At 44.0% G+C, this 72,089-nt stretch overlaps 1 protein-coding gene across 1 annotated transcript; it reads left to right on the forward strand.

Annotated features, from left to right (window-relative positions):
• The first annotated feature begins 3,083 nt into the window (after positions 1-3,083).
• APPBP2 (amyloid beta precursor protein binding protein 2) lies at positions 3,084-50,281 on the forward strand. Its single transcript, XM_077296232.1, has 13 exons — positions 3,084-3,500; positions 15,626-15,714; positions 16,142-16,293; positions 20,664-20,787; positions 21,197-21,365; positions 25,028-25,117; positions 26,324-26,391; positions 26,485-26,590; positions 26,839-26,963; positions 33,529-33,614; positions 41,753-41,943; positions 45,397-45,562; positions 47,604-50,281. The coding sequence occupies exons 1-13, from the start codon at positions 3,363-3,365 to the stop codon at positions 47,855-47,857; spliced, it is 1,758 nt and encodes a 585-aa protein (XP_077152347.1). The 5' UTR covers positions 3,084-3,362; the 3' UTR covers positions 47,858-50,281.
• Positions 50,282-72,089: the final 21,808 nt, after the last annotated feature.

A 72,089-nucleotide genomic window follows, 5' to 3' on the forward strand; every position in this document is an offset into this window, starting at 1 on the left:
TTTGTTACTTAGCTGGAGTAATTCGTGATCCTCAACCACTAAGGATCATAACAGGGCCCACAGTGTCTGAACAGCCCGGGGCCCTGGCTACCCTTAATCCACCCCTGTTCATCATACTGAGTGTGTGGGTAATGTTCTGTGTTTGGGCATCATACTGTATTTTGGGGAAAGTACTATTGAGGAATCATACTGTGAGGGGGTCATCATATTCAGTGTAGGGGGAATATATTGTGGGCACTGAGGGGAACCATACTATACATGGGGAAAGTACTATGGAGGAATCATACTGGGAGTGGTGTCATCATATGGAGTATGTGTGGGGAACGTACTGTGTCTGATGGGCTCATACTGTTTGAAGGAAAAATACTATGGAGGCATCATACTGTGAGGGGGTCATCATATTCAGTGTAGGGGGAATATATTGTGGGCACTGAGGGGAACCATTGTATATGTGCGGAAAGTAATATGGAGGAATCATACCGTGAGGTGGGTTATCATACTCAGTGTGGGGGATGATCTGTGTGTGGTGGGCGCTAAGGGGGCATCATACTGTATATGGGGAGAGTACTATGGAGGAATCATACTGTGAGTGGATCATCATGCTGATTGTGGGGGAATGTTATACTGTGAGGGGCTCATCATACTGAGTGTTAGGGGGGATGTTCTCTGTGTGGTGGGTACTATGGGGGCATCATACTGTATATGGCGAAAGTACTATGGAGGAATCATAATGTGAGGGGGGTCATCATACTGATGTGCCAGTCAGTTTTTTGTCATTTGTATGTTAGCTTACTGACCGAGCTCTCTGCCCTTCAACATGTGGTGATTTTAATTATAGCAGGTTCCTACGTACCCATAAATGCAGGCATTGCTGAGAGAGGTGTCCACATTCACCCAGGAATTCAGACATCAGCCTAAGGCCGGGTCGCACTTGCGTGTACAATGCGAGAAACTCGCGCATCAATACCCGGCACTGCCGCCGACACTCGGTCCGGAGTGTTCGGCTGCATGTATTTCTATGCAGCTGAATGCTCCGATCCCGAGTGCCGGCAGCAGTGCTGCAGGCCCGGATTTAGGGGGGGGGCCCAGGCCCTGGGCCACCCACCAGGCAGGGGCTCCCACCAATATAGGGATAAATATCTCAACATGTAAAATATACGTCTCTTTGCTGTGAACCGTTTCTAATGTTAAAGAACATTTAACAAAAGAGAAACTATTGAAAGTGTAGGGACCTGGCTACGGTCCTACATCTCAGTGGCTGGGGCAGAGCGGCAGAGTCATGGCACCTGACCTGCGTCAGCATCCACTGACCTGGCTAGCCTAGCCAGACTTCCTTAGTACCCTTCCTGTACCTAATGCTTAGCTAATGGCATGCGGCAGCCTTCTCCGATCCCAACAGCAGCTTTTAGGCCCTACCTATTCAGCAACACGCAAAACTGATCTAAACACTACTGTGGTGTCACTGACCAGCTTAAAAAACGATGTCCCATCAAAGCGTGACTCCTTCAAAATTTATGAGAAGCAAGGTGAAGAGTAGCCTGGTTCATCTGAGTATGTTCAGACGATAACTCGACAAAGGCGCCGAAACGTGTCTCAATCCATTGGATTATGGCCATACAGAAGAAGTACAACTCAGCCCTTCTGGAAAATACAGAACAGAAACTTTCTTGCCTATCATTGATCAGTTTATCGCTTCTCTTGACCAACGTCTTCAAGCATGTAAAGATACATCAAGCAAATTTAGCTTTTTTAGCCATCTAAAAGAACTGTCTTCAGACGAGCTTAAGGCCACAGCAGAGCAACTCATCAGGTCTTATTCAGATGACTTGGACCTTACATTTATCGAAGAACTGTGTCAGTTTGTAACATTTGCCAATTTATTCACAGACGAGGAGCCAAAAGATATCAGCACTGAATGTTTCATGTACAAGCTTATCATGGAAAAGGTGTGCAGGACACTTTCCCAAATATTGAGATAGCTCTAAGGATATATCTAATTTTGATGGTAACAAGCTGCAGTGGTGAGCGTTCCTTCTCAAAACTCAAATTAGTTGAAAACCGATTAAGGACTTCCATGAAGCAGGAACGACTTGTAAATTTGGCTATCGTGAGCATCGAGTCAGATATACTGCGTGAATTGGACTTTAGTGACATCATTAGTGATTTTACAGCACGAAAATCAAGGAAAGTGCCTGGAGTGTAAAAAATGAATGATTTTACCTGAATTACTGTGCGTAAATGATTTTTGTAAATAAATTTGCGTTCGTTTCATTTTGTGTTTTTGCATTACATATTGCAACACCTTGAAAAATGGGCCTCCCTCCAAAATGGGCCCCGGGCCACCCACCTCTTAAATCCGGCCCTGCAGTGCTGGGTATTGATGTGAGAGACTCACGCGAGTTTATTGCATTGCACATGCCAGTGTGTCCCGGCCTAAGAGAGGTGTTCACACACGTAGGTACCCATCAGTTTTTGAGATCACAATGACGATGGTTGCTGGGCAGATATATTTTGGCCAAATTTTATACTAAGCGTCTCAAATTTTTTTGGCTAATATTCAAAAGCCGTATGGCTAGTCATATTTCACAGTGACATGCCTTAGCACGAGAGAGTGCAGCCTTTTTATATAGCATAGTGTGTGGGACCATTATTGGGCTGCACTAGCAGAATCTGGGGTCCAGTACTGGCTCACGGCTTGTCAGGCACGGTGACTCCACTGGCTGTATACCGTGTACACCCTATAGGTAATGCTGTTTGCCATGCACTACAGTGTTGGGGAATCTTGGAGCTTTGTAGTAGAACGCCCCAGCAAGGTAAGACCTAGATCTCTGTTAATTGGAAGACATTACATGAGACACGCAGCCATTAATGTGCAGCACATTCACCCAAACGCTGTCAGTGCGGTGGGAAATCCCACTCCATAGCGGCCGGGCCCCGGAGATCCGGGTCTGGATACAACTGTTCTCCCCCCGCCCACCAGCACCGGTCACAGCGGCATCACTCCGGCATCACAGCGGCATCACACCCCACGTGACCGCCTGTCATCCACCTCATCTTATTCCCGCCTACACGCCACTTCCCCTGTGCGTGATGACATCATTGCCGTGACTGCTCACGTTCTGCGATGAAGGCGATATAGAAAGCTAAATGTTCTCCTACAACAATAAATAAGAGCGGCGCCGGTGTATGACAGTGCCGGGGAGGAGCGGCTGGGTACCGGGGAGGCATAGTGTGCCCACAACGGGGTGACAGCTGACGGAATTACATCCCTAGTAGGAAAGGAAGAAGCTCCGAGCTCCCGGGCCGCTGCCATAACCGGAGAGAAGGGGGAGCGGTGAGCTCTGCCCGGGGGCACCGGGAACATGGCGGCGGTGGAGCTGGAGTGGATCCCGGAGACGTTGTACAACACGGCTATTTCCGCAGTGGTGGATAACTACAGCAGAGCCCGGAGGGACATCCGCAGCCTGCCCGAGAACATCCAGTTCGACGTCTACTACAAGGTAACAGTGCAGTGTGTGTGTGTGTGTGTGTGTGATCTATGGATGTGTAGTGTGTGTGTGTGAGATCTATGGATGTGTAGTGTGTGTGTGTGATCTATGGATGTGTAGTGTGTGTGATCTACGGATGTGTAGTGTGTGTGTGTGATCTACGGATGTGTAGTGTGTGTGTGTGATCTACGGATGTGTAGTGTGTGTGTGTGTGTGATCTACGGATGTGTAGTGTGTGTGTGTGTGTGATCTATGGATGTGTAGTGTGTGTGTGTGAGTGTGTGTGATCTATGGATGTGTAGTGTGTGTGTGATCTACGGATGTGTAGTGTGTGTGTGTGTGATCTACGGATGTGTAGTGTGTGTGATCTACGGATGTGTAGTGTGTGTGTGTGTGATCTACGGATGTGTAGTGTGTGTGTGTGTGTGTGTGTGTGTGATCTACGGATGTGTAGTGTGTGTGTGTGTGTGTGTGTGATCTACGGATGTGTAGTGTGTGTGTGTGTGTGTGTGTGTGTGTGTGATCTACGGATGTGTAGTGTGTGTGTGTGTGTGATCTACGGATGTGTAGTGTGTGTGTGTGTGTGTGATCTACGGATGTGTAGTGTGTGTGTGTGTGTGATCTACGGATGTGTAGTGTGTGTGTGTGTGATTTACGGATGTGTAGTGTGTGTGTGTGTGATCTACGGATGTGTAGTGTGTGTGTGTGTGATCTACGGATGTGTAGTGTGTGTGTGTGTGTGATCTACGGATGTGTAGTGTGTGTGTGATCTACGGATGTGTAGTGTGTGTGTGATCTACGGATGTGTAGTGTGTGTGTGATCTACGGATGTGTAGTGTGTGTGTGATCTACGGATGTGTAGTGTGTGTGTGTGATCTACGGATGTGTAGTGTGTGTGTGTGATCTACGGATGTGTAGTGTGTGTGTGATCTACGGATGTGTAGTGTGTGTGTGTGTGTGTGTGTGATCTACGGATGTGTAGTGTGTGTGTGTGTGTGTGTGTGTGATCTACGGATGTGTAGTGTGTGTGTGTGTGTGTGTGATCTACGGATGTGTAGTGTGTGTGTGATGTAGTATGTATGATGCAGTATGTATGATCTATGGATGTATGCACGGTGTGTATGATGCAGTATGTATGATCTATGGATGTATGCACGGTGTGTATGATGCAGTATGTATGATCTACGGATGTGCGCACTGTGTGTGTGTGTGTATATATGATGACATTGTGGGGATTATGCATACCAGAAATGATCCATGCTCTCCAGTTGCCCTGAGACTACAACTCCCACCATGCGTAGTAATGCTTTTTCAGACAGTGGGAGGTGTAGTGTAACGGCTGCACAGCGAGCACACCACTGATGTGTAGCCTGTCCTGTGCTTGTGGCTTGTGCTGGATATTTCTCTTCTGTAGTGTAATGATGTGGTGTCATCCAGCCTGTAAATGTCTGTGGGTCACAGACCGGTCAGCTGTCAGTCCAGGCAGAGCATTGCTAATGTCCTGGTCAAGCAAAGTCTATTCTTTGTGATTTGTAGCCAGTGAGCACAGACAGCCTATTGTCACAACTGATTTTGTTTTTTGGGCACATTTCTAGTTATTGATATATGTATACTTTTTTTGTGGTGGTCCATTGTACAGGAAAGCATTTCCTATACATTAGAATAAAGTTGTAGGAAGCATTAAACTGACGCAGATATTAGCATGCTGGGCATGCAGGATTTAGGGGTGCATATACAATTGTATTCGCTATAGATAAACAATCCCAGTCGTACGGATGACAATTGGACAAATCTTATCCACACAGGGCGGCATATTTCAGCACCTGTAATCTGGGGGGAATGCCCCCCAATAGCTGCTCAGTCCCAATAATGATGTGCATATAGGAGTAGTTCTCTCCTGCCGAACACAGTCTGGGACTGCTCCTCAGTTTTAGGGCTTAGTGATCAGCCTTGTGTACTGTCATACTGTGGTGTGACAGGCAGCGCTTGCCGATCAGAGGTCTGTGATGCTGGGTGACCGCTCTTGTAGGAATGGTAATGGTGGAAATATTGCTGGAATCATGCTGATTAGTAAACACTTGAACATACACTTGCCATACTTTTCTAAGCTAGTCAAATATGAGCAACCAAGATTTCCACGTCTTTCATCATCATAAGCACATTTTTGTGATGTCATCTGAGAGTACTTTGATGTAAAAAAAAAAAAAAAAATCGTGATATATTTGGTCGAGGAGTACATAATTTGCAGTAACTAAAATTTATGGTACACAGATCTACATAATTCTAAGACCTCCGGATTTATGCAGGGAGACATAACTTTCTTATACCGATTCCCTGACCATGAATAGGGAGTTCCGGTAACTTGTTCTCACCAGACAACCCTTTATCACCTACCTACAGTATAGGTTATCACTTGCTGATATGTGGGGGTCTGACCCCTGGGACCGCCAACAATTGGCTGAAGTAGGAACTTTTGTCTCTATATAAAGATAGGTTCACTCAAGAATATATATGAAGAAAAAAAAATAAACCGTTTCATCTATAAAAGTGAGACTATATATTTTTTTTTCTCACTTGACAAATGTGTGCAGTCTGCATATAATCATTATTTACAGCAGCAACTATTAATAATTTACAAGAACATTTACATTTCTCTATGGCACATAATTGCTGTGCATCCGTAAAAAACCTATGCTACACTGTTTCCACATGGCATCTTATTACTATATACATATTTATTTATTTTTTTTTGCACACCCATAGACTTGAATGGGTGAGTTTCATCCAATTTATGGAAGAAGCTAGTTCATTATGCAATTTTTTTTTTTTGTCTTTTATTATTTTTTTTGCATGCTGCATTACCCCATTGATTTAATGTCCCTAATGAGCATGTGTATAAAGTGCAGCACAGATTAATCTCAGGTAAAAGCCGAGATCCTTAGATCAGGAACAGAACAGACATTTATAGGACATTTCTGAACTTTCCCACATTCTTCTGAAAACCTTTACAGCACATCCTGCACTGAGCTACTGTACCAATGTATTATTTATTGTCAGTCCATTTTATTCCAACTCAGACTTCTCAGTCCTGGTTACAATCTGCTGTATTATTTACATAGATCTGTTCTATTATCAAACAGAAGAAAAGAATGGCACTGCCAGACTCTTCCATGACAACAGTGGTCCCCAAAGGTTCACAATGACTATAAGCCATCAAAGTCCAGCTTTTTTCAGAACATCATAACATGTTATTTGTACAAAAGTGGCATCATCTCACTTACCAAAAGAGCCTTAAAGGGGTTGTCCCAGTTTGTGTGACTTAAGACTTGTGAAGTCCCACAGTGCGTGCCCGCAGGATTCTCCATTTCGGGGCTGGCAGTGGGCAGTCACGTGTCCGCAAGCATGCAATTTGCATATCAGAGAGCAGTCCCTTTTTCTATAGAGTCACAGATAAAAATGATGCTGCATTCACATGTCACAGTCCAAGCACAGACCATGCAGCACGGACTGTACAGGGGTCTCGGCACTTGAACTCAGCAGCCACCTATGTGCCCAGGAGTCTGCCGGGTCCGGAAAATCCAGATTGGAGAATACAGCACCACCTGTACAAGCCTAGGGGTCCGTGTGCAGTCCGTGCACTGTCTGTAATAAACGTTGTAAAACCTAGGGTAGGCTTTGTAATTTATCCACAAGGTACAATAAAATCACTGCTGATAAAACCTGATACTTGCCAAACGCAGACTTACAACAGGTCCGTATTTTTACCTTCTGAATGAGGTTTATCTCCTCTTCCTAGTTATGAGCAGTGACTGACAGTAAACCACTGGGTCAGCGCTCCTTTATCGGCCTTTTCACATAAGACAGCAAGAAATTAAGGGAACAGCACGATTGTTAATATGATGGCTCTGGCCCCTTATGTGCTGTCAACAGCACATTCCCATTTACATGGGCGATGTATTGTTGACAATGATCATTTTTATACCGGCACAAATACCGGTAATCCATTCACCCACTGATGAGCTTTTTGCTCATTCATCGGGTGATCACAGGCAGGTTTATAGAGCCAGTAATCTGGAAAGGGCGCTCCTGCAAATGCCCAATCAGATTATCAGCTCATTTAGATGTCATTATGGTTTTCTGGATGCTTATTACATTGCTATAATTTTATTATTTTTCTTTCCATTTAACCAGATATTCAACCAAAGGCATCAATCACTAATCTAGCATGGGGGTTGTGAAAACATAAAAAGATGTTCTTAAACATCCAGGAGATCTCAGATCCTCAGGTGCTTGGTGGTGTAAGTTGTTTTAATGCAATTTATGACCTCTCCCCATCATATTTTTTTTTTTCCCCCTTAAAGCGGTTTCTCCAAGACTCAGACAACGCCTTCTCAATCTTCATGTTTCCTCCTTGTAAAATAAAACATACTCCCCTCCGATACCGGTGCCGTTCTAGCTGCGTTGGTACTGAATCATCTGGACATCTGATGATGTTGCAGCTCTCCATTCCTTCGGATGTATGTGATTTGTCCGCAGTCGGGGAGAGTGAAGCCAGCACCGCTTGGCCGCCGTGATCACATAACAATGTCATGCAATCCCTGGGACAGCTAGTTGCGAAACCTACTGGAATGGCACCAGAACAGGAGGAGAGTACAAGTGTTATTTTACAAGGGGGAAGCATCAGGCTTTAGAAGTTGATGTCCGAGTAGTGGACAACATCTTTTAAAGGGGTATCGTGAACGCCCTCATGAAATTGTGCCAATAACATTGAGCCCACATACCTGCCAAGATGCATGCACGATACCAAGGCGCAGGTATGGGAGTCAGTCATCTGCACCCCTCACCTCAACGGCAGAAATGACGGCACCACAATTCCACTTTTAAAAATGGTCATCCACTAAAGGACAAATTTGTTAAACAGCCCCACAGTGCAGGTGTGCTTGCCTCTGGACCCTTACAGTTCCAACAATCTCAGCTCTTGTTCCCTGCTAAAAAGTGACCATCACTCTGACGGAACAGATATGGCGGCAGCAAATCAGCGGCCATGTATCCTTGTTTGTCAGTGTACCTGCAGAGAAATGGCCAGAGGCGAAGTGTAGCTTGTCCATCAGGTAGTGGCCAACGCCTTTACGATAAGAACCGGAAACCTCTTGGTTTGTTATTGCTGTGCAGCCCAATCTAGATGTTACACTAAAGTCTAATGTAAGAACAGGCTAATGTGTATGGGGCCGTCCGACTCTCCCTCAATGGATGATGTCGGGGAGGAACGTATCTTGCCTGATGAGTTTGAGTTTCATCATTTTATTCTCCCTGAAAAGAAGTGGGCACCAGAGAAGTCTGTTATCTACTCAGTAATAGAGAACACAAGAATGCCTGGCCAAGCGTTGCTGTATGTGGGAGTCGGGGAGATAGCTGTCAGCCGTACAACCATATCTTTCTTTTTCTTTATTTTTTTTTATATAGCGCTAACATATTCCGCAGCGCTTTACAGACATTATCATCGCTGTCCCCGTTGGGGCTCACAATCTAAATTCCCTATCAGTATGTCTTTGGAATGTGGAAGGAAACCGGAGAACCCGGAGGAAACCCACGCAAACATGGGGAGAACATACAAACTCTTTGCAGATGTTGTCCTTGGTGGTGTTTGAACCCAGGACTCCAGCGCTGCAGTGCTAACCACTGAGCCACCGTGCTGCCCTGAGCCACCATATGACTGTCTGCTGTCTAATGTGGTTGGCTTGTGCAGTGAAAACAAGTTCCCATCTATCCAGAGGATAGGCCATAACTTGCTGATCGGTGGGTGTCCCATTGCTAGAAGACCCACACCAGTCGGCAGAACAAACATTTTTTTTTTATCCCCATTACAAAATGTAGTGGCAGGTCAGTTGCTTGACTATCGCTCCACTCATTCCTTTATGGGGCTTCTGGAAAAGGTCGAGCATATAGGTAGCCCTATAGGTAAAAAGCACAGGTCTAGCAAGCGCACTGTCACTCCATTCTAAGGGCTCGTTAACACGACCATATTTTTGATTCGAGAGCTCACCATGGAAAAAAAAATAAAACCAGACAGTGCTGTGGCGTCGGGAGTCAGGGAAATTGAGGAGTCAGAGGTTTTGCTTACCGACCCCACAGTCCTGATTTTAGCAATGCCTAAAATACGAATCGTAACTTTAAAAAAAAAAAAAAGACTTTTGTAAATTATTAAGCGTAGTTAACTATTAAAAAAACATGAGTAATGTTACTATGAAATAAGGACAGCAGCATTAGGCTTCATCTACATGGCCTGATTCCGATCTCCCATAACATGGCCATAAAGCGTTTTCCAAGGATGGCTTCCTACCATACACCAAAGGCTTTTAGGGAAATTACCGTAGATTGTAAGGTCCAGTGGGGACTATGATGTCTATAAAGCGCTGCACTATATGTTGGCTTAATATAATCAATTAATTATTAAATAAAATGAATAAACAAGGCTGGACAACCTCTTTTAAAGCTTACACCCCCCCCCTAGTATGCATTGCTGATTGTGAAAACGCTCCCTCTGATTACACAGCTGCCCACACAATGCACCTTTCCCATGCCGTCTCTATTCTAAAGCGCAAAAGACGGGTCTAGAAAAGGTAACATAATGATGAGGCGTCAGTCCGTCATCCGTGAATCCCGTGTTCTAATATGGCTTACATTGTGCTTAGAACCAACTCTTGTAGGATTAAATACTTTTTCATAAATGCTTTTTGTTTTGTTTTTTTTTCTTGGGGAGGACTTAATAATAACAATAATATTAGTGTACGTCAAAGTATTCACATGCTGTAGATTTCTACAGCTGATCCATTTTTCTGAATAATGTGCTTTTAACAGCCCAGTCACTTCTATGTGACACATTTCCAGCAACAAATCTGCATTGTGTCAATTTGAATCGAAAAGACTCTAGGTCCGAATCCTCATTTGCAGTTTTCTTTTCCAAAGTCCTTATTCTTCTTTTGTCCTTGAGTATTTGTTTATGGTTTTTGTACCAAATTCTTCAAAATCATGCAGGTTTCTTGATTTTTTTTTTTTATTTTTTTTTACTCTAAGCCCCTCAGTCACTTCAAATGTTTAGTGGTTCCTTTAAAAAAAAAAAAAAAGTTTTTGAAGATTTTGTTAAAAAAAATTAAACTTTGTGCCCTTCTAGCATGTTACCAAAAATGATGCTGATATAAAGTTGACACGTGGGAAATTATGATGGTGATGAGTGAGTGAGTTCAGATAAGGTGTTATCCGAGCGTGCTCGAGTGCTAATAAAGTATCTTTAGCGTACTCTGATCCTATGTTTGAGTCGCCATGGCTGTATGTCTAGCAGCTGTTCGACAGCCACAAGACAGGAGTTGTCCGGACTAAATTGGTAAGTCTGCTGCCCACTGGACGGCTGCGGCACTACTCGGGGCGTGGCCTCTGTATACAAGTGTATGGAGTGAGGCCGTGCCCACTACTCGGGTTCTGGCCGGGAGTATGTATAACGCATGCGTACCTGCCAGTCCCTGTCCTTGTCGACTCCTCGCAGCGCACAGTGCGTGCACAGGGGGATTCACAAGTCTGCAGCCCACTGGACGGCCGCGGCACTAGTCGGGGCGTGGCCTCTCTATACAAGTGTATGGAGTGAGGCCGTGCCCACTACTCGGGTTCTGGCCGGCAGTATGTATAACGAATGCGTACCTGCCAGTCCCTGTCCCTGTCGACTCCTCGCAGCGCACAGTGCGTGCACAGGGGGATTCACAAGTCTGCAGCCCACTGGACGGCCGCGGCACTAGTCGGGGCATGGCCTCTCTATACAAGTGTATGGAGTGAGGCCGTGCCCACTACTCGGGTTCTGGCCGGCAGTATGTATAACGCATGCGTACCTGCCAGTCCCTGGCGACTCCTCACAGTGCACAGTGTGTGCACAGGGGGATTCACAAGTGTGCAGTTGCACAGAGTGACTGCAGACTGATCTTTTTAGACCAGACCACGCCTTTGTTTCAGATCTTTTCTCTAGCGCATAACATTACAACATGACTTTACCATGAACCTAAAGTACAGTGTGTTAGGAGAAACCTTTTTCCGAATTGCTGGGATAGGAAGAAGCATTACAGTGTTAATTCTGCATAAAATGACACCTGGTGAAGACTGGCTTCAGTGGAAAAGGGTTGAGCGGCGTACGCCTCTGAATGAATTGGTGTGCAGTTGCATAATGAACGCCTTTTTTGTGGCATAAATGATAACAAATGTTTCAGTTGACTTTGTCACGCTCGGTTATGGCCCAGTTTCCTAAAAGCAGGTAGAGCTGACAAGGACTGACCTAAAAATGCGAAGTCACAATTGTCCTTGATGAATCGAAGCCTAAGGCTATGTGCACACGTCAGGATTTCTTGCAGAAAATTCCTGAGAAAAACCTGAAATTTTCTGCAAGAAATCTGCATGCGGTTTTGGTGCGTTTTTTTTCCGGACATTTCCTAATGCATTTTATAGTGGGAAATCCGCAAAAAACCCGCAAAATTAATGAACATGCTGCGTTTTTTACCGCGATGCGTTTTTTTCGCGAAAAAAAACGCATCATGTGCACAAAAGTTGAGTAATTCATTCTAAATGATGGGATGCATATTGTATGCTGTTTTTTTGCGGTTTTATAGCGTTTTTATCAGCAACGTGTGCACACAGCCTAAGGGACCGGGTGGTTAAAAACTACAGAAATAAGACATAAAATTCTGTGTGGGATTTTCGGCTTTCATTTAGGGACTCCAATAAAAAATGCCACCGTTGTATAGCATTAGAGCTGTCTGGATGCTCATTATGCAGTTCTACATTTTGTACGTTGTATTTTCTCCCTGAGGTGTCTTGGGCGCTACCTGCTACAGCCTGCGACTAATCCATTATATAGCCTTGTCTACCATGACCCGGATTACAACATTTCTTTGGCGTCAGCCTGTAAGACATAAAACTATTCCTTTTGAGAGACCGTTCCACACAGTTGTCCGTTCCGTCATGCTCTAATAGGTGCTAGAAACAAAGTGCAGTCGTACAATGTGCCAGTCTGTGTCACGTGTAGAGGGTGACGAGGGCACACGGGGACAGGCTTCTCCAGGCTGTGGTGCTAGGCAAAAGAGGTCATTAATTTCAGATGTCTGCATAATATCTGCTGAGTTTCTACAGCCTTGGTCACACTTTTTATGCCAAGAAAATCTACCGTAAGTTTGTTTTTGGGCGGAAAATGTGGTTCTTCAACTGGTCCTTATTCTAGATTTTGTTGAAACTCTGTGTGCCCTAGTACAGGGTTGACCACAGTTAGCTGCAGTCTACGGGGTGGAAAAACATTTAAAAATAAATGTTAGGTTCTATTTAATAATAAACATCACCCCCAAAATCGATGGTGAGGTAAGCTCACCATCATCAGGGGCTTATCTACAGCATTCTGTAATGCTGTAGATAAGCCCCCGATGTTACCTGAAAGAGGAGAAAAAGACATTAGATTATACTCACCCAGGGGCGGTCCCGCTCCGATGGGCGTCTCAGTTTCGGTACAGCGCCTCCTATCTTCATTCCATGACGTCTTCTTCTGGTCTTCACGCCGCGGCTCCAGCGCAGGCGTACTTTGTCTGCCCTGTTGAGGGCAGAGCAAAGTACTGCAGTGCGCCGGAAAGGTTAGAGAGGCCCGGCGCCTGCGCACTGCAGTACTTTGTTCGGCCCTCAACAGGGCAGACAAAGTATGCCTGCGCCGGAGCCGCGGCGTGAAGACCAGAAGAGGACGTCATGGAATGAAGATAGGAGGCGCTGGAGCAGACCTCAGACACCCATCCGACCGGACCGCAGCGGGACCGCCCCTGGGTGAGTATAATCTAATGTCTTTTTCTCCTCTTTCAGGTAACATCGGGGGATTATCTACAGCATTACAGAATGCTGTAGATAAGCCCCTGATGAGTGTGAGCTTACCTCACCATCGATTTTGGGGGTGACAGGTTCCTTTTAACCTTACTACATATTGGGATAAGATCTTGGAGATGGGAATATCCCTTTAACAGCCTATGACAAAAATGAACATCATGGTCAGGTGTGAGATCCTGCACCATGACATGCATTTTCATTGTGGCTTCAAACTGTCATCGCATATAGATGTGTGGTGAGAGAACATTGCCAATGGCAGTTTCAAACAGCAGATCACCACATTGATCACTGTGATTGGTCAGTCGCAAGATCACTGACTAATCATTGTGCAAAGTGTCCTAATGACAGGAGAAAGGGCCATCATGGCTCTGATCTCTAAAATATAAACTGCTCAAAAAATTAAGGGAACACTTAAACAGAATATAACTCCAAGTAAATCAAACTTCTGTGAAATCAAACTGTCCTCTTAAGAAGCAACACTGTTTCACAATCAATTTCACATGCTGTTGTGCAAATGGAATAGACCACAGATGGAAATTATTGGCAATTATCAAGACACACTCAATGAAGGAGTGGTTCTGCAGGTGGGGACCACAGACAACATCTCAGTACCAATGCTTTCTGGCTGATGTTTTGGTCACTTTTGAATGTTGGTTGTAATTCCACACTCGTGGTAGCATGAGACGGACTCTACAACCCACACAAGTGGCTCAGGTAGTGCAGCTCATCCAGGATGGCACATCAATGCCAGCTGTGGCAAGAAGGCTTGCTGTGTCTGTCAGCGTTGTGTCCAGAGGCTGGAGGCGCTACCAGGAGACATGGAGGGGGCCATTGGAGGGCAACCACCCAGCAGCAGGACCGCTACCTCAGCCTTTGTGCAGGGAGGAACAGGAGGAGCACTGCCAGAGCCCTGCAAAATGACCTCCAGCAGGCCACAAATGTGTATGTCTGCACAAACGATGAGAAACCAACTCCATGAGGATGGTCTGAGTGCCCGACGTCCACAGATGGGGGTTGTGCTAACAGCCCAACACCATGCAGGACACTTGGCATTTGCCACAGAACACCAGGATTGGCAAATTCGCCACTGGCGCCCTGTGCTCTTCACAGATGAAAGCAGGTTCACACTGAGCACATGTGACAGACGTGACAGAGTCTGGAGACGCCGTGGAGAGCCATCTGCTGCCTGCAACATCCTTCAGCATGACCGGTTTGGCAGTGGGTCAGTAATGGTGTGGGCTGGCATTTATTTGGAGGGCCACACAGCCCTCCATGTTCTCGCCAGAGGTAGCCTGACTGCCATTAGGTACCGAGATGAGATCCTCAGACCCCTTGTGAAACCATATGCTGGTGCGGTTGGCCCTGGGTTCCTCCTAATGCAGGACAACGCCAGACTTAATGTGGCTGGATTGTCAGCAGTTCCTGCAAGATGAAGGCATTGAAGCGATGGACTGACCCGCCCGTTCCCCAGACCTGAATACGATTGAACACATCTAGGACATCATGTCTTGCACCAACCACCAACGTCACATTGCACCACAGACTGTCCAGGAGTTGGCGGATGCTTTAGTCCAGGTCTGGGAGGAGATCCCTCAAGAGACCATCCGCTGCCTCATCAGGAGCATGCCCAGGCATTGTAGGGAGGTCATACAGGCACGTGGAGGCCACACACTACTGAGCATCATTTCCTTGTCTTGAGGCATTTCCACTGAAGTTGGATCAGCCTGTAAATTCATTTTCCACTTTGATTTTGAGCATCATTCCAACTCCAGACCTCCTTGGGATTATAGTTGTGATTTACGTTGATCCTTTTTAGTTTTTATTGTTCTCAACACATTCCACTATGTAATGAATAAAGATTTACAACTGGAATATTTCATTCAGTGATATCTAGGTTGTGGGATTTTAGTGTTAACTTTATTTTTTTGAGCTGTGTGTGTGTGTGTGTGTGTGTGTGTGTGTGTGTAAAATATATATAATATCTAGGTAGATGCTGCATGTTTGTTTGTTTGTTTTTTTTATTTCCACTTAAGAGCCCTATTCAGTTGCATTGACTTGCTATCTGACATTAACACGGACATCACAGGTACATATGATATTCTTGTCTGTACTTAGAGCTAAATGAGCTTCCAATTTTTGTACCATATGTTTAATAACACCTCATTGTGGTATACTATACGGAAATACTTTGCACTTCTTAAATATAGTTCTTGCTAAAGCTGCCATTTTTTGTTTTCTTTTAGTTATATCAGCAAGGAAGACTTTGCCAGCTTGGAAGTGAATTCTGTGAATTGGAAGTTTTTGCAAAAGTATTACGTGCATTAGATAAAAGGTAAGCTAGCCTTTATTGGGAAATTGCTTTGTTCTTCAATTCTTTATGTGCCTCCCCATCAATACTGAGGGCTATACGTCTATTACTACACCAATAGTAATGAAGCAATCTTCCAACCTTCTTATTATGGCTGTAAGAAAGTTCTAGCGAATTGGAGCCATTCATGTATTGAAAGGACTGTCATTCATCTGAATGGCTGACTATTAATATCACTGCAGGGAAAATGCCTGATCTGCTCCAGCTTCCAAGGCAAAACATCTGCTGGATTATAAAAAGGGTGCTCGCCTATGAGACAACCCCTGTAAATAGGAATTATTCAAATTTGTTCCTTAAGGATTGAAAATGTAACCAGTTTTTCAGTTCTGTGTATGTTTTATTGAAAATAACTTTCTTTTTTTAAAGTATTGTATTGTTTTCCTCTCTATAGACATTTACTCCATCACTGCTTTCAGGCGTTAATGGACCATGGTGTTAAAGTAGCCTCTGTGTTGGCGTATTCTTTTAGCCGACGTTGCTCATATATAGCAGAGTCTGATGCTCATGTTAAAGAAAAGGCAATCCAGATCGGCTTTGTACTTGGTAAGCAGTCTTGCATTCTTTTCTACTTTAACCCCTTAATCCCATATGACGTACTATCCGGTCAAGGTGACCTGGGACTTAATTCCCAGTGAGGGGATAGTACGTCAAAGCCGATAGGCCGCGCTCACGGGGGGAGCGCGGCCGATCGCGGCCGGGTGTCAGCTGACTATCGCAGCTGACATCCGGCACTATGTGCCAGGAGCGGTCACGGACCGCCCCCGGCACATTAACCCCCGGCACACTGCGATCAAACATGATCGCGGTGTGCCGGCGGTACAGGGAAGCATCGCGCAGGGAGGGGGCTCCCTGCGTGCTTCCCTGAGACCCCCGGAGCAACGCTATGTGATCGCGTTGCTGCGAGGGTCTCTTACCTCCTATCCTTGCAGGCCCCGGATCCAAAATGGCCGCGGGGCTGCATCCGAGTCCTGCAGGGATTACTTCCGGGTGCAGACCAGGCTCTGGTAAGCCTGCAGCACTGTAAGTCAGATCGCCGATCTGACAGAGTGCTGTGCAAACTGTCTGATCGGCAATCTGTGATGTCCCCCCCGGGACAAAGTAAAAAAGTTAAAAAAAAAAAAATTCCACATGTGAAAAAAAAAAAAAATAATAAAAAAAATTCCTAAATAAATTTTAAAAAAATATTATTCCCATAAATACATTTCTTTATCTAAATAAAAAATAAATAAAAGTACACATTTAGTATCGCTGCGTCCGTAACGACCCAACCTATAAAACTGTCCCACTAGTTAACCCCTTCAGTGAACACCGTAAGAAAAAAAAAAAGAGCCAAAAAACAACGCTTTATTATCATACCGCTGAACAAAAAGTGGAATAACACACGATCAAAAAGATGGATATAAATAACCATGGTACCACTGAAAACGTCATCTTGTCCCACAAAAAACGAGCCGCCACACAGCATCATAAGCAAAAAAATAAAAAAGATATAGTCCTCAGAATAAAGCGATGCCAAAATAATTATTTTTTCTATAAAATAGCTTTTATCATATAAAAGCGCCAAAACATAAAAAAAATGATATAAATGAGGTATCGCTGTAATCGTACTGACCCGACGAATAAAACTGCTTTATCAATTTTACCAAACGTGGAACGGTATAAACGCCTCCCCCAAAAGAAATTCATGAATAGCTGGTTTTTGGTCATTCTGCCTCACAAAAATAGGAATAAAAAGCGATCAAAACTGTCATGTGCCCGAAAATGTTACCAATAAAAACGTCAACTCGTCCCGCAAAAAACAAGACCTCACGTGACTCTGTGGACCAAAATATGGAAAAATTATAGGTCTCAAAATGTGAAGACGCAAAAACTTTTTTGCTATAGAAAGCGTCTTTTAGTGTGTGACAGCTGCCAATCATAAAAATCCGATATAAAAAATGCTATAAAAGTAAATCAAACCCCCCTTCATCACCCTTTTAGTTAGGGAAAAATAATAAAATTTAAAAAACGTATTTATTTCCATTTTCCCATTAGGATTAGTATTAGGGCTAGAGTTAGGGTTGGGGCTAGAGTTAGGGTTGGGGCTAGGATTATATTTACGGTGGGGATTAGGGTTGGGAGTGTCAGGGTTAGGGGTGTGGTTAGGGTTACCGTTGGGATTAGGGTTAGGGGTGTGTTTGGATTAGGGTTTCAGGTAGAATTGGGGAGTTTCCACTGTTCAGGCACATCAGGGGCTCTCCAAACGCGACATGGCGTCCGATGCCAATTCTGCGTTGATAAAGTAAAACAGTGCTCCTTCCCTTCCGAGCCTTCCCGTGCGCCCAAACAGGTGTTTACCCCAACATATCGGGTATCAGCATACTCGGGACAAATTGGACAACAACTTTTGGGGTCCAAGTTCTCTTGTTATCTTTGGGAAAATAAAAATTTGGGGGGCTAAAAATCATTTTTGTGGGGAAAAAAAAAAGATTTTTTATTTTCACGGCTCTGCTTTGTAAACTGTAGTGAAACACTTGGGGGTTCAAAGTTCTCACAACGTATCTAGATAAGTTCCTTGGGAGGTCTAGTTTCCAATATGGCGTCACTTGTGGGGGCTTTCTACTGTTTGGGTACATCAGGGGCTCTACAAATGCAACGTGACGCCTGCAGACCAATCCATCTAAGTCTGCATTCCAAATGGCACTCCTTCCCTTCCGAGCTCTGCCATGCGCCCAAACAGTGGTCCCCCCCCCCCCCCCCCCCCATATGGGGTATCAGCGTACTCAGGACAAATTGGACAACAACTTTTGGGGTCCAATTTCTCCTGTTACCCTTGGGAAAATACAAAACTGGGGGCTAATTAATCATTTTTGTGAAAAATAAAAAAAAAGAGTTTTTATTTTCACGGCTCTGCGTTATAAACTGTAGTGAAACACTTGGGGGTTCAAAGCTCTCAAAACACATCTAGATAAGTTCCTTAAGGGGTCTACTTTCCAAAATGGTGTCGCTTGTGGGGGTTTCAATGTTTAGGCACATCAGGGGCTCTCCTAACGCAACATGGCGTCCCATCTCAATTCCAGTCAATTTTGCATTGAAAAGTCAAATGGCGCTCCTTCCCTTCCGAGCTCTGCCATGCGCCGAAAGAATGGTTTACCCCCACATATGGGGTAGCAGCGTACTCAGGACAAATTGTACAACAACTTTTGGGATCCATTTTCTCCTGTTACCGTTGGTAAAATTAAACAAATTGGAGCTGAAATAATTTTTGTGTGAAAAAAAGTTAAATGTTCATTTTTATTTAAACATTCCAAAAATTCCTGTGAAACACCTGAAGGGTTAATAAACTTCTTGAATGTGGTTTTGAGCACCTTGAGGGGTGCAGTTATTAGAATGGTGTCACACTTGGGTATTTTCTATCATATAGACCCCTCAAAATGACTTCAAATGAGATGTGGTCCGTAAAAAAATAAAAATGGTGGTGTAAAAATGAGAAATTACTGGTCAACTTTTAACCCTTATAACTCCCTAACAAAAAAAAAATTTTGTTTCCAAAATTGTGCTGATGTAAAGTAGATATGTTGGAAATGTTACTCATTAAGTATTTTGTGTGACATATCTCTGTGATTTAATTGCATAAAAATTCAAAGTTGGAAAATTGCGAAATTTTCAAAATTTTCGCCAAATTTCTGTTTTTTTCACAAATAAACGCAGGTAATATCAAAGAAATTTTACCACGATCATGAAGTACAACATGTCTCAAGAAAACAATGTCAGAATCACCAGGATCCGTTGAAGCGTTCCAGAGTTATAACCTCATAAAGGGACAGTGGTCAGAATTGTCAAAATTGGCCCGGTCATTAACGTGCAAACCACCCTCGGGGCTTAAGGGGTTAATCACATAGTAAAGGGTTTGTCTCCACTTTTGTTCAGGAGCACAGTCTCCCCCTGCCTCCAGGCTTGCTCCTGATGGTTTGACAGTTTGGACCAGCAGCATGATGGAGCCGCTTGCCCGAACTGCGCCCTCTCCAGGCTGCAAGCTGTGGCCGCTTTACCTCTGCAGAATCAGAAGATCACAGATGCACTGAAGCTATCCCAGCGATTTTCCCCCCCGAAGTATTTACAAGCCCTATAACACTATGCGCTTTTTGCCTCAGAAACCATCCGCTGCTGATAGACTGCAAGGGAGGCCGGTAACCTAGGCACCAAGCAGTAAAGAATTAGATTACAAATATTTCAATTTTTTGAGAATGGAGAAGATTCTTAATAATAAGTAGATTGCAAAATAACTTGCTTTTACAAATATTTTACAATTTTACACATTTAAAAAGATGAAAACCCCTTCAATAATGATGCTACATTGCCTGGAAGGATTTATTTATTGGAGATTGGACGTGGATTTATTATGTCGTACTACAGTTTTCAATTTACTGTTGCCGTTCTGAAGCTCCCAATTTCGATGACTAGGATGGCTAGAATCTTCTATTATTTGAAGTCTTATATGATCACTGTGCAGCATTCTTGTAGCTTATAGTGACTGGCAATATTTTTAATTTATAGCTAGCAAATAAATAAGTATTGTCTAATCCAACACGTGGTATTGTAGATCTGGTGCCATTCCGGTTTTTCTAATTCAGACACAAGCTGACCTGAGAGAGAGAAAAAAAAAAAATATATATATATTTTGGTAGAAGTTTTGTCATTTGGTTTTAAATGGGTCATGCAGATTTTACAATGCAAAATGTAAAAGTTTCATGATACGACTTGTGTAGTATACTTTATAACATGTAAATTTTTATAGTCATTTACTTTTTCCAAAGGTTATTCCTTTTTTTAACTTGTCTTTTAAAAAAACAAAAAAGAATCCTTTAAATTTCAAAACTGTAAATGCCAACTTTTATTTTTTATTTTTTTTATATATATCTCTTGCCTTGTAGGAGGTTTTCTTTCAGACGCCGGTTGGTATGGTGATGCTGAAAAGGTGTTTCTGTCCTGCCTACAGCTCTGTACTCTTCATAATGAAATGCTCCATTGGTTCCGTGCGGTGGAGTGCTGTGTCAGGTATATTCGATTAATTTCCTACTCATCTATAGTAACCAAAGTTACTACCGTAATTTAGAGTATGAAAAGTCCTGTGAAAGAGAAAAGTAAGCTGAATCGTTCATTAGCCGGTCTTTCAGACTCCTTAATGAATAATTCCTAGTAGCCCTGCTCACTAGACCGCATCTCCGCAAGCTACCCAGGTAACGGGCATGCTTCACCAGCTCCTCTTCCCATTACAGCCTCTCTGATAAGACCTTTATTAGCCCTTCATACGGTTTGTATGTATAGAGCTAGAATGTGTGTGTGTGTGTATACGTGTAGATGTGTTTACATAAGCTCTTTATAGTGCATTTATTACATTATGGCATTTTATGATCCTGGTGCTGCTTGTAAATATACTGTATATTGTCTTTTAATTTCTTAATAGGTTGTTGCATGTTAGAAACGGAAACTGCAAATACCACCTGGGAGAAGAAACCTTCAAACTTGCTCAGAGTTACATGGACAAGCTAGCCAAGCATGGGCAACATGCGAACAAAGCTGCTTTGTATGGAGAGCTCTGTGCCCTGCTCTTTGCTAAAAGCCATTATGACGAGGTAGAGGTTTCATCTTGAATGCAATCTATAATAACTAGCGATGAGCGCAGGTGCTCGTTACTCTAGTTTGCCTAGTGTGCCCGGGTTTGCACCGAGTATTGCGGGTACTTGAGTGACTTGTTCAAGTCCTTGCAGCCGCATGGTTCACAGCTGTTAGGCTACGTTCACATTTTGCGTTGTGCGCCGCAGCGTCGGCGCCGCAGCGCACAACGCAAACAAAAACGCGGCAAAACGCACGCTAAAACGCTGCGTTTTGCGCCGCATGCGTCGTTTTTGCCCGCAAGTTGGACGCAAAAAAAATGCAACTTGAAGCGTTTCTTGCGTCCAACGCTTGCGGCCATGCGGCGCAAAACGCAGCACAACGCATGTCCATGCGCCCCCATGTTAAGTATAGGGGCGCATGACGCATGCGGCGCCGCTGCGGCGCCCGACGCTGCGGCGCTGACCGCAAATGTGAACGTAGCCTTAAACAGCCACAAATCATGCGGGGATTGCCTGACAAACACGTGCAATCTCTGCATGTTTTCTGGCTGTATAACAGCCTTGAATCGTGCGGCTTCACTAAGTCGAACATGTCGCTCAGGCACCCGCAATACTCGGTGCAAACCAGAGCACACTAGGCAAACTAGATTGACGAGCACTTGCGCTCATCGCTAATAACTTAATGAATTTGTTAATTTTATTGTTTAATTGTCAATTTAAAGGGTAGTTAGTACTTTAATATTGATGGACTGCCCTTAGGATAGAATACCAGATCAGTGGGTGTGCGGCACCCCAGCCGATCAGTTGCTTCTTGTACCGGTGGTGGTCAGTTATGCTCAGTTTTGGTGTGGAATACTACTTAACCAACAACTGCATAATGGCTGTAGTAGAGTACCGCAGAGCCACCCTTACTTATTCAAATACGGGTGGATGTGCAGTACCTGTCCATGGCCGCTGTGCATTTCAGAGCTGTGCATTTCAGAGCTGTACAACTCCGCAACTGATCACATCTGGCCGGGAACAGCTAATTAGCGTTAGTGCCGGCTGTTGCACCCCACCAATCTTGTATTGATGACTTTTCCTAAGGATAGCAATATTAAAGTACTGGACGACCCCTTTAACACTCGAAGGTCTAAAATTTCTTGTGCCAAATGACAAGACATGATATAATTTTGGGTCAGTGCCGTGTATCTAAATCAAAGCTGCCCAGTGATATCGCTAAGCATTAAACTGTAGAGTGCTGGTCCCTCAGTAAAGCTGCCACCTGCTCTTTAGTCCATTTAACCCCTTAATGACCACCAATACGTCTTTTAACTGACCTGAGATATAAGAGAATAGCATTCCCATACAGGTGACAATCCAGCAGCTGTCGGCTGTACACTATAGCTAACAACTTATTGCATTAGCCACGATCAGTGTTGGCACTGTCCATATCTATTTAACCCCTTAGATGCTGGTGTGACTACATCATAAAAATGGTTAAGAGTTTGGGGGCTTCCTATTTATACCAATTGGTGCCCTCAGATCATGATTGTGTGGTCCTGATGTTTGCCATGGCAATAAACGAGCAAATAGCGGCCTTACAGTCTGCCGGCTGTTGTAACCTGTTCAGAAGTTAGAGGCATTTAGGTGATTAAAAATACACATTTTCATTTCTATCATGCCACTTTGCATTAATTCCTGAAAATCACCTGAAGGGTTAATAAACTACCTGACTGTAGTTTTCAATATGTCAGGGGGTGCTGTTTTTAAAGTGGTATCACTTTTGGGGGTTTCCCAATACATGGGACCCCTAAGGGCACTTCAAACATGGATAGGTCCCTAAAAAAATAAATTTCGTAAATTTCCTTGAAAAAAAGAAAAATTACTGCTACATTTTTAAACTTCCTAAAATGCTAACAAAATAAAAAAAACATTTTACAAATGGAGCTAATGTAAAGCAGGCATGTGGGAAATGTTATTTATTAATGGTTTGCTGTGGTTTGACTATCTGGATTAAAGGAATAATCATTCAAAGTTTGAAAATTGCTAATTTTTTAACATTTTTCTCAAATTTATATTTTTTATAAATCAACACAAAACATATTGACCAAAATTTACCATTATCATTAAGTATGATGTGTCACGAAAAAACAATCTCAAAATCACTGGGATATGTTGAAGCGTTCCAGAGTTATTACCACATAAAGTGACACTGGTCAGATTTCAAGAATTTGGCTCCATCACTAAGGGGTTTAACATACTTACTGGAGGAAACAAAGGTGCTCGTCCCATAGACTGATGAATCGTTTCCTTGTCACGAGTATTAGCCCCTTAGGTTATAGGATACTTGAATACTATTCCTTCATGAACTGATGCTTGTTTCTGCACTAGGACTGATATATCTGTTGTAATGATCATCTGGTTACTGGTCGTTTATCTTCCACATAGGTGTTGGAGCTCAGCTGTAATACTCAACTAGAGCCCCATGACAACTGATTGAAATTCCCTCATATTTCAGCTGTTTAACCCCTTTGATACATCAGTCCACAGCATTATTGCTCTTTGAATGCAAGACTGAAATAAGAAATGACTTTGTGATTAATTGCTTTAAAGTGTATTCTTTTTCTAAATAGAATAGGGCATAACTTACTGCTCACTGGCAGCCCAACAGCTGGGACCCTCAATAATCTGAAGATCGTTGCTCTGGAGCCCTTTGAACAAAGTTTTGCAGCCCCGTCTTGAATGGAGCAGAGGTACTCCTCCTCCTCCTCATCTTCATTCATTGTCTATGTGACTGCCAGAAATAGCCAAGCATTGAACTCTGCAGTCCCATTGACGATGAATGCAGTGGAGCCAGAGCATGCGCACCTCTGGTCCACTCAGGTCATTGCTACAGATCCCTGTTATTGGCGTTCCAGATCTTCAATCTTGAGGATCTCTTGATCACCTTCACTGTTTATCAGATACAGCTTTGTACAGTTTGTACTGGCTGTACATAGCATTGCAGCCCGCTGTAGATCATATACTTCCCTTTGAGATGCCTGCTTTCCATTCCAGCTAGGGAGCTCACATGACTGCTGCAGGCAATCAGCAGATACTGAGGGTTGCAGCCAGAAGAATAAAATCTCTTCCGGTTTGGGATCAATTTGAAGGCTACAGCTGATTAGTGGCTGCTGAGTAGAGTTGAGCAAATTTCTTTGGGTCCCCACTTATTAGGCAAGCTATAGCGCTTACCGAATAAGCTGTAGAGGGAACCCGGATACATGGAGCGCGCCGTCTGATCAGTGCCGCAGCTGCCTGTGTCGCGGCTGTGTCACAGCACATGCATGGAGAGCCCAACACACAGGCTGTCCGTGCATGTGTATCTAGGTTCTCTCTGCAGCTTATTCTGTAAGCGCTATAGCTTGCCGAATAAGGGAGGACTCAAAGAAATTCGCTCAACTCTACTGCTGAGGCAATCTGTAGTCATGTGATTGCTCTCCGCTGATCTCCTGGCATCATCCAAAAAATGGAACACAGACTTCAATCACCTGATTGGTGATGGTGCCACAAACTTGACTCCCACTCTAGTAATATTGATGACCTGGCTGGTCCTAGAAATATTTAATTATTTTCAACTGAAACTGCGTATATAGGGATCTGATTTTTTTTTTCTACTATGGCTTAAATGTTACATCCCTGTTTGTATTATTTACTAGGCTTATAAATGGTGTATAGAAGCCATGAAAGAAATCACCAGTGGACTTCCTGTAAAGGTGATAGTAGACGTTTTGAGGCAGGCATCTAAGGTACGTGTAAGTTTTAGATAGTACAGTGGAAATGTAACAGGCGCCTGTAATATTCTAAGGCATGTCGGAGAACTCATGTCATGTATAACTGCTGGCTTTTTCTATAAAAGCAATTCTGGGAGAAGGGAAACAAAAGAACCCGAAACCTTTCCATTGTTTGGAGAATATAGAAGTTTTTAATGTTTGAATGTGGGTGATGCATGCAGATCTGTATAGAGACCAAACCTTTTCCTGTCTTACTTAGAAAACAACAAGTGCAGTAGCTATTTAGTAAAGGGGGTTTCCAGTACTTTTTTTTTTGTTTTTGTGCTAACTGCCTGCCTCTTTTACCCAGGGCTGGCTCGGAGCAGTCATGGACTGTTCCTGCTGGCGATTGTGCTGCTCAGCATCAACAGAGCAGCTCTTCCTCTTCGGGCTGCTCTGTCGACGGGAAGTGACTGCCGGCATCATGCTGATTGACATCCAGCTTCCTGTAGTTGGGCATCTGGAAGCCTGCTGTCAATCAGCATGACATCGGCAGTCCCGTCAGCAGAGTGGAAGAGGAGCCGCTGCTCTGTCATGAGATGTCAGCTGAAGCCTCAAAAGCATTGGCAGGGGTGGTCTCTGACAGTAGAGATCAGTGGCGGGCATAACAGGCAGGTTGCTAGCAACTACCAGCCTATTAGTTCTTAGGCCTTTTAAAATAACGACCATCTGAATAATTTCAATGGGGAAACTGTAAATAACTAGGCTGTTTCTATCATTTTTAAAGTAGCTGTTTCCCAAAGTATTGATTAACGCCAGGAGTGCACAACCTGCAGCTTGTGAGCTACATACGGCCCATATTACCTGTTTGTGTGGCCCTCACGCCTCTCGTCACAGACATGCATCACCTTGCCTGGCAGCTGCTTACATAGATTTTGGATGTCAAGGAGCAGAGGTGTCGGGATAGCACCATTGAGACCATCTGGGGATTTATTCTGACGGAATATAGGCTGAACTGGATGGACCAATGTTTTTTTTTGGCCTTACTAACTATGTTATTATGGACTGTTACTAATGTTGCACTGTGTGGCCATTTCTGGAACCAGAGCTTAGAGGATAAAATGTATTAATACATTTTAAAGCTTTTGCATAATGACATTAACACTTTTTGGACGTTTCAATAAAACCAGTAATTTATTTGATTCATTATTTGTATCTAATGTATCTCAATGCTCGTTTTAGGCTTGTGTAGTGAAGCGAGAATTCAAGAAAGCCGAGCAGTTAATAAAGCATGCAGTGTACCTTGCCAGGTAAGATTGGAGTTGTGTTCTGAAGCTTTTAATGCTTATCAAGTCTTTTCATATTTAATTCTATTTGGTTTTGTATTTTATCTTTTTGTTAAGGGAAAATTTTGGACCCAAGCATCCTAAATATTCTGATACTTTACTAGATTATGGATTTTACCTGCTCAATGTTGACAACATATGCCAGTCCGTTGCAATATATCAGGTACACTATGATAATAATTTTCCCACTTACTGCTGACAATTAGTCAGAACGTTGCGAATTGTATATGCCACTCTTATGCTATAGTCCAAGCATCTGCACAAAACTCTGTTCGAGAGCTCAATGTAAATGTGACATATCAATGTAGCACGCTATTATTCTTTTGAGTAGTACATTCGATATGGTATAGTGTGAATAAAATGTTACTTTTTTGATACTAAAAAAAATATATTTTTCCTAAATGATTTTAGACTGCCCTTGACATCAGACAGTCAGTATTTGGAGGAAAAAATATCCACGTGGCAACAGCTCATGAAGACTTGGCTTACTCCTCTTATGTTCATCAGTACAGTTCAGGGAAATTTGATAATGCATTGTGAGTATTTTCCATCATTTGTTTCACTCTCCATATCAGTCATTAGCAGGGGCTTCTTTATGTAATCGTATTTCGATTATATACTAGTCATGAGCAAAAAGTAGTAAATCCCTTTACTTAACTAAAGGGAACCTGTCACCCCACCCCCCGGCGTTTTTAAGTAAAAGAGCCACCTTGTGCAGCACTAAGGCTGCTTTCCTTTTTCGGGCATGCATCGTTTGTGCTGCCCTTCAACTCACATCACCTCATGTATTCATCTCGTGCCTGTGTGTAGCCCAGGCTCGAAATCCCGCCCCGTAGTGGATTCTGATCATATCATTATATCATTACCTCACTGTTCAAGCTGCATTCACATTTACACTGCTCAGTACCACTATGTAAATTGCCTCCATGCTGTCACATCACAGCAGCTAGTCCCCTCCTACTAGCTCAGTTAGTTGCAAATTATGAGAGAGAACCTGCAGAAGGAAAAAGTAAAAAAATCCTATAATTGCCCAAAACCATGTTATTCCTCATGTACTCACACAAGACCTTATTCTGAAAAGTCACCTGAAAGTGCAGTTACTCTTTAAACAGGTTGTCCAGTACTAGGACAACCCCTTCTCAACTGAATGTTCACCCCCATTAAAATAAAAACACCTGTACTCTCCTCATGTGCCGGTACAGTTCCAGGGTCTCGCGTGAGGTTGTTGTCACATGAGCCCTATGCCCAATCGGCACTAGTGTCGCTGTCCCCACCTTGAGCCGCAGTTCTGACTTACTCTTGATTACTAATTCGTTTGAAGGCGAGGACAGTGATGCCAACGCTGATTGGGCACTGGGCTCGTGTGACGTAACAACCACATGTGAGACCCAGGTACATGAGTGCTGGAAGGGCGCCGGGATGTATTTTATTTTAACGGGGCCGAACATTCAGATTGAGAAGGGGTTGTCCTAGTAGTGGACAACCGCTTTAAATAGTTCTTAGTGCTTATACAAGACCATGTAATTTGGGTTTCATTACCCATTTTCTCTATCCCCATGATGGCACCACGGAGAGAGGGGTCCGCCCCCAGGGACAGGAAACCTACAGATGAAAAAGGGCGTACCTCTCTCCCACATCAGTTGGTTTCCTGTCCCTGACGGGGAACCTACAGCGACGTACCTGAAGGATTCTTCGTGGGATTCCAGGGAGCTGGCCGGTCGGTTCCTGACAGGGGGCGCCCTGTCACGGCTGTGCCCAGCCGGTTTTCTCCCCCCTTTTATCCGACCCTGATGCACCACCACGGGGGTCGGCGGGCCCTACGGGTGAGTGTTGCAGGGGAAGGCAGCGAAGAGGTTCGAGCCTGCCTTCCCCAAAAAAGGAAAAAAAAAAAAAAAAAAAAAGGGGGGAGGAAAGAGGCAGGTGACGGCGGTCACCGATATAGCCTCTGCACCGCTAAAAGGTGCGTGGGGGTAGCGGCGGCTACGCTACCACTATCAGGCAAAGCGCCGCAGGCACCGCTGAACCGCCGCCCAAACCGGAAGTACGGGCCAGGCGGAACGCTAAATCGCGCGCACAGGCGTCCCCATTAATATCCTCCCTATAGGACGCCGGTGCCGCGAACCGGAAGTGACGCGCGCGCATGCGCAGGTGACCACTTTTCCCGGCGGCAAGTTTAAAAACAGCGTCCTCGATAGAGGAAACGTGGCAAATCCTCTCTACTTTGAGAAACACCACTATGAGCGATAAAGAGCAACAAGAGGCACAGGAGTGTGCACAATCTTCACCTGAGGAAGTACTACGTCCGCGCTCACAACATCAGCGCAAGGGGAACGCTTCATCCCAGCAGCGCAGCAGCAGTGGACGCTCAGGGTCACAACGCAGCCGAGTCTCTGGGGGAAATACACGGCCGGTGACGAACCCAGCGGATATAGTCCCGAGGCCAGAGACGGTACCTCTTAAACCGTAAGGGGTGAGTGATCTGCGTGAAAGTAATATTGTAATATGAGATTACTTTTTTATTTTTCCCTAGGGAAGAAAATGTACAGGCAAATCAAAGCACAAAGTGTGTGCGATATGTTCAGAAGAATTACCTCCCTCGTGGGAAAAAAAGCTATGCGGGTCCTGCATAGAAAAAACCATCCAGGAGGAATCTCCGGCATTCGCGTCAGACCTGAAAACCCTAATAAAAAATCAAGTAGAAAGTGCCCTCAAAGGCATTAAGATTCCGAGGAAAAAACATAGATCAGGCCATAAGTCTCCCGAGTCCAGTATAGACAAATCAGAAAGCGAGACATCTGACTCTGGTGATTCATCAACATCCGACACTTCCTCACTATCTTCGGAGGGAGGGCGCAGTTGCTTCCCCATCGAAGAGACAGACGCATTGGTAAAGGCCATCAGAACAACGATGGGTCTGGTAGACGAACGCCCTAAAAGAACAGCACAGGACATAATGTTCAGCGGATTAGAACAAAAGAAAAGAAGAGTATTTCCAATAAATGAAAAAATCCATTCTTTAATCAAAAAAGAATGGAAGAAACCGGACAAAAAAGTTCTCTTGGTCCCCAAGAGAAAATATCCGTTCGATGACCCAGCCTGCTCATCCTGGGGCAAGGCACCCAAACTGGACGTGGCTATTGCAAAAGCCTCTAAAAAGTTCGCTCTGCCCTTCGAGGACATGGGTACTCTGAAGGATCCAATGGATAAGAAGGCGGACACCTTCTTGAAAAACTCCTGGGAAGCGGCAGGAGGAGGCCTAAAACCAGCCATCGCAGCCACCTGCACGGCGCGTGCTCTAATGGTGTGGCTTGAGCATCTGGATTCGCAACTAAAAGAGAAAGTCCCACGAGAAACAATACAAAAGTCAGTGTCCATGATGAAAGGGGCAGCAGCTTTTTTGGCGGACGCTTCGGTGGACTCAGCAAGATTGTCAGCCAGGTCGGCATCCTTCTCAAACGCCGCAAGACGCGCCCTGTGGCTAAAATGCTGGCCGGGGGACCTGCAAACAAAGACCAAGCTTTGCTCAATACCTTGCGAAGGCGAGTTCCTGTTCGGATCAACGTTGGACGACATCCTTGACAAAGCGGGAGATAAAAAGAAATCTTTTCCCGGGTTCCCCAACCAGTCATATAGGCGCTCCTTTCGGAACAGAAAGTTCATGCGCAGAAGACCTCCAAAAGGAAATAAAGACGGATGGGAAGACAGAAGAAACAAAAACAGGGGCTTCTTGTTCAACAAACCCCCCCTCCAGATAATAAAAAATCCCAATGAAGGTACTTCCCGGGTCGGGGGGAGACTGGCAGAGTTCCTTCCAGCCTGGGAAAAAATCTCAAACAGCCCTTGGATCCTGGGTATTATACGAGAAGGCCTCAAATTCAAATTTCGCGTCCCTCCCGGCAACTCCTTCATGGTAACGCCTCAAAAACAGTCACTCGAACAGTCAGCTCTCCAGAAGGAGATCCTGACCCTAATCCAGAAAGATGTATTGCAAGAAGTTCCATACCAGGAAAGGGGCACGGGGTTCTATTCTCCCCTCTTTCTCCGGAAAAAACCGGATGGATCGTACAGAACGATCATAAATCTCAAAAAACTAAACAGTTTCCTGGAGATACAACATTTCAAAATGGAAACAATAAAATCTTGCGTGAGAATACTCTTTCCTCGGTGTTTCATGACTGTTTTAGATTTACGAGACGCGTACTACCATGTGCCCATACACAGAGATTACCAAAAATATCTCAGACTGGCAGTGAATATCCAGGGGGAGATCAAACACTTCCAGTTCCGAGCACTCCCCTTCGGGATAGCTATCGCCCCTCGAGTATTCACGAAAGTAATGTCAGAGGTAATGGCCCACATACGGGAACAGAACATCCTAATAGTTCCCTATCTAGACGACCTACTAGTGGTAGGGAACTCATTTCAACACTGCGAACAACAGTTGAATCTGGTCATTGCTTCTCTGTCGAATCTGGGGTGGCTACTAAACATACCCAAGTCCAAAATGGTGCCATCTCGGGTACAGGAATACCTGGGGATAGTCCTAGACTCAAACACGCAGATATGTTATCTTCCCCAGGAGAAAATACAGAAAATGACACAAGCCGTATCACAGCTGACGGCATCCCCAGTGACCACCCCGAGGAGAGCAATGTCACTCCTGGGTTCTATGACGGCCTGTATGCCGGCAGTTCAATGGGCACAACTACATTCCCGGGATCTACAATGGGAGACCTTAAATTTAGGCATATCTCTGCACGGAAATTTAGACGGGCGGTTAACTATTTCTCCAAATACAATACTCTCCCTAGCGTGGTGGGCAGACCCAGGGAATCTAGCCAAAGGGGTTCCTTGGGAGCTACCGACGGAAAAGATTCTAACAACAGATGCAAGTCCCTGGGGCTGGGGAGCACATATAGGCGATCAAGTGGCACAGGGAAGTTGGAACAAAAGTCAGGAGTCAGACTCTTCCAACATGAAAGAGCTGCTAGCGGTAAAACTGGCCCTAACACACTTCCTATATCTCCTGCACGGTCACCACGTAAAAGTGTTTTCGGACAACCAAGTTGTTGTGGCATATCTAAACCACCAAGGGGGCACCAGGTGTCGAGCTCTGATGGAGGTAACCCAATCTATCTTCCACATAGCGGAACACAGTCTAAAGTCCTTGACAGCTCTCCACTTAAAAGGCTCCGAAAACCAAACTGCAGACTTCCTGAGCAGAACATGCTTAAAACAGGGAGAGTGGGAACTAAACCAATCGGTCTTCGATCAGATCGTGAGTCTCTGGGGCCTACCAGTAATAGACCTATTCGCGAACAGCCAAAACCGCAAGGTAGAAACATTCTGCTCAATCGATCCCCGGGGGAACCCTGTAGCTCTAGACGCTTTGACAATTCCTTGGAACTATCACCTTGCCTACGCGTTCCCTCCAATGTCACTCATCCCCTTAGTGTTGAGGAAAATTCGGGAGGAGAGGTCTACAGTGATACTAATAGCGCCATTCTGGCCCCGCAGAATATGGTTTTCTTGGCTAAGAAAAATGTCCATATCAAGTCCATGGGTTCTACCAGACACTCCGAAACTTCTGTCCCAGGGCCCAGTGTTTCACCCCAACGTGAAAAATCTACACATGACAGCGTGGCTTTTGAAAGGAGGCTACTAAGAGACAAAGGGTTCTCTCCCAACTTAGTGTCCACCCTGTTACAAAGTAGAAAACCCGTAACCACTAGAATATACGGGAAAGTGTGGAAAAAATTCATATCGGTATCAGGGGCAGACCCATCCGGGGAAATTCCTATTGGGAAAGTCCTTGAATTTTTACAGAAAGGCCTGGAAAGAGGCTTGGCTACAAGTACTTTAAAGGTGCAGGTAGCAGCCTTAGCAGCCCTGTATAATTACGATTTAGCCAGAAATCGTTGGGTCATGCGTTTTATTAAAGCCTCATCTAGGTCTAGACCCATTCCCCTCCACAACTCTCCCCCATGGGACCTAAACCTCGTACTAAACGCTCTAACCAAACCTCCCTTTGAGCCCCTAACAGAAGTCTCTTTAAAAATTCTGTCTCTGAAAACCACACTCCTAGTGGCTCTAACCTCAGCCCGCCGTGTCAGCGATATACAGGCGTTATCTTCATGCCCGCCCTTTACCCAGATACTTGATGACAGAGTCATCCTAAAAACCGACCCAGCTTATCTCCCTAAAATAGCGTCACAGTTTCACAGAACGCAGGAAATTTCGTTACCCTCCTTTTGTCCCAAACCAAAAAATGAGGGGGAGAAAACACTGCATACCCTAGACGTAAGAAGGTGTCTAGTTAGGTATCTATCAGCCACTAGGGAGTGCAGAAAGGATAGGGCTCTGTTTGTCTGCTTCCAGGGTCCACGCAAAGGACAAAAAGCGTCGAAAGCAACATTAGCAAGATGGATAAGAGATGCCATCGCCCTATCCTACTCATCCTGTGGGACAGCCATCCCAGAGAACATAAAGGCTCATTCAACCAGAGCAGTGGCATCATCCTGGGCAGAGAGAGCTGGCGCATCAATACAGCAGATATGTAGAGCGGCCACTTGGTCTTCCCAATCTACATTTTTCAAGCATTACCGCTTAGACTTGACCTCCTCTGATCCTACCTTTGGGCGAAGGGTTCTAGAGGCAGTGGTCCCTCCCTAATAGCTCTATCTATTCAAATCTCTCCGTGGTGCCATCATGGGGATAGAGAAAATGGTAGTTACCTGCCGATAACGGTATTTCTCTGATCCCATGATGGCACCCGTATATTCCCTCCCTTTTCACACACAGGTGTGCACATTATAAAGTATTGGTCATTAGCTTAGTCACGGTGCCTCTGTTAAGTTTAATAGGTTAAGTTTAAATTGTGTAAATATTGAGTTGCAGCTGAAGTTCTGTATAAGGCTCTGTAATCCAACTGATGTGGGAGAGAGGTACGCCCTTTTTCATCTGTAGGTTTCCTGTCCCTGGGGGCGGACCCCTCTCTCCGTGGTGCCATCATGGGATCAGAGAAATACCGTTATCGGCAGGTAACTACCATTTTCTTATTAAAGTGTGTTTTACACTGATACTGTTTACATTTTCTTAAAGATTTCATGCTGAACGTGCCATAGATATCATCACTCATATACTCCCAGAAGACCATCTTTTATTAGCTTCTTCGAAAAGAGTTAAAGGTATGCATCGTGTCCATATTTGTAACTTTCTCTTGTCTGACTTGATTTGCTGGAAAGATAGTATGTTAGTAACTGTAATAACATTTTATGTTTCTTGATACAAAAAATAAACAGCTTTTTTGCCCTACTTCTAGGTTATGTGCACACGTTCAGGATTTTTTGCGTTTTTCTCTCGTTTTTTCGCTATAAAAACACAAAAAAAATGCATACATTAAGCATCCTATTATTAGAATGCAATCTGTACTTTTTGTGCACATGTTGCGTTTTTTTCCGTGTTGGAATCGCATTCCGGAAAAATACGCAGCATGTTCATTCTTTGTGCGGAATCGCGGGGATTCCATACGCATATGAATGCATTGACCCGCTTACTTTCCGCATGTGGCTATGTCCACCATGCGGGAAGTAAGCGGATCATGTGCGTTTGGAACCCAGGGTGGAGGAGAGGAGACTCTCCTCCGGGCCCTGGGAACCACATAATTGTTAAAAAAAAAAAAAAAAATCGTGATATTCTCACCTTCCGGCGTGACTCGCAGCGTTCCCGCTCCTCGCGATTCTTCCATTCCCAATAATGCATTGCGAAAATGACCTGTGATGACGTAGCGGGGGATGGGGAAGTGAGAAAGCACTTGAGATAGCACAACACAAGAAGCGAAACGTGCGTCGGGAGTCTTTCTTTGGGTCCAGTCCGGTGTCCTGCTGCCCTCCAGACTGGTAAGCGCTGCTGTTATACCTTATATACCATTGAGGTTTTGGCTACATATTACCAGTGGCTCACTGCCTTTATGTATATGGATATACAGGGCTATGCACACCGGGGGATGCCTGCTTTCCTTAACCATTCTTATGCACTTTAAACTTTTTTTTTATGTATTTTATGCATGACTTATTGACTTTTTGTATATGAAATAAAATTTACTATTTTTAACCCATACACTCCCTGGTTCTCCTTGTGTAGCAGAACTATGGAGTGGGTTATTTTCTTTGCCTTTGGGTTTCTTTACACTATTTAGTGTTAAAGCTCCCATCTTTTCAATATGTTCTCTGGTATTGTTATCATCAATAGTAAAAAGTTGGTCACACTTGTCAAACACTATGTTTGACAAATGTGACCAACCTGTCAATCGGTTTTCCAAGCGATGCTACAGATGGCTTGGAAAACGCTAGCATTCTGCAAGCTAATTACGCTTGTAAAACACTAGTGTTTAGCGGAAATACGCATGCCAATTCCGCATGCGATATAACCGCGGCAGGAGTTGCGGAATTGCCGCGGAAATTTCCGCGGAAATTCTGCATCGTGTGCACTTAGCCTTACTGAGCTTGGCAAAAATAAAGGCTCTGTGTAAAGCTAGGGGTCCACAGAGTAACATGGAGTCCTTGGTATTCTGCGGCTTTACACTAGATTTCGGAATGGCTTCAATTTCTCATAGAATCTTTTTTACAATGTTGCATAAGGAAACATTTAAATTTCTCTATCGCCTCATTGGGGGACACAGGAAACCATGGGTGTATGCTGCTGCCACTAGGAGGCTGACACTATGCAAATAAAAAAGTTAGCTCCTCCTCTGCAGTGTACACCCCACCGACAGGAAGTAGGATGTTCAGTTTAGCTTAGTGTCAGTAGGAGGTGGACATGGGTCTTTCATTAGACCCTTATCTACCTCAATGTGCATCGTTTTCTTTCAGGTTTTTCCAGAAAGGGATACAGGGTGAACAGCCACACCTGTAGTCCCACAATACGGACTATGAGTACGGCGTGTACTGCCACCCCGTATCCTCATAGATCCATCAGCAGGACCATGATTCTAGCACATAAGCATGCTTAGAAGTCCGGTCCTAGCTCCGTCCCCCACCCACTCGCCCACCAGAGCCTGTCGGTTGGAGGAGACTAGGACGTCCATCACCAGCTCCCTGGACGTCTCATACCTTCCTTGGATTAAGGATGGTAACGGACGACGTGGGATGTGTGAGGTGAGTATTTCCCCACCCGCCCCAGAGTAGGCAGTCGTCACTGTTACTAGGCAGCAGGGATTTTAGCTGCAGACAGCATTTGCAGGCACAGACTCCCTCATCCGCGCGGCGGCCTTTGCAGGCAGCTGCGCCCCTTCTCGCGCTACCCCCCGCCGGCGGCCGCACTGTCTTCTTTCCGGCGCGGCAGCCTTTGCAGGCAGACGCGTCTCCTCCTCTGCGGCTGCTCTGCCTTAGGCCTCGGCGCGGTTGCCTGTGCAGGCAGCTGTGGTGTTCCTTTATTTCCGGCAGCCGCACTGTCCCCTTTTTTCCGGCGCGGCAGCCCTGCGGCAGCCGCGCCGCTTCTTGTCCCGGCGCCGCCGGCCTCTAATTTAGGCCCCGGCTTCTGCTCAGGCCTACTCTTCCAGTGCCGACTCCGCCCACTTCCTCTTCTCTCGGGCGGGCTTTTCTCCCACCCGACTATCATAGCTGCCCACTGGCACCATCTTGGTGCTCCCCTACAGGCGGCTTAGTCTGTACCCATTCCTGTACAGAGCGGCTATCTCCGCCCACTACTCCCAGCCGCCCCATTCGGCCTGGGATCGCCGCTATCTTGCTGGGGAGCGTTCTCCTCCGGACCCGGTGGCTATTCCCGCCCCCCTTCCGATCTGAGTGCTGGTCCTTTCCCACCAGCATACGTCTGCACCGGCTGGGTTCCCCGCCTCCATCTTCATACTGGTGCCCTGGACCTGTGTCCTGATGCCTGTAGCAGCTACAACCTTGGAGCAGACTACAGGACACTACAACTGCCAACTACTGTGAGTAGCGCTGCTTAGCAGTTTGGCACTCCTCTCTGCATCTCTCCTGTTCCCCTAACCTTCTGGCGTTCCTTAGTAGGTATGCTTACCATGCCTAATCCTATAGGAGACTGTTCTCGTCCTCCTTTCATGCAAGCCGGTCACTGGTGCAATTATATTCTATAACCGTGCAGCCACTGGTGTAATGCAGTCACTGGCGTAATACATAGTAGTACTCTAGACCCGTGTAGTCACCGGCGTAATACGTAATGGTACTCTGGAGCCGCGCAATCACTGGCGTAGTAGCACTCTAGAGCCGTACAGTCACTGGCATAGTAGTACTAGAGCCATGCTGTCACTGGTGTAATAAGTGCCCTAGAGCCGTGCAGTTACCAGCGGGGTATGGCAATATGCCCCACGCTGCCGTCATCTATGCTACGGTCCGCCCCTCACCCTCCACAGGGAGATGGACCATTATAAAGCTTGCCATATGGCCTTCACTTTGTAGAGGGTTTCAGTTGCACATTTCTACTTGGAGTTCTACGTTTTGTCACTCTGCCGTTGTGATTTCTGCTATTGCGGACCTGTGCCTTGATTTTCAGCGGTGCGAGGCTCTGCTATTTCTCTACATTCTGTGCTAGAACCCTGGCATATCAAGCGTTTCCATTTCTCCTGCTCACAGGCACCCGCCCTCCATCTCCCTGCAGCCCCCTCCGGATGCAACCATTACACTGCTCTAAGCAGAGAGGGGAGCTACTCCTTCTCACTTCAGCAGTGTTCACACCTGACTTCCAGCTAGTTAAGAGTCCGTATTTCCCAGCAACGTCTGCTGTGGCTCAGTGGATAAAGAATCTGACCACAGATCTCAGGCGCAAAGGTTTGAACTCAGGTGCACAACAGAGAGTAGAGTTTAGTCTCCCTGTTGACAAGCCTACTGTTCTACCTTCAGGAGAAGGGGCATGGCAGGACATACTTCAAGACAGACTCCGTGCTGCGGCTTACTACACGGAAGCTGTTATTCTGCATAATGCCGTCAGGTATGACCTAGACCGCAACACAGAATCAACTCTCTCCTATACCCTTCTCCAGGGTTCTCCCGTACTCTATCTGCCATAGTTGCAGGATATCGAGAGCCGATCACAGCAGTACTCTATCCGCCATCCAGGTTTCACACGCACCACCTTTCAGGTACAGTACGTTATTTGAAACTGTCGTATCTTCAGCGGATCAGACGTGTCTTGGATTGACCACCGCAGTGGCACTGGCGCTCTGTACTGTATTCAGGTAAGTCAGGCGCACTCTCCTATTCCTCCTGTCGATTGCAGCAGTACTGTCCGCTATCCAGGTTTTAGATGCCATCTTCCAGACACATTTAGTCAATACCTGCCGTTGTTCCAGTGGTTTAGACGTGCCCGAGATCAATTGCTGCATTGGTCCTGCTCTTTTGCTCCAGAGTCAGGTATGTCAGAAACGCCCTCTATCACTCTCTTAAGGGTCTTTGGCAGCATCTGCCTAGGCTCCCCTTTAGTCACCAGTCAGAGAGAGGTGCCTGGTATTTATCACTTCTGGTTGGCTGCCGCAGCGTTTACAATCCGCATTCAGGTGAGTCAGAGGCGCAACTTTTACCGTGTGTTACACGGTCAATAACGTCTGTGGTCTATTTAACAGCTAAACAGAAGATCTACCACATACCACAAGGCTGACCTCAGTGGCAGCATAAGTGGCCAGTCCACTTTCAGGTAGGTCGGACACGCCAGTGTCAGGTACCGACTGATTGCAGGTTTTCTTCAGCCACGCACTGGGCCTTAATTTCGTTTTGCTCCCCAGGGGCCTTTCCTCTCCATCTGGTTATTCAGCCTACCACTAACTATCCAGTAGGTCAGTTTACAGTGCTGTCCTAGGTCTATCTGACTGCACTATCCAGTGCGTTACTCCTATCATATATGATTTACAGTATTATACGTTCTGGCTGTCTCTTATGGAGTCAGAGCCCATATAATACCTTGACTCATGATTGTTCACGGCACTATTCTAGGGGCCTTTGAACTACCTCAATACAGAGCTTCCTATTTATGTGTCAGTACTTACCTCTTCTTTCTTACAGACACTGGATTCAACCTCGAGCAGCTCCCGGATTTTATTTCCGACTGTGGCAGGAACAGGTTCTCCCACCTCGGATAGGAATTGGATCTTACTCTGTGCAAGCATCGTCCAGTGTACAAGGCTGCTCCACGCCTGGATCCAATGATGGTTTTTTTTGATAATACGTTCCTTCCCTCAGCAGGATTCGTATCCCTTTCACTGGTATCCTCGTTTGTGTGGTGTCTTATACTTAGGTAAGTAGATCCACACACTACAATCCTCTCCCCGTTCCAGAAGGTCCAGGACGGATAGGGTCACTCATGTCGTCATAGGTAAGGATCTTCCTTTTGGCAGTCAAGTGTTTTTTCTGGGGCCTATGTACTAGGGCCAATTTCCCATGGAATTGAGATACTCCAGGTTTTCCCTGGACTCTCCTCCCTTGACTGCTCATGTCCGATTGTGCCTATCAATGCCCATCTTGTCATGCTCTCTAGCAGGTTCCCAATACCCTACTCTCAAATATTTCTTGTCATTTCAATTTAATGGTCTTTTCTGGGTTTTCTCTTGGAATCCTTAGTCCAGCCGTTCCAAAGAGGGAAGCGTCTCGGTTTTCCTATATTTCCTCTCTCCTGAACTTACTGCGAACTGGACCTCTTCTCCGTCTCTGGACCCTCCGGTTTCCAGTTTTTTCCACCGATACAGTCCTCCCACAGAGAGCATCCCTCAAGGATACCAACAACGGACTAATAGTCCTGGCAAAGTCGACCATTGAAGTGTCCGCCGCTACATTGTGCCCTGTCTTTGTCTCCACCTAGACAGCAAGGTTTATAGACGCATGGGCTAAGCTGCTCCATCAGGGCACCCTTCATGGAGTCCGATCGGAGGAAATCGCTGTCCTTGTGGACTAATTTACTCTTACAGGAAGTACATGGTATCCGCCCCCACGGATGCGGCTGCAGGTGCTGTTTGGACATCCAGCAATATGGTGCCCTTCGGAAGGACCATTTGCTTAAGGCGTGACAGGACTTACCCTCTAGGAAGTCCCTCACAGCTTGCCTTCCGAGGTTTTCCGTCAGTTTGCCTCCAACTTGAACCAATTATTAAGGAGGTCATCGGAGGGACAAGTTCTTTTCTTCCTCAGACTAAACCTCGTTGTTCTCCTGGGACCGCGTGTGCTTTCCTTTATTTTATGAAAGCCTTTATCCAGGTCCTCCTTTTCTTCACGACATCGGACACTCCTGCTGTTTTGCGAGGGGCGGGTCCATTTTCATTTTATACCTTCCTTTCAGGCTCTCAACCACTTCCAGAGTCTGTGGCAGCAGTTTTGTACATTCTGTGGATCACCGGTTCAGTGCTCTGCCCTTACCTTGCCGAGGTTCTCCATGGCTCTGTTCATCATTCTTGATTCCCTTCCCTTCGTCCTGCTCGGACTCATCCTTTGTAGCGTTCTCTCATCACGCTACCGGGTCCGGGCGAGGTGGATCTATCCAGCTAAGGCCCCCTTTTCAGTATAAGGGCTCGGCGTAGAGAGGCCCTCCAGCCTCCTAATCAACGTATGCCCACAAAATCCTTTCAGCAATGTTTAGATTTACCAGGTCAGAGCAGAGTTCCTCCTTCCAGGTTTAAGGCGCACTCTACCCGGGCAGTGGGCGCCTCCCGTCGGTGCACATATAGGGCCTCTGCCTTGCACCTCTACAGACCGATGATCGGTCCTCTACATGTTCGCGAAACTTCCATGCCTAGCTTAGGCGTATGCCGGCTTAGGTAGGAAGACCTTGCAGGCGACAGTGGTGAGTTCCTCTGACCTAGATTGGAGTTGACTGCTGTTCCCACCCCAGGGACTGCTTTGGGACGTCCCATGGTTTCCTGTGTCCCCCAATGAGGCGATAGAGAAAACAGGATTTTTGGTTGCTTACCGTAAAATCTGTTTCTCGGAGCCTTCATTGGGGGACACAGCACCCTCCCAAGTTGAACAGCTCTGTTTGTGTTATACTGTTAACCTTTGAGTTCCTTGAACACTCTTTGAGTGTTTGAAACTGTTAATCTGTAGAGCGCTGCGGAATTTGTTGGCGCTATATGAATAAAGATTATTATTATTAGATATTATTCTTTTTCTTTTACACGTTGCTTCTCCTACTGCTTTCTCACTAACTGAATATCCTACTTCCTGTCGGTGGGGTGTACAAAGCAGAGGAGGAGCTAACTTTTTTTATTTGCATAGTATCAGCCTCCTAGTGGCAGCAGCATACACCCATGGTTTCCTGTGTCCCCCAATGAAGGCTCCGAGAAACAGATTTTACGGTAAGCAACCAAAAATCCTGTTTTCCCTAGCCACACATTTTCACAGCCATTTTTGGGGCAGTTCTGTATTGTTGTGGAACCTTTATATAAAACGGAGGTGAAATAAATCACAGCACTCTTTCTTCAAGAGAACCTTACACCTGATTCATGCGGCATATCTGTGCATAGCGTGGATCAGGCACTGGCTGTATGAGCTGAGCCAAGTGAATTTGACTCTGAAATGGTGCGGCATTTCAGAGAAAAGCTACTTTAAAAGCCATCGGGGACTGAGAACGTGCTGTAGACTAGTTGGACAGGTAGGTCACCAGTGGCTTCTCACAGACTTTCAAAGTTTTAATATATTATTCTTTCTAGTAGTGCAAAAGTAGGCTTTGAACTATTAAAAGTACTGCAAATTATATACTCCTAGTTGGCTTAAGGTATTACTCTAAAGGGAACCTATTAGCTGATTCATACTGCCCAAATCACCGCCAACATGAATCTGAGCCTGGCTGCAAGATATCAGCCAGATATTTCTTTTTTTTTTTTTTTTTTTCCTGAAACGCTCCGGTGTTTCAGAGTAATTATAGTTGAAGAGCCGGCCTGGCTTTCCCTAACGTGACTGAAGATGATTGACAGGTCTCTTAATATGTACACACAGACATCTCATGTCACCTTGGCGGTTCAGGGCAAAGACATCTGGGGGCCACGATGGACTACTCTCATCTCTGCCTTTGTTCCCTAGCTTCTCTTTAAACAAATTTTTTTTATATATATTCCTGTGCTGCACCCGGGCTGTGATTGCTGGTGCCTGCGGTTTCGGCAGCATGTATCAGCTGATGGGTTCCCTTTAAACATGCAGAAGCACATTTAGTGTGATCAATTGACATATACTGTACATGTCTATCCAACGTATACATAGATGTTTTGGAAAATTGTTCTACCATACTGTAGGTATTTGTGTTTTTTGGCATGGCAATGTTAACGTTGCTGCTTCAATATGTGTGACTTTCTCTCCTATTCTGCACCCTATAGCACTAATCTTAGAGGAGATAGCTATAGATTGTCATAACAAGGAGACTGAGCAAAAACTTCTTCAAGAAGCTCATGATCTTCACCTTTCTTCACTACAACTTGCTAAAAAGGCCTTTGGTGAGTTCAATGTACAGACCGCAAAACACTACGGAAATCTTGGCAGGCTGTATCAGTCCATGAGGAAGTTTAAGGTGAGCATACGCTTTCAGACTCTTTATATTGTCCATTCTGCCGATTTCCTTTTTATTTTAGTTTTTAATTTGTAAGTGTGTGTGTGTCTTTAATTGTGTGTGTGGCCAGTTTTTGTGCTTTCACCTAACTTTTTTTTTTGTTTTTTTTTCATCAACATAGGCTTATAAGGTATTGCATTGTAGGTTTGAATGACACCATTCATCTTACGATGTAAGGTTCTGAAGGTCGTAGAAACAAAATTGTAAAAATAATACGCAATTCTATTCTAGTTTGGTTTTCAGTGTTCTTTGTTTGGTTGTTGTGACACGTGAGGTCGGCGTCACTATCTCCAGCCTCTGACAAATGACTTCCTCGTGATGTTCTATTTGTCCAAAGGTGGAGAGAGTGTTACCAGTGCTGATTACTCCCAATTTGTAGTACATACATTTTGATCACTCTTTATTGCATTATTTTTAGGGAGATATGGCAAACAAAAACACAAATCCTTCTTTTCGCAAATGGGGAAGAAAATGAGTAATTCAAATTTGTATTTTTTATTTTCCCATGTTTGTAAAAACTTTTATTTTTAGTCTTCCTTAGGACTTGAACTAGCAATGGTTTGATCACTCATTCTATATACTGCAATACTGGCATATTGCAGTATATAGAGAAAACTATGTTGTTCTGTGCAGTCCAGTCGTAGCTTTGGGCTTCACGGTAAAATGACAGCCTTCTGCAGACCCTTAACTGATATAGCAATCTGTGACACCCCACGATCACGTCATGTGGTGCCAGAGGGAGCTGGTACGGTCTTGGAAATCGCACTACTGTCAGTGATTGACAGTAGCATTTTTTTTTTATTATTTTTTTTTTTTTTTTTTTAACAGCGGCGATCTGCGCAAGCTCTGGTCGCTGCTGTTACAGGGAGATGCCAGCTGTGTAGTAGAGTTGACATCCTGTAGTTATGGTTCAGACTCAAGTATAGTGCTTGCTCCATGTTAGACCTACTGTATGTCCTATAAAGAGAATGTCATCAGTTAATGACCCACTGGTTAAATGTTTTTTTTTTTTTTGTGCTAAATGTATATTTTTATTTTTCACATCACGATCTGTAATTACAAAGGGAAAATAAAGCTGAAACCTTAGTCATCACACTGTTCATTGGGACTATTTTGTAAATCCACAAATACATTAGCAGGAATAGACTGACTCACACCTTTTCATTGAGAAAAGAGAGGGGGACCATGTCATTGCCTATTGTGATTGATGGATCCCTCTGTTAGCAACAATATATAGTTGTTACCTGACACTGTGATTCTGCCTGTGATGTCTCCTGTAAATTATTATTCATTTATATAGCACCATTGATTCCATGGTGCTGTACATGAGAATGGGTTACATACAAGTTACAGATATCATTTACAGTAAACAAACTAACAATGACAGACTGATACAGAGGGGCGAGGACCCTGCCCTTGCAGGCTTACATTCTACAGGATTATGGGGAAGGAGACAGTAGGATGAGGGTTGCAGGAGCTCCGGTGTTGGTGAGGCAGTAGCTTCGGTAGTGATGAGGAGTCAGCGGGGTCAGTGCAGGCTGTAGGCTTTCCTGAAGAGATGGGTTTTCAGGTTCCGTCTGAAGGATTCGAATGTGGTTGGTAGTCGGACGTGTTGGGGCAGAGAATTCCAGAGGATGGGGGATATTCGGGAGAAGTCTTGGAGGCAATTGGATGAGGAGCAAATAAGTGTGGAGGAGAGAAGGTCTTGGGAGGACCGGAGATTACGTGAGGGAAGATATCAAGAGATTAGTTCAGAGATATATGGAGGAGACAGGTTAAGGATGGCTTTGTAGGTCAGCATTAGTAATTTGCACTGGATATGCTGAGGGAATGGGAGCCAGTGAAGAGATTTGCAGAGGGGGAAGCGGAGGAGTAGCGAGCAGAGAGATTAATTAGTCGGGCAGCAGAGTTAAGGATGGACTGGAGAGGTGCAAGGGTGTTAGTAGGGAGGCCGCAGAAAAGGATGTTGCAGTAGTCAAGGCAGGAGATGATGAGGGCATGCACAAACATTTTAGTAGATTGACGGTTGAGGAAAGGACATATTCTGGAGATATTTTTAAGCTGGAGGCGACAGGAGGTGGACAGAGCTTGGATGTGCTTTTTGAAGGACAGGGCAGAGTCAAAGGTTACTACAAGGCAGTGGACTTCCGGTACGGGGGAAAGCATGATGTCATTAATTGCGATAGGTCAGGTAAGGAAGATCTAAGGGATGGAGGAAAAGATAATGAGTTCAGATTTGTCCACGTTGAGTTTGAGGAAGCGAGTGGAGAATGAGGATATGGCTGATAGACGCTCTGGGATTCTGAACAGCAGAGCGGTGACGTCTGGGCCAGAGAGGTAGATCTGAGTGTCATCAGCACTCAGCAGGCCAAGTGTATAGATTGAGAAGAGTAGGGGTCCTAGAACAGAGCCTTGGGGGACTCCAGCAGAGAGAGGGTGGGATGAGGAGGTAGTTTGGGAGTGGGAGACGCTGAATGTGCGGTTGGAAATGTACGAGGAGATCCAGGATAGGGCGAGGTCTTTGATGCCAAAGGAGGAAAGGATTTTTAGTAGGAGGCTGTGGTCAACTGTGTCGAAAGCAGAGGACAGGTCTAGAAGGAGGAGTACAGAGTATTGTCCGTTAGCTTTGGCGGTAAGTAGGTCGTTAGTGATTTTGGTCAGGGCTGCCTCAGTTGAGTGATGGGGGCGGAAACCAGATTGTAGATTGTCAAATAGCAAGTTAGATGAGAGGTGGGAGGAAAGTTCAGAGTGGACGTGCTGCTCCAGGAGTTTGGAAGCGAATGGGAGCAACGATATTGGGCGTTAGCTGGACATAGCAGTTGGATCGAGGGTTGGCTTTTTAAGGATAGGCGTGATTGTGGCATGTTTGAAAGCAGAAGGGAAGGTGCCAGAAGTTAGTGATAGGTTGAAGAGGTGGGTTAGGGATGGGATAAGTGTGGTGGGGAGGAGGTGGGATGGGATGGGGTCGAGCGCACAGGTGGTGAGGTGCGATTTGGAGAGGAGACAATTAAGCCCCCCTTCAGTGATGTTGGATAGGGAGGTTATGGGGTTTAATAATACAAAGTGGTAACAGTGGCCAGTGAGAATTTCCAAATTATTATTTTTTATTAAGATTGTGATATGAAAGTCCAAAATTTGGAAAAATGCATTAGACAAAAATGTGATCTAAACATTGGGTCATTTTCTGATAATTGCTTACCATTAAAGACTGAAATTGCATTAATTTTCTGTCTTCAGATTCCTTTTGCAGATAATACAAAATGTTTCTTTTTAGCCCTTTTAGCGTTATTAGGCATGGTGACTACGCATTCTTTAACAATGTCTTTTTGATTAAATTGAGGTTATAAATATGACAATTTAAAATGATGCCTATAGTCTCTTACATAATTGTCCACTTTGTGACTTGCTGCTTAGGAGGCGGAGGAGATGCACATCAAGGCCATTCAAATTAAGGAGCAATTACTTGGCCAAGAAGACTATGAAGTAGCGCTGTCAGTAGGACATTTGGCCTCTCTGTATAATTATGACATGAATCAGTATGACAATGCCGAGAAGCTCTACCTTCGTTCTATAGCTATTGGTATGTAGACTATATGTAATGTCTTTTAGCCCTCATTCAGACAGCTGTTTTTCACGTCTATAGTCTTCACAGATACAACACCCATCATAACCTATGTAGCTATACACACATTGGTATGCTTTGTTAGAGACTGTGTGTCTGCAAAAAAATCACCGAGATATGTCCTTTTCTGATCCGAGTTGTGGATCACAATTGCCCATACAAGTCTATGGGTCCGTGAAAAATTGCGGACAGTGCACAGATGCCATCCGTGTGCCATCCATATGCTGTTTGGCTTTTAACATTGCAATAAGTAAGGGTACCGTCTCACAGTGGCACTTTTGTCGCTACGACGGCACGATCCGTGACGTTCCAGCGATATCCATACGATATCGCTGTGTCTGACACGCAGCAGCGATCAGGGACCCTGCTGAGAATCGTACGTCGTAGCAGATCGTTTGGAACTTTCTTTCGTCGCTGGATCTCCCGCTGTCATCGTTGGATCGGTGTGTGTGACACCGATCCAACGATGCGTTCGCTTGTTACCAGGGTAAACATCGGGTTACTAAGCGCAGGGCCGCGCTTAGTAACCCGATGTTTACCCTGGTGACCGTCGTAAATGTAGAAAAAAAAAAACAGTACATACTCACATTCCGGTGTCCGTCAGGTCCCTTGCCGTCTGCTTCCCGCACTGACTGACTCCCGGCCGTAAAGTGAAAGCAGAGCACAGCGGTGACGTCACCGCTGTGATCTGCTTTCACTTTAAGGCCGGAAGTCAGTCAGTGCGGGAAGCAGACGGCAAGGGACCTGACGGACACCGGAATGTGAGTATGTACTGTTTTTTTTTTTTTTTTTTACATTTAAGACGGTCACCAGGGTAAACATCGGGTTACTAAGCGCGGCCCTGCGCTTAGTAACCCGATGTTTACCCTGGTTACCCGGGGACCTCGGCATCGTTGGTCGCTGGAGAGCTGTCTGTGTGACAGCTCTCCAGCGACCACACAACGACTTACCAACGATCACGGCCAGGTCGTATCGCTGGTCGTGATCGTTGGTAAATCGTATTGTGAGACGGTACCCTAAGGGAAGCTCTTTATTTTATTTTATTTATTTTTTGGGGGAATTTCAGAAAACTATCATACTGATGAAAATCTGCTCCAAAACATTGAAAGTCAGATTATTTTTTTAAGTGAGGGAAAAATCACTGATGTGTATTTGAGGCCTTATATTTAGGGATGAGCTTACCCGTGGATGTTCGGGTTCGACTGAACTTTTGTCCAAAATTTGGCACTTGTACCAAAACACTTCCCAAACTTGAAGCCGAACCATATAGAAGTTAATGGGGACCCAAGCTTTGGTCATGTAAAATGGATTTAGTAAGGGTTAGGGGGCTGACAAAGGAAGCAGAGCACTCTCTCTAGCGCTGTAGGGCGCTCTTTGTCTAGGTCTCTCTCCTAAAACTGACTTCTGGGAGTAGTCGGTGTTCGGAGTTCAGCACCAGGATACTAGGTGTCTGGTTGAACCCCAAACTTTACAGTTCAGGTTCCATCATCTCTACTTATGTTGCTTTTTAAATTACGATCTACATAAAACTGTACATAGAAAGAAGAAAGAATGAAGGCAGCACTCCAAAATTTTCAAGGAGAAAAAGTGAAAAATCTTTATTCAGCCCCACATGTCCTGCGCAACGTTTCGGCTCCTCTTGAGCTTTGTAAAACTGTACATAGCTACTTTGCCATTCTGGAGTCTTAATCAGGAGCTTCCATTACAGATTCTGTTGTGACTGATGGGAAGAGTAGTGCTGTATGCATTGCTTTTCTTCTCGTCAAACTGATCAGTGTCCCGATGGTATCCAGACTGACCAAATTATAACTGAGTATTTTTTGGGCGTCCATCAGTGCGTTGTGATTTCTGTATTAAAATAAATTAAAAAAAATAAATAAATCTGGACCGTATACTGACAAATCTGCTACTGCTGGGCAATTTTTAATATGATCAGCTATCGCTCTACTTGGACGTTATTTTCTGATTTGTGACTGTCTTTTATGGGTTTTTATTTCAGGTAAGAAATTGTTTGGCGAGGGCTACAGTGGACTGGAATATGACTACAGGGGCCTAATTAAACTATATAATTCTGTGGGAAATTTTGAGAAGGTGTTTGAGTACCATAACATATTGGCAAACTGGAACCGATTGCGAGATCGTCAATTTTCAGTCACTGACGCCCTCGAGGATGTAAACGCCAGCCCCTTATCCACAGAAGAAGTTGTGCAATCCTTTCTCATGTCACAGACCACCACAGAGGGATCGAGTTAATTAAAGAAAAATAAACTCTTCAGCTCTGCCGGCTGGTTTTCTCAACGTACCGGGAAAGTTCATACTGTGAAATTGCAAACAAACACCGATACTCATCTGGTTTTGTCCTATGGAAAAATGGCCAAGATAAGAGTGGCACATCTGCTCAAGGCTAGGCCCATATGGAATGCTCACATCGCAATCCACAGGATACAAAACTAGTGTTTCCTTTTTTCTTTTTTTTTCTTCCGATAGGAAGATGCAGATAAAACTGTTTAAGAGTTTCTAAGAGATGTTTTCCCTGTTTCATTGGGGCAAGGTGTTACATGGATATAATATACGAATAGTGCACTCCACCAGTTAATTCACAGGAACTCCGTTTTCAAAGAAATGGCTCAATCAAGTCATTGTTTTTCTATGTCTTTATTGAAGTTAAATAGTGTTCTTTGCGAACCTGTAAGGTAATCGTCCAATTTCCCTTTGGCTGCTTCCTTTGCTCACTGCGCATGATCTGTAATCGATTACTGCTTTTACATAATCCATCTCCTGTGGATTTTATCAGCTTGGCATGCTGTAGGCTCAGCTCCTTCACCTTCTCTACCAAGAAACCACGTAGATAATGATGTGGTACCCCTCTCCATACAGCAATAAATCTCACTCAAAATATATTTTAATTAAGTCATTTTTTTTCTGTACTTTTTTTTTTTCTTGCAGCGCCTTAGTTCTATTTTTTTCATCACTAACTGTACAGTTTACGAGAACTTTTATACACTGCTATTATGAAGTGCTATAAGGAATAATCAAATTGTCTGTGCCAAGGAGCCCTGAAACCTGTATTGTTCTTAGCCACTTTTTTGTTGTTCTTTAATGTTACATGGAATTGAATGAAGATCAGTTGTTGTTTTAGTATGGTTTACTATGTAGTGTGTATGTGAGCTGTTTATTTGGTCCACATTCATCACGTGTTGGGTGTATGCCAAAAAAACACAATTTAGGCCATCAAGCACAATCAATGCAAATTGAACTTGAGATTCTTCTGACAGTTTATCATCTAGATTTATAATTGCCGTCAGCATGGAACCATTGGGCATGATTGAGGAGATCCATACAATACATTAACAAGATAGAGAGAAACGTTTGCATTCATGTAAAACAAAATCCAATTCGTAAAAATGATGATTTCAATATAAGACATTTAGGAAAACAAGTGAAAAATGCACTTTTTTTGTCTTAAACTATATAAGCATATCCTTGAAAGTGAACTCCAGATGAATTTTATTGTCTGTAAAAGACCCCCTCCTTACCCCAATGGGCTTGGACTGGCCTTTAGGGGGTCTCACAATGTACGTTCTTGCATTGATGTGTAGCAATGATGAAAACGATTCTAGTTTTCGGCAACTATCATCGCTAACCTCCCATTGTACTTTTATTTCAGTTTATTTCCCTCAAAAAAATGGGGGATATCCTCTTGTATGTGTGTAGACGTGATTCCCAAATGTCCTGGTCCTATTCCCAGCATAATGAGAATGAATACACTATGTCTAACAGACACGAGTTTAGGGATTTGTGACTATGAAATGTTGATGCCCAATGATCTGTATTTGCTGCTTAAGTTTAGGCGTGCTGGGTAAAAGCTTTGTGCCTTTTCCATTTTTCGCTGGTGTAACCAGTAAGTGCCTCTTTCTGCTTCTCACATTTATGAAGCTAGCAGACAGAGAAATAGAGTTATAGATGGGACTAAGCAGATGCATATACCCACTAATTAAAAAAAAAAAAAAGCCTGGCTGGGAAATATATATATAAAAAATATATAAAAACAGCATATAAAAATATATATTATAGAAACTTTGCCTGGCTTTAAAGAAAAATATGATAGAACAGAGTAAAACCTGAACGGAGCTCATATCTTTGTGCATTTCAGCCAACATTGACCTCATTTTCCTTCAGGAAATCTCCTAAAATGCAGCACTTATTTGCATGTACATTAGTGTTTTCTCTCGCTACTATATTGTAGCTGTAAATTTTAAATGCAAAAGAAATACCATATCTTCACTTTTTTTTTTTTTTTTTTTGTTTAGTCTTGCATGCTGCATTTCACATTAAAAACACAAAGCATAAAAACAAGGATTTCATGATTACGGTGTCCATGTGTTGGCATTTACTTAAGTTGTGTAACTATTGTCTGAATTGTGATAAACAGTGAAACCTTACCTGTGCATATAATATCCATAACTAGTGTATATATGTTAATATCTAGCCTGTATATTGGCCTCTGGTATTATAAATTCTAATGTTTGCAAAAGCAAAGTGTTTCTCGCCATGCTTGGTCAAGCTAAAAGGGCCTCTCTTGGTAAAGTATATACGCTTTACACAAACCAGATACAGTTTACAAAACCAAAATTTGAGTGTTGTATACTGTTCTTCACATCCAGCTGAAAAGGACATTTGGGAGGAACATTGGACTTAAGAGCCTTGTTGGCCAGCCAATCGGCTTTCTTGTGTGTTCTTCACTGTCTGCTCCAGCTGGATGCCATGCACAGTAGACCTTTCTACCATCTTCTCTATCATTCTTACAAATTCTGCTCCTGGGAACTGTCAGTGCTCATTAGTGTAACCCTTTAAGCACATCTTGATTTTTACAGTGCTTTTTTGTGATGACACCAGTGCTTTTAAGCCGTTGAAGCAGCAGGGGATCTACACTACACTTCTTTTGGTCTCAGAATAGTGGCATTCTTAATGCAAAAGTAGCATTCAAATTTATTAAACCCTATTGATTTTTTGTTGTTGTATATATAAGGTACTTGCAACTTAACCAAGTACACACTAAAATAATGACTATTTATGGATACTCCTCTTTTCTATCAATTGTGTAGTGAGTGACATGCATTTCATCTTCATAGCTGTTTTTCTAAATTGAATCTGCACTTTTTTTGCTTAGACCATTTTATAGCTTATTACAGTATAAAAAGCTACAGTGTTATTATTGTAATGTCTTTGCAGCTTTAAAGTGGTCCACAAACAAGTTTGGCATACATTTCTTGGTGTTGGAATTATCAACTTACACTAATTTTTCCTATTTCTAATGTGTACCTGTTCTCCTATGAAAGTGAGTTTTTAGTAATAAATTTGATCACTATACCCCATGTATTTCCACAAAACTTGTTATTCTTTTTAATAGTTTTTTTTTTTTTTAATTCTCTCCTTACTGATGGTACTTTATAAACTAGACCGTGGTAATAGATTGTAGGCGTTTCAGCAGTGCGAATTCTAATAAAAATATGTGGTAAGTAATGTATAATTTCACAAGTGAAAAGTGAAGTTTACGGTCACGCAATGTGTCTTCAAAGTCAGTGATAAATGTAACTTGTATGGTAGCGAAGAATACTTGTTTAGTGGATTAAATATTTTTTTTTAACATTTTCAGTTGTTTGTTCTGATCACATTTGGGTTCCGAACCTTTTGTGAAAAGTGCTACTCTACTATTACCCTATGACTGCACTTCCTGCTCCTGAATCATTTTTAAGTCTTTTTTATAGGGAACATGTCACCAGGTTTTTTCTCTATATAAACTGCATCCACCACCCTTGTGCGGTCTGTAATGGCGCTCCTGGAACCTTTTTATAATATCACAGCTCCTCCACTGCAAACTCCTTTCTAGAAGCTATTCGGCACTGAGCAATAGGTTTGGTTTCTTCGGCGCCTCCTCTGTCCTCGCAATCTGTCTCGCCAGGCTTGATTGACGTTGCTGATGTCACCCCCACAGCCTGTTGTGCCTGCGCAGCTCTTGTTCCCTACCACGCAGGCGTAAGAGTTGAACAGACTATATGGGTTACATCAGCCACATCAATCAAGGCAAGTGAGTGGGCGATTGAGGGGACAGAAGAGACATCCTATCGGTGCCAATTAGGCTCTAGAGAGGAACAATTCTAAAATGCATTTTCTTAGGTCTCCTGCAAACTCTTCATAAGATCACAGCTCCTCCGCGTACTTATTAATGAGGACTGAAAGTTGGTGGTGGATACAGTTAATGTATAGAATATCTGGTGACCAGTTCACTTAAAGGCAAGGCATTTTTTTCAGCTTCGTGATCAAACTCCCCATATAGCTCTCTTGCTTTAAAAAAATAAAATAAAAAAATAAAGGGGTTCTCCAGCATTGGCAAGGATTTTTTAAGTTTTTAAAAAGTGTATGTCTAGGGCTGTTGAGAACCACAATCTTGTGGTTGTAAGGGCATACAAATGGATTAGCTCTGCAACATCTAGATAACCAAAGGTTAGAGCCCATTGGTATAGTGGAAGCACATAAATTCTATTCACTTATGCAAACAACTATAGAGTTGAGCGCTTCCCTCTATTGAGAGAGAAATCGTACGGAGTAATTTCCATTTGTATTTCTGCCTCTTAGTATTCTGATTAATACTAGTTCAATGATTATAATGTAAGAAATATTTATTGTAATATTTAACAAAGGGTAGGGTGGGGGATAAATACTAGAAAGAAAAGGGCACACCACAAGGGACAAAGGAAGATTACAAAAAATAGATGCAAAGCTATTGAGCTCATGTGAAAATAAAGTGCAAATGTGCTTGATTACAATGCATGATCAAATTGCATTTTATTTATATACAGCAGCATATACATGCCATCAACAAAAAATAACTGTATGCAGATATGAAAACCATAAATTAAAATGCATGTGCCAAGGTATGGAGAGAGGCAGGATACACACAGCTATTTACAAGTCAAGTGACATAGTGGGGCATAAAATATACCACTGTAAAAATATAAGTATGGAGCCTCTGGTAAATTACCTGGAGCACAGAGTGAAGGTCCCTTGGATGCGCCCACCCCGACGCGCGTTTAGGCGTTTGCCTTTGTCATATGCAGGGATTACTTAACAAACAAGGAATCCCTACATGTGTTGCGGCCGTCTTAACAGCCACGAGACATGCAGCCGCACGGACTCTAACATACTTTTCGGACATGCCGAAGATACTCGGCCAGCACCCGAGCATGGCAGATAACACCATATCCCAAGCACGTTCGCTCATTACTACTAGTGACTGTAATCGGAACCCTGCTTACCTAATAGACATGGAGTCAACACAGGGAGTGAAAGTTATTTGATACCATATTACTGCTGATAACTTCCATATATAAAGAGTAAAGACTCCTTTCCCCATAGGATAATGTATTTTAAGTGCCTCTTGTAATTTCATGTTTGAGATATTGAAATCTTTTTCTGATGCATTTGGTGGTCAGTTTTTCTTCCATCTTGCATACATTCCATTTTCTCATCCATTGGCATTTGAAATAAAGGCTATTTTCTATACTATCTGAAACGTCACACACAATGCTGTCATTCACGTTTGTTTGCTACGCACTTGTTTGTTTTGTGGTTTTTGTTTTTTGTGTTTGTTTTTTTTAATATGGTAAGCACTTGATCTTCTTACTGTCTTTTTAGTTAATGTTTAGTTTAAACTGTGTTTTAACAATTTATTTTTTTTTTATTCTGCACAATTATATTGTTTTCTTAGCAAATAATTTAGATATTCTGCAATCTTTTACTTTTGGTTAGTGGATGGATTTTAATTAAACATTTGCTTTTTATGAATGATTTAAATATGTTCTGGTTCATCTGAATGTAGAATAGCACCTATCATCCAAGAAATGGCCATGTGAAAAAATCACTAAATAGAAATTACAAAATATTTTCTTACCTGGGGTATTGTAATACTTTGAAGGACTTTGTGGCACCTCTTTAACTTTGTCTAAAGATCTGCTTTAAAGGAGTATTCCCATCTCCAAGATCCCACCCCAATATGTAGTAGGTGTAATAATATTAACAAATTAGAAATGTAGTATAGTTTTTCTGATTTGCTATGTCTCTTTCCTCATGTGTATGCATTGCAGGACCTTAGGTATCCATAGTTACATCCACTGATGAAGTGACAGTTGGTTAGCGTTGCTAGTGGTCGTAACGATGGACACGTAAGTTCCTGCAATGCCTGCACATGAGGAAAGTGACATAGTGAATCAAAACTATACTGCATTTCTAATTGAAGGCATTTGATATTCTTATTATTATATCTACTACATATTGGGATAGGCTCTTGGAGATGGGAATACCCCTTTAAATAGTGCTCCAAAAAATTTAATATGGATTCTACAAAATTTTAAAATACTACTGCTTTGTATGAAATGTTAAAAAGAAAATCAAAAATGTCATGACAATCCACTCTGCAGCAGTGTGGATGCACAAGTATCTTTCTTAATATACTAGTGTAACAATCCTGAAACTCGAATAGCGAAGGGTCACTCACTAGCAGTGGACAACCCTCACGGCCTCACTGATGTTCTAAAGGCCTGAACTGGCAACTTCACAGACTGGTACTTGCATCCGTAATTTGACAATGCATTTCTAATAAGCTTGTCTGCAGTTGGCCTTTAAGGGATTATTCAGTCTCCTGATAAGTTTCCAGTAAGTCTTCAAGGACTACAGCCTTCTGAATCTTTAAAGCGTGCACATCGCATGCTGTCAGGATTCACAGCTATTGCTAGCAAGAGTAGGCGGTCACTTGACTTCAAGCATGTGATTGCCATGCTTCCTGTCACATTCCGACTAGACGTGCTTGTTGGAATGGAGGTCCAGTTTGAATGTGATGGAAACTATGCAAATTGCATACTTGCGGTCATATGGCCGTCCTCTCTTGCTGGCAGTACCGGAAATGGTGATTGTTGGCTCCAGTATTTATGTACAGTCATGGCTAAATGTTTTGAGCATGACACACTGAAGTACAGTATTAATCATTTCATAAGTTTTTACACTTATTGACAAATGTCAAGTTTATGCAAAAACACAATATTTACAGTATTGACCCTTTTTTTTTTTTTTTTCAAGATTTCTGCGTGCTGGATATCCACTTCTGGGCCAAATCCTGACTGACAACCCATTCTTGTCTAATCAGTGCTTGCAGTTTATCACAATTTCTGTGTGCTTGTAACCCACTTTTTGAGGATTGACCATAGGTTGTCAATGGAATTGAGATGTGAGTTTCCTGGCCAAAATGCCTATTTTGTTAACAGAGCCATTTGGTTATCACTTTTGCCTTGTAACCTAATGCTCCGTCATGCATTAATTATCACCAAATTGCTCCTGGGTCGTTGGGAGAAGTTGCTCTTGAAAGATGTTTTAGATACCATTATTTATACCAGTGTTCTTGGGTAAAATTGTGATTGAGCCCACTTTCGTAGATGAAAAGCAACCCCTCATATTACTGGTCTCAGGATGATTACTGTTGGCATGATGACACAGGACTCATGGTAGCACTCATCTATTCTTCTCTGGACCGTCATTCTTTCAGGTGTCCCAAACAATCTGAAGGGGCTTCATTAGAAAAAAAAATAAGTTTAGCCCAGATACAGTTCATACAAACTTAAATTCTGCAGGAATGACATCTGTGACGTCAACAGTAGAGCATCTTGAGACCGTTCATGTGTGTGGTTGCTTTTCATCCAAAGGAGTGGGTTCACTCACAATTTTGCAATAAACTCCAAGCACCAATTAGGCAAGAATGGATTGCCATCAGTCTGGGTATGGCCCAGAAGCGGATATCCAGCATGCCAGGGCATATTATAGAAGCCTTGAGAAATAAGAAACGAAGTGGCTCTCTTACTTGTAACCTGTTCACATTTGTCTTTTGGTTTGGAAGTGACAGTGTTTTGATACTTGAAAAAAATAAGAGTCCTCAATATAAATATTAAAGGGAACCTGTCACCGCCAAAATGGCTGGTGAGGTAAGTTCACCGGCATCAGGGGCTTATCTACAGCATTCTGTAATGCTGTAGATAAGCCCCCGATGTTACCTGAAAGAGGAGAAAAAGACGTTAGATTATACTCACCCAGGGGCGGTCCCGGTGCGGTCTGGTCAAATGGGTGTCTCCGGTCCGCTCCGGCGCCTCCCATCTTCATTCCATGACGTCCTCTTCGGGTCTTTACGCCGCGGCTCCGGCGCAGGCGTACTTTGTCTGCCCTGTTGAGGGCAGAGCAAAGTACTGCAGTGCGCAGGCGCCGGAAAGGTCAGAGAGGCCCGGCGCCTGCGCACTGCAGTACTTTGCTTTGCCCTGAACAGGGCAGACAAAGTACGCCTGCGCCGGAGCCGCGGCGTAAAGACCCGAAGAGGACGTCATGGAATGAAGATGGGAGGTGCCAGAGCGGACCGGAGACACCCATCCGACCGGACCGCACCGGGACCGCCCCTGGGTGAGTATAATCTAACGTCTTTTTCTCCTCTTTCAGGTAACATCGGGGGCTTATCTACAGCATTACAGAATGCTGTAGATAAGCCCCTGATGCTGGTGAGCTTACCTCACCAGCCATTTTGGGGGTGACAGGTTCCCTTTAAGCCTGCAGAAACTTGAAGTATTTGTCATTAAAAGTATAAAAACTTACGAAATGCTGATAATTGTACTTAAGTATCCCTAGAAACATCTGGCAAAAAGATCTAACACTGAAGCAGCAAAATGTGAAGAACAAATTTTGTTTCCACCTCAAAACCTTTGACCTTCACTGTATCGATATTACCCTTTCAGTGTATTCCTGACTGTGCTTACAAGTTGTTGACTAAGAAAATATATATATATATATATATATATATATATATATATATATATATATATATATATATATATATATATATATATATATATATATATATTTTTTTTTTTTTTTTTTTAATTATTGGCTTAATTGCATTTTAGGAAATGGATGGAGCTATATAAATATCAATTCTTTTTTATTTATTTTTTTAATTTCATTTAAATGAATCCAATGGTAAATGAAAAAACCCTAAAAGGTTGTTTAACATGAAAATGATAGGTCCTCTTCTAACTACTCGTTCCCTTTTACGTATATAAAGCTGCCTTTCTGTAGCATGTATTTCTTATTATCTATATTCTTGAGGGGGACTTTAAAATACCCCTCTAACAGTGCGGATTTTGGTTATACATTTCTCACTCATTAGTGCCATTTTAATCATTAATTTTTAAGATTTGCATATCAACTGTTTACATGGAAGTTGTACAGATACCATGCGTTTCAGTTTTGCTCTAAATCTGGTGTATTTCTTTCAGTTGTATGTGTGCTTTTATATATCCTGATGGATATGTGCAAATATTAACCTAATGAGATGCGTTATTGGATGTAATTGCAGACTTGTTTCCATCAACTTCAGTTTTTGAAATAGTTGTTACATTTTACACTGACGTTCTAATGGTTTGGCTTTGTTGAATTGTATTCAATGAATACTGTGCCAGTCTTCTAGTAATGTAGTCTGTGTACCATGCATAATGAGTTTTTTTACAGGGTGTACTTTTGATGGTCACATGCTATGTATTGAGTCCGTTTCTGTATCTCATGCAGGTGGCCTGTGGGTTTTTTTTTGTCTTTTAAAATTCAGCTTTATATTTAGACTGGCACTTGTTCTGATAGAGGGTAAAAAGAGTTGACCAGGTTATTTAATGCCCAGAGAAATACCACATTGTGTGCCAGATTTCACTAATCAGGCCTTTTTTTTTTCCTAAGGTCCCTGCACCTGAGATTGATGAAGCTGCTACCCACATTTTAATGCATGAGTGGCCTTAGTGAGTTTGTAAAAGAAAAAAAAAATCTATAAAAAAGTAAATTAAACTGAGTTTTTAATGTACATTTCAAGAACACAAAAAATATATACATGGCTATCTAGAGGGGGGGAAAAATCATTGGTGCACAAGTCTTATCGATTTAAAAAAAAAAAAAATGTATCCTTTGACTCGTGAGTGGTACAGTCATTTATAAGTCAGTTTTGTCATTTGAGATTTTCTATATGATGACAAATGGTAAGTTGCGAGTATGGTGGGTATGTCTGTGCAAATGTGTGGAGAATATGTAGAATCCGCGCACATCACTAATGTTTTTCATATTCTTTATAAACCAGAGCAGTTTTTCATGTCCTCAGTAAGATATTTGTTAATGTTGAGAAAAAAAAAAAACTTTCAAAAAATATCTTCTAGTCCCCCTCCCCAGTTTACCCAAATATAACATATCTTGATGTTCTGTTTGTGTGAAGAATAACTTTCAGACCATTCTTGGCATTTATCTGTGCCACGTAACTTGTGTTCATCCAGCCATACTGAAAATGTTTGTATTTGGCATTGTGATAACATGTACTAGCATTGCTAAAAAAAAAAAAAAAAAGATATTAAATGAATAAATATGTTTCTTCTACTATTTCCTAGTATGTGAACTTATTTTCTTGTATGCCATCAATAAAAGCTAAATCCTAATCTCGGCACATTTTTTAGGTTGCATTAACATGGGTTTTTAAGCCAAATTTACATGAAATGCAATACACCTAGATACAGTTGTGCTCAAAAGTTTACATACCCCGGCCAAATTTCTGCTTTCTTGGCCTTTTTTTTTTCAGAGAATATGAATGATAACACCAAAACCTTTTCTCCACTCATGGTTAGTGGTTGGGTGAAGCCATTTATTGTCAAACTACTGTTTTCTCTTTTTAAATCATGACAACCCAAAACATCCAAATGACCCTGATCAAAAGTTCACATGCCCAATTTCTTAATACCGTGTATTGCCCCCTCTCTAACATCAATGACAACTTGAAGCCTTTTGTGGTAGTTGTGGATGAGGTTCTTTATTTCCTCAGATGGTAAAGCTGCCCACTCTTTTTGGCAAAAAGCCTCCAGTTATTGTAAATTCCTGGGCTGTCTAGCATGAACTGTTTTCTTGAGGTCTCCCCAGAGTGGCTCAATGATATTGAGGTCAGGAGGCTGAGATAGCCACTCTAGAATCTTCACTTTGTTCTGCTGTAGCCAATGACTGGTCGACTTGGCCTTGTGTTTTGGATAGTTGTCATGTTGGAACGTCCAAGTACTTCCCATGCGCATATTCCAGGCTGAGGAGTGCAAGTTTGCCTCCTGTATTTGCTGATAACGTGCTGCATTCATATTTCCTTCAACTTTGACCAAGTTTCCTGTACCCTTGTAGCTCACACATCCCCAAAACATCAGCGACCCACCTCCGTGCTTTACAGTAGGAATGGTGTTCCTTTCATCATAGGCCTTGTTGACCTCTCTTGAAATGTAACGTTTATAATTGTGTAGTTGTGACCAAAAAGTTCAATTTTAATTTCTCCCACGCTATATGGTAATCTCAGTCCGGTCTGACGGGCGTAGTTTCGAGCCTCTGCATCCCAACACCCCCCCCCCCCCCCCCCCCCGCTTCTGCTCGCCATCCTCCTGACATGGATTACGATTCACATTGCCATGCGACATATCGTGCCTGCTCAGAAATATCACGTTTTGCGCCTACGCAGTATTGTTTGCCCAACTACGGGCAAAGCCGAAAAACAGTAGCGTTGCAAAAAGAGTAGGGAGATAAAAAAGCGCAATAGGGTCTTATCCACGTTACAAGGAAGAGAATATACCTTGAAAATTGCTCACCTGGTTAAGGTGTGTTAAGAGCATATATGCTGGCGGCTGCTGCAGATCCACAGGGCTTCAAAAGGAAAAATGTAATCAAAGGGGATTCGTAGTTAGAAAGACTGCGCTGCCGCAAGAAATTAATCCTTGCGGCAGCGCGGAGTCTTTCTAACTACGAATCCCCTTTGTAAAACAGAAGTGTGCATGCGCAGGCAAACGTAGTTCTGGTGCATGAGCCGGGTGTACGTGTGTCGGCGCATGACACTTCTGTTTTGCGGCTTTGCCCGCAGTTGGGCAAAGAATACTGCGCATGTGCAAAATGCAATATTTTAGTATTTTAGGCCGGGATCACACACAGCGATATACGGCCGAGTCTCGCAGGTTAAAAACAAGCTCTGGCACCGGCACTCCGGAGCGGAGCGTGCAGCTCCATGTATTGCTGTGCGGCTGCACGCTCCGCTCTGGAGTGCCAGTGCCAGAGCTTGGTTTTAACCTGCGAGACTCGGCCGTATCTCGCGTATGTGTGATCCCGGCCTTAGCGTGTGCCTAAACAGTAGTATCTAACCACATAAGGGGGAGTTGCAGCGTTCAGGAGAAATTGCATAATGTGTGGGCTCCATTTTCTCCTATTCCCAATCTATAGTGCTCAAACATTCCTGTCAGTGTCAGACTGGATAGGAAAGCATGCTATTAAGAAGTGTCAGTCTTTGGTTACACTTTTAGAAGCACTACTGAGCTACAGCTGAAGATTTCATGCCCCTTAATAAATGGCTTTGTACAGCAGTTGGAGCGCCATAAATAAAATCAGGCTAGGTTCACGCTTAAACAGTGCTCTCCATCGACCACTATGTTGGAGTTTGTCTGATTCCCTGAAAAACTGGTTTCGGACAGGTACCCAAACGGATCTATTCGTTTAAATGAAGACTGAGTCCATGTATGGCAGTTTATATTTTTCTGGCATGCACAAAACGTGCTCTGAATGTCGGAAGTAATGTGTGCTATCAGGATAGAAGCCTTAGACCTCTCACACGAGTGTATACATCGGACAAGTCCTCTCTGAGGTGATGTTTTATCGGATAGTACTTGGACCAATATTAATGAATGGGGTAGTGCTGTTGCATGATTTTTGTCCGATTTTTTTTCACTGACAGAAAAGAAACTGTCAGTGAAAAAAATCATAGCATGCTGCGATTTCCCTTTGTGTGAGTGGCACCTGATTTAATTCAAGTCTATGGGTGCATGGGAAAACATCAGATGACATAGAGTGCAGTCTGATTTCTGCAGACTCGTGGAATGGAGAAGTTTTATTCTCCAGCTTCTTAGTTTGTTCTTATTCTCTCATCTGAGACAATTGGATGCCACTATGCCAACACTCGGATCAAACTCTGATCAGTGTCATTTGCATAATCAGTCAGATTATCTCAAAAGAGAGTATCTGAAGCCGTCTGACCGTAGCCTTAATGACTCAGTTGGCTTTATTTAAGTGAATGGCTCAATTAGGGCGGAGTGCTTCTGCTATGAGATGAGCATCTTGCCACAATTGGCAGTATGGGATAACTCTAGGAGGGAAGGGGGGCAGCAGTGTTTTGAGGCCCCTAAGAGCAGGGCCAATCCGGCCATGGGCTGCATCAGCCTGTAACCCTTTATCATGCCAATACTGTTAATAGCAGGAATCCATCTGATTTCAGCTCTGCCACTTACTCTGGCAGGCTGTAGACTACTTCCATCCGGTGGCCTGTTGGAGGGCGGCATGATGGCGTCACTGCATCACACTACTCAGGTCCGCTGCAAGACAGCGTCAATGCTGACGAGCCAGCACAGACTGGATGACAGGACAAATAGTTTCCTGGCTGGGGGCTAGCCATTACAACTTCTAGGAAAAGAACAGTCTTTGGAACTCATATCCTTGTCTACCAGACTAATAATTCAAGACATGTTCCATTTGTTAACGCATGTCATTCACTTTGGACTAAAATTCAATCTGATTAACAGAAACATTGGCCATTGTTGAATGGAACATATCCACAAATTAGGGAATTCAAAACACTTATTCTCAAATGTCACGATTGTCCCGGAAACCTGAGGAATATCCTAGTCAGAGCTGATATAGACCCATTGACCAGAACTCCCAGATATCTTACCACACACAAAGCTGGCACATAGCTAAGTGTAAGTTGTCACCAATGCTCTCGTGTTTAAAAGTAACTGTATTGTGCACTCCTGTATACAGGTAAGGTCTACCATATGAAAGGTCTCTATACACGCAATTCTTCCTGTGTAATCTATGCAATAAAATGGCTGCGCGGTCTTGAATATTTGGCTCAGACCACCCAGCATATACAAGACTACATATCCAAATATAAAAACCACAAAAAGAGGAAAAAAATCCTCCAATATTCAAGAAAAAAACAAAAAGGCTGAGATGCTTACCTGTCTAAATTGGCCTCAATACAATTGCACTACCTGGGTGCAGCGGACCCAAGTAAAATGGCAACTGCACAGGTGCAATACCAAATGAAACAGCCAGCCAACATATCCAAATATAAGTAGACAATATAATGCAAAGTGATGGAACTTCCTATACTCCATCGTTTCATCAATATTCGGCACTATATTAGTCAGTTGAGTTTCCAGATTTGAGAACCAGTTGAAATTCCCGATAGAGCTGGAAATTGTCACCTTTCTCAAGGAAAATGAATCTTATTAGATGCATGACCCTCAATCACTGACCCACTTGGGCTGAAATCATGAATTTCTATTTTATGTTTTGCTAGACTCATTATCTTTTCAGTGTCAACACCTGTACAATGGATATAGCTGGTAGAGCACTGTGGACACAGGGAGGGTAACGATCATGGGTACTGGAAGGGGGCCCGCCGATGCTAGCACCTATGTCATTTAGATGTGCATCCTTGGTCATGCATTCAGCTGAAACATATTGCGTTGCAGAGACATGCCAGTCCTCTGCACCACAATACACGCCATGGGCCAATCAGAGGCCGGTAGCTAATGTCGGCTTGTATGTCATGGCCGGTGCATGGCAGTAACATCACAACCTGCTGGTGCTGGCAGGCTGAACTCCGTTGCCAACTTCTGCACCAGCTATAGAAGAGGATGCGGCGCATCGTGGGAGTGAGGGAGGTAAAATATTATTTATTTTTAAAATGTGCTGGAGAAGAATGAGGGACATTATTGCTGAAAAAGGAATATTATACTAGGAAGAGGCTTAGGATTGGGGACATTGTTATAGGATGGTGCCCAGGCTGGAGGGGCTATTATTACAGGAAGGGGCCAGTAGATGGACATTATTACTCAGTAGTTCAGGATGGGGGACATTATACCAGTAAATGTCGCAGGATAGGGGACATTATACCAGGAAGGGGCACAGGATGGGGGAAATTACAGCAGAAAGGGGCCTCGGATGGGGGACATTTTGCCAGAAAAGGGGCCTAGGATGGGGTACATTGTTGTAGGATGGGGAGGGCATTATTACAGAAAGGGACCTAGGATGGGGGACATTAATTCAGAAAGGGGCCAGAAGGGGGACATTATTACAGGAAGGTGACATGATGGGGGAAATCATTAGGACAGGTAAATTATTACATGGGTGGTAAATACGCATGTTCTACAGGTTCTAGTACTCTACTAGGGCCCATGCATCTGACCAACATGCAGGTGGGGCTCATCAGACTCTCGTTATGCCACTGTGTGGACACATTCATCAATGGCTCTGTTACCAACTTTTCTGTGTATATACAGTGGGTACGGAAAGTATTCAGACCCCTTAACATGTTTCACTCTTTGTTTCATTGCAGCCATTAGGTAAATTAAAAAAAGTTATTTTTTTTCCACATTAATGTACACTCTGCACCCCATCTTGGCTGAAAAAAAAAAGTAAAATGTTTTGAAAATGTATTAAAAAGGAAAAACTGAAATATCACATGGTCATAAGTATTCAGATCCTTTGCTCAGACACGCATATTTAAGTCACATGCTGTCCATTTCCTTGTGATCCTCCTTGAGATGGTTCTACTCCTTCATTGAAGTCCAGCTGTGTTTAATTAAACTCATAGGACTTGATTTGGAAAGGCACACACCTGTCTATATAAGACCTCACAGTTCACAGTGCATGTCAGACCAAATGAGAATCATGAGGTCAAAGGAACTGGTCAAGTAACTCAGAGACAAAATTGCAGCAAGGCACAGATCTGTCCAAGCTTACAACAGAATTTCTGCTGTAGTCAAGAGCACAGTGGTCTCCATAATCCTTAAATCAAAGAAGTTTGGGTCCACCAGAAGTCTTCCTAGACCTGACTGTCCAGCCAAACTGAGCAATCGGAGAAGAGCCTTGGTGAGTGAGGTAAAGAAGAACCCCAAGATCATTGTGACTGAGCTCCAGAGATGCAGTAGGGAGATGGGAGAAAGTTTCACAAAGTCAACTAACTATCACTGCAGCCCTCCACCAGTCGGGCTTTTATGGCAGAGTAGCCATACGGATGCCTCTCCTCAGTGCAAGACATATGAAATCCCGCATAGAGTTTGCTAAAAAAAACACACGAAGGACTCCCAGACTATGAGAAATAAGATTCTCTGGTCTGATGCGATGAAGATAGACCTTTTGGGTGTTAATTCTAAGCGCTATGTGTGGAGAAAACTTGGCACTGCTCATCACCTGCCCAATACAATCCCAACAGTGAAACATGGTGGTGGCAGCATCAAGCTATGGGGGTGTTTTTCAGCTGCAGGGACAGGACAACTGGTTGTCATTGAAGGAAACATGAATGCGACCAAGTTCAGAGATTGTTGGATGAAAATCTTTTCCAGAGTGCTCTGGACCTCAGACTTGGCCGAAGGTTCACCTTCCAACAAGACAATGACCCTATGTACACAGCTAAAATAACAAAGGAGTGGCTTCAGAAGAACTCTGTAACCATTCTTGACTGGCCCAGCCAGAGCCCAATTGAGCATCTCTGGAGAGACCTGAAAATGGCTGTCCACTAACGTTCAGCATCCAACCTGACGGAACTGGAGAGGATCCCCAAATCCAGGTGTGAAAAACTTGTTGCATCGTTCCCAAGAAGACTTATGGCTGTACTAGCTCAAAAGGTTGCTTCTACTCAATACTGAGCAAAGGGTCTGAATACTTATGACCATGTGATATTTCAGTTATTCTTTTTTAATAAATCTGAAAAAATTACTACAGTTCTGTTTTTTTCAGCCAAGATGAGGTGCAGAGTGTACATTAATGAAAAAAAAAATGAACTTTTTTGAATTTACCAAATGGCTGCAATGAAACAAAGAGTGAAAAATTTTAAGGGTTATGAATACTTTTGGTACCCATTGTACATAGTTTAACCAGTTAAAGGCCAGGAAATTTACCCTGTTCTTGACCAGGCACATTTTCATTTTTTTCTTGTACATGCAGCAAGAGCTGTAAGAAAATTTTTTGGGATGCGTGAGGCTTAATTTTTCTGTCATATAACGTTTTCCCACATGCTTTTGGTAGACTTGATTCAGGTTTCTGCCACAACAGTTGGTTTTAGATTTTTTTTGTATGAAAATTCTTCCATCTTGTCACCCTACACCTCAAGCCAGACTTATAAAGAATACAGGAGATTGCCGTACACAACCAGTACATGCCAGAAATATCTGCAGCTCTATTAATGTTGCTGTCAGCCTCTAGGAAGTGTCCCTGACTAATTTTCTTCTTGTCTTTTCAATAATTTTTAGGATATGTCAAGTTTTAGGTAATGTCTCTGTTGTAGCAAATTTAGTCCACTTCTTGATAACCGTCTTCACTGTGTTCCATTGTATATCTAATGCAGGGGTGGGGAACCTCAGGCCCCAGGGCCATTTACAGCCCTCGATGACCTTTTATCAGGCCCCGAGCAGAATCTCGGGGACCACATTCTTGGGCAGGGAGGTGTATTTTGATTGTCACCAGCTCATTCATTTCTTCTTGCTCTGTTAGCACACAGACAGTGTTCACTACTGAATATTGAAGGGCATGCAATGAAAGATTACGTCCTGACACCAGTGCCAGAGTCAGGATGTACTTTGTGGGCAGAGTTTGTACGGCCCCTGAAGGACGCCATAAATATCCAAATGGCCCTTGGCAGAAAAAAGATTCCCCACCCCTGATCTAATGCCTTGGAAAAATAATTCTCTCCTTTTTACTGTCAGCTTACAAAATGAGATCCATTTGCTGTATTTTAAGTTGTTTATTGACCATGGCTTTTGCTGTAAAATGCAATATATCACAGCAACAAATGGATGCATGATACAAGGGTATCACGAAAAATTAATTAAAGTTAAATAGAAGTGATCTCCGTTTATTAAATTATACAGATAAAAGACAAGAAACTTATTATATTATAAAAATACACGCTAAGTAGCAACAAACTAAACATATTAATGTTGGGGACAAAAATACTATCCACTCCACACAGAAAAATAGTAAGGGCCTGGACACTCATAACATCCCTATTGGGCCCTAAATCTTAAAAAAAAAAAAAAAAAAAAAAAAAGACTGTGTATAAATTGTCCCGACTAATAATCTCTAACCAATCCTAACACTTTATAAAGACTACTAGATAGACTGATAGTAAAAAATGAGTAACAAGCCATAATATCATAAGGAAAAACAAAGCAACCAAAATATAGTTGATAGTTACTAATGCATAGTACATCCTCATAAAAATAAATACATATCTGCTTTGGGTCCATGTTACAGCTTCAACACATTTTCCCCATGTAATATAAGGATCATTAGGAAGCTCTGATGTGGTGAATGACCTAACGTAGTAAAATATGGAGGAATGCCAGGTCAAACGCATGTGCATCCCCTAGAATGGATGCTTTTAAATATACAGTATGTTTAGGAAGTGTCATACCAACTTGTGTCTGGTTTATGTGACACATGGCCACAAGTGGGCAATACAACACCACTACCTTGTGTTCCACCACCACCAGCCTGTAGAATGAAACTTCATCCCAAAATAGACCGCACTGAGTGTAGAGTAGCACTCGGTACCATACTGATGAAGCACATAAAGAGAAAAATAGACATAAGGATTAGGCTATGTGCACACGTTCAGGATTTTTTGCGTTTCTTCCCTTTTTTTGGGCAGTTTTCTGCTGCAAAAACGCTTAAAAAACGCTTACATTTAGCATCACATCATTTTTAACCCCTTCCCGACCTATCACGCATACGCTGTGTCATGAAAGTCGGTGCCAATCCGACCTGTGACACAGCATATGCGTCATGGCAGGATCGCATTCCTGCAAGTCGGGTGAAAGGGTTAACTGAAATTTCACCCAGCCTGCAGGAACAGGGTGACTTGTACTTTAGCCCAGGGGGGTGACTTTGCCCCCCCTTGGCTACGATCGCTCTGGTGACCACTTTGTCACCACCCCCCAGATCTGATTGGAGCTAGCGTCCATGTGACGCTATCTCTCCATTCAGATGTGGAGGGGCGGAGAAAACAATGGCTGCCTCGCTGTCCAGCTTCATGCCGTGCGTGGAAGCTGAACAGCGAGGTGCCTGCTTGCTCGCCACCGCCATTGCCGCCGCCAGGTACTCCCCTCTGCTACCCTCTGCTCCCCCCGCAGTCCGGTTATCACCCCCTGATCACCCCCCTGCTGCTGCCGGCTCCATCTCCTCCATCTGCTGCTGCATCTCAGCCCTGTTGCGCCTGTCAGCCCCCACCTGCCCCCAGTGATCACCCCTTGATTTCCCCCTGCCCTGCTGATCTCCCCGCTGATCTTACCCCTGTCCTGCTAATCTTCCCCCTGCCCCACTGATCTCCCCCTGCCCCACTGAACTCCCACCTGCCCCGCTGATCTCCCCTCTGCCCCACGGATCTCCCCTCTGCCCCGCTGATCTCCCTCTGCCTTGCTGATCTCCCTCAGCCCCGCTGATCTCCCCCTGCCCTGCTGATCTCCCCTCTGCCCTGCTAATCTTACCCCTGCCCTGCTGATCTCCCCCCTGCCCCGCTGATCTCTCCCCTGCCCCGCTGATCTCCCCTGGCCCGCTGATCTCCCCTCTGCCCCACTGTTCTCCCCTCTGCCCCATGGATCTCCCCCTACTCCGGTGATCACCCACCTGCCCCTGTGATCACCCCCCTGCCCCACTTATCCCATTAGGGTTAGAGTTGGGCCAAAGTGAGTTGGGCTAAAGTTAGGGTTGGTGCTAAAATTAGGGTAGGGTCTAAAATGAGGGTTAGGGTTTTGGCTAAAGTTAGGGTTAGGAGTAGGGTTGGGGGTAGGGTTAGGTGTAGAGTTAGAATTAGGGTTGGGATTGGAGTTAAAGGATGGGGTAGGGGTAGAGTTAGGGGTAGGGTTAGGGTTGGGATTAGGGTTTGGATTAGGGGTAGGGTTAGGATTAGGGGTAGGGTTAGGATTAGGGTTGGGGTTAGGGTTAGGGATGTGTTGGGGTTAGGGTTGGAGTCAGAATTGGGGGGTTTCCACTGTTTAGGCACATCAGGGGGTCTCCAAAAGTGACATGACACCTGCAGACCGTTCCATCAAATTCTGCATTCCAAAATGTGTGCCAAAACAGTGGTTTATCCCCACATATGGGGTATCGGCGTACTCAGGACAAACTGGACAACGTTTGGGGTCCAATTTCTCCTGTTACCCTTGTGAAAATAAAAAATTGAGGGCTAAAAAATAATTTTTGAGGAAAAAAAATATTTTTTTATTTTCATGGCTCTGCGTTATAAACTTCTGTGAAGCACTTGGAGGTAAAAAGTGCTCACCACACATTTAGATAAGTTCCTTGGGGAGTCTAGTTTCCAAAATGGGGTCACTTGTTGGGGGTTTCTGTTTAGGCACATCAGGGGCTCTGCAAACGTAACATGACGCCCGCAGACCATTACATCAAAGTCTGCATTTCAAAACGTCACTACTTCCCTTCTGAGCCCTGACATGTGTCCAAACAGTGGTTCCTCCCCACATATGGGGCACCAGCGTACTCAGGACAAACAGGACAACACCTTTTGGGGTCCAATTTATTCTGTTACCCTTGTGAAAGTAAGAAAAAATTGTGGGCTAAAAAATATATACCGTATTTTCCGGCGTATAAGACGACTGGGCGTATAAGACGACCCCCCAACTTTACCAGTTAAAATATAAAATCTTCTTAAAAGTCGGGGGTCTTCTTATACACCCTATGTCGTCTTATAGGGCCGGTGAATATGTGCCTTTTGGGGGGGGGGGGGAGTGATCCTGATGACGAGGGGGCGTCTCACAGGAAAGTGAGTATCCCCCATTACCTTATCGTAGCGGTGCAGCGTGGGGGTCTCAGTGCTGGGAGTGGCGGCGGCGGCTGCTGTGCTCTGGTGCGGCGGCTGCTGTGCTCTGGTGCGGCGGCTCCTCTTCTGTGTGGGGCCTCTGTGCTGTGCGGTGGCGGTGGCGGCGGCATATCTTTATCCAGTTGGGGCTCCTCCGGCATCTCCTTAGCCCTGGAGGCCCCGCCGCAACTCCATGAGTGCAATGCAGCGGCCATTTTCCCGGAGGCAGCTCAATAGGTGCGATGCGGTGGCCTCCGGGAAAATGGCCGCTGCTCAGATTCAGATCTCGTCCCGAAATCTCGGGACACGAGATCTGAATCTGAGCAGCGGCCATTTTCCCGGAGGCCACCACATTGCACCGATGGAGTTGCGGCGGGGCCTCCAGGGCTAAGGAGATGCCGGAGGAGCCCCAACTGGATAAAGATACGCCGCTGCCGCCGCCACCTCACAGCACAGAGGCCCCACACAGAAGAGGAGCCGCCGCACCAGAACACAGCCGCTCCCAGCACTGACACCCCCACGCTGCAAGGATAAGGTAATGGGGATTACTCACTTTCCTGTGAGACGCCCCCTCGTCATCAGGATCACTCCCCCTCCCCACCCACCATATACACCGGCGTACAAGTCGATTCCCGGCGTATAAGACGACCCCCGACTTTTAAGAAGATTTTCGGGGGTTAAAAAGTCGTCTTATACGCCGGAAAATACGGTATATATTTTTTTAAATCATTTTTTATTTTCACGACTCTGCGTTATAAACTTCTGTTAGGCACTTGGGGGTAAAAAGTGCTCACCACACATCTAGGTAAGTTCCTTTGGGGGTCTAGTTTCCAAAATGAGTTCACATGTGGGGGTTTCTACTGTTTAGGCACATCAGGGGCCAGAGGTGTATCTAGCGTTTCTGGCACCCGGGGCAAGAATTCATTTTGGCGCCCCCCCAAGGACATATGCCCCCCGTCAGCCCCATCATTGTCCTCTCCTCCTCCACCATCCCCATCATTGCTCTCTCCCCGTCAGCCCCATCTTTGCCCTCTCCTCCTCTCCCCCTCTCTGCACATTCCCCTGCAGCGCGATACACACCCACACACACCCAATACTGAGCCACACACACACACATATTCACACATATTCACACACATTCACACATACACACACTCACATACACACATTCACACACACACACATTCACACACATATACACACACATTCACACACACATATACACACACACACACATTCTCACACACACACACACACACACACACACACATTCACACACAGACATTCACTCACACACACACACACACACACACACATACAAACACATACACACACATTCACTCACACACATTCACACACATACACACACATACACACAGTCACATACACATTCACATACACACACATTCACACACACATACACACATTGACACACACACACATTCACACACATACACACACACATACATACACATACACACACATACACACATTCACATACACACACACACATTCACACACACATTCACATACACACTCACATACACACACATTCACACACACACACACTCACACATACACACACTCACACATTCACACACACACACATCCACACACACACACACTCACACACACACACATTCACACACACCTCTCACCTCTCCTCGCGCTCTGCCGTAGCAGCTCCATCGCCTTCCTCTGACACAGCCGGCCGCTGAATGATGACGGCATCCAGCGGCGCGTCTGTGTGAGAGAAAGCAAGAGGAAGCAGGAAGACAGATCGCTGGGCAGCGGAGCTGCAGGGATTTCTCCCTGCCCGCCGCAGCCACTCTGCAGGGGCTCCCCTCCACCTCAGCACACATTGGGAGCCGGCGCTCTTTAGCTTCTCTGTGCCGGCTGTCAGCTTGACAGTCGGCACAGAGAACAGCTGACTCCCAGACCGGGGGCGGCAGAATTCAGCCGCCGGGGCAGACACTGAGGACCGCCAAATTAGGCGGCCCGACTGCGCCCCCCTGCCGGCTGCACCCGGGGCACATGCCCCGGCTGCCCCCCCTAGATACGCCACTGTCAGGGGCTCTGCAAACGTAACATGATGCCCACAGACCATTCCATGAAAGTCTGCATTTCAAAACGTCACTACTTCCCTTCCGAGCCCCGACGTGTGCCCAAACTGTGGTTCCTCCCCACATATGGGGTACCAGAGTACTCAGGACAAACTGGGAAACAACTTTTGGGATCCAAATTCTCCTGTTACTCTTGTGAAAATAAAAAATTGCGGGCTAAAAAAATCATTTTTGAGGTAAAAAAATGATTTTTTATTTTCACGGCTATGGGTTATAAACTTCTGTGAAGCCCTTGGGGGTTCAAAGTGCTCACCACCCATCTATATTAGTTCCATGGGGGGTCTAGTTTCCAAAATGGGGTCTCTTGTGGGGGAACTCCAATGTTTAGGCACACAGGGGCTCTCCAAACACGACATGGTGTCCGCTAACGATTGGAGCTAATTTTCTATTCAAAAAGTCAAATTGCGCCTTCCTTTCCGATCCCTGCCATGCCCCCAAACAGCTGATTACCCCAACATATGAGGTTTTAGCATAGTCAGGACACATTGGACAACAACATTTGGGGTCCACTTTCTCCTTTTACCCATGGGAAAAAAATTGTTGCTAAAAGATAATTTTTGTGACTAAAAAGTTAAATGTTCATTTTTTCCTTCCACAATGCTTTAGCTCTCGTGAAGCACCTGAAGGGTTAATAAACTTCTTGAATGTGGTTTTGAGCACCTTAAGGGGTGTAATTTTTAGAATGGTGTCACTTTTGGGTATTTTCAGCAATATAGACCCCTCAAATGGACTTCAAATGTGAGGTGGTCCCTAAAAAAAATGGTTTTGTAAATTTTGTAGTAAAAATGAGAAATCGCTGGTCAAATTTTAACCCTTATAACTTCCTAGCAAAAAAAAAATTTTGTTTCCAAAATTGTGCTGATGTAAAGTAGACAAGTGGAAAATGTTATTTATTAACTATTTTGTGTCACATAACTCTCTGGGTTAACAGAATAAAAATTGTGAAATTGCGACATTTTCAAAATTTTCGCCAAATTTCCAATTTTTTCACAAATGAACGCAAAAATTATCGACCTAAATTTACCACTAACATGAAGCCCAACATGTAATAAAAAAACAATCTCAGAATCATTAGGATCCGTTGAAGCATTCCTGAGTTCTAACCTCATAAAGGGACACTCGTCAGAATTGCAAAAAATGGTCAGGTCATTAAAGTCAAAATAGGCTGGGTCATGAAGGGGTTAATGCATTCCGCAATGTTTGTGCACATGCTGCGTTTTTTTCCGTGAAAAATAAATGCATCGCAGAAAAAAACGCAGCATGTTTATTCATTTTGCAGATTTTTTGCGGTTTTGCCGCTATATTATTGCATTGGGAAGCTCCGGAAAAAAACGAAAAAAATCCGCAAAAAAAGTGCAAA

This window comes from Ranitomeya variabilis, chromosome 3, assembly GCF_051348905.1.
Source record: "Ranitomeya variabilis isolate aRanVar5 chromosome 3, aRanVar5.hap1, whole genome shotgun sequence".
Lineage (NCBI taxonomy): Eukaryota > Metazoa > Chordata > Amphibia > Anura > Dendrobatidae > Ranitomeya > Ranitomeya variabilis.

Bases quoted from the DNA above. Each gene is read 5' to 3' on its own strand.
- APPBP2 (XM_077296232.1), top strand. From the start codon at position 3,363: ATGGCGGCGGTGGAGCTGGAGTGGATCCCGGAGACGTTGTACAACACG. The intron at 26,392-26,484 runs GTAAGATTGGAG...CTTTTTGTTAAG, and splicing joins CATGCAGTGTACCTTGCCAG to GGAAAATTTTGGACCCAAGC. The intron at 26,591-26,838 runs GTACACTATGAT...AAATGATTTTAG, and splicing joins AGTCCGTTGCAATATATCAG to ACTGCCCTTGACATCAGACA.